A 72,089-nucleotide genomic window follows, 5' to 3' on the forward strand; every position below is an offset into this window, starting at 1 on the left:
CAAGTCCTCGGGGACCACGTTGTCATCTGCATCACACTCCAGGCTGAACTCATCCCAGGCGGCGAAGGAAGCAATGCCGCTGGCCCTCACTTGCAGCTGGTCCTCCAGAGCCACGAGCTCCTCCGAGCCGGCACGTTGTGCTGCGAGCTTGCCCAAGTCCAGGTTTCGGTACCAAGACTTGGCCAAGCGAAGCGCCCGGTATGCGCCATCGCGCGCGGCTGAGGCACGCCAGGCGTCGAGGTGGGCGCTGCCGGCCTCAAGCCAGCGGGACAGCCGGCTCATGGACAACGACTCCACGGCGTCGGGCCACAGTGCCTTCACTATCTCCAGTCCTGTACTCTGGAGCCGATCTAGGGAGCGGGCCACTGCGAGCAGGCGGGCCTTGACGCCTGTGGCGATCTCCTCCACGGACCAGCCGGCGTTGGCGTCCACCTCTTCACAAGCGGCGCGACGCTCTTCGCGGTTGGTCTCCACATCCGTCTCCGCTACTTCCCATGTCCCAGGGAAGAGCCGTGGGGTGCGGGGGGTGGTAAGAAGAATAACGAGGGAGGATGCCAACAAAAAAGAAAGATCAAATCAAGATGAAGAAAACTTACGGTTGAAATGGATGTTGGTTTCGTGGGCCTCCTCCAGGGCCTCGCGTTCCCGTGTCGCGCTCTCTTGAGCCACGCGGGAGAGCTTGCTTTGGAGGGCCTGGGCCGCCTCCGTCTCCTTCACCAGCTGCGTCTGCACTTGGGTCAAGGCAGCGTCCTTAAGCTTCATCTCTTCAAGATGAGCCGTCTTCACGCGTTGTGTGTCAGCGGTGTGGGAGGTGTCCTTCTCTTGAAGGGTGGCATGCAGATGCTCCAGCTCTGCCTGGTGGGCCGCATCGCGGTCCTTCTTCTTTGTCTTGAGAAGACCCAGCTGTAGGTGGAGCTGCTTGTCCGCTGGCTCTGAAGATCGCTGGCAGTATCCGCTGCCTCTTCATCTTGAGAAGACCCAGCTGTAGGTGACGGCTGTATCCAGCCGGCTCTAAAGATCGCTGGCTTGGCCTTCAACCGCCTGGATCTGGGCCCGCAGTATGTTATACGCCTGCACTTGGGCATCATGAAGCTCCTACACACAAAACAAATAAAGCAAAAAGTAAGTTTCGGCCCGGCTAACTCCTAGCCGGCCCGATTCTCGGGGGCTAACTACTAAAAAAGCAAATGCAAGCATAGCACGATGAGATTCGGCCCGACCAATGCTTGGATGGCCCGATTCTCGGGGGATACACCCAGTGGGTGCGCTGGCGCGCGCCCACTGGTTCAAGAACAAAGAAGAAAACCCGAAACAAAGCAAAGGAAATGCGAAGGTTTGAAGACTCACCCTAGTTTGGTCTTCGATGCGATCGAGCTCGCATTTGGCCACCGGGGCTGCCTGCGTCACCTTGTCCCCGCTACTGGAGAACAGCGCCACCAGCTCCGGGATGCCACTGAGCTCGGTGCCTGGGGACTGTGTTGCGCCTTCTGCATTGACCACGCGCCACGTCTTCATGGGCCGGCCCGCGGTTGACCACAACAATGGTGTTGTCTCCAGGTGGAGGGTTCGTGGTTGGCTCCCTTGACATTCCGGTCAGCGTCGTCTCTGCCGCCGGAGGTGGATCGGCCGTCTCCGGTGCCCCCATCGTCGCTTCCGGCGCCTCCATGGTCATCTTCAGCGTGCCGTCTACATCAGCTTCAGGCGTATCGGGGATCACTTCAAGATCCACGGGCGTTGAGGCAGCCGGCTCGGCGGTCTTGGCTGGCTCGGCTCCCCGAGTGCGGCTCGGCGCCGCCTCGCTAGCTCGCTCCTCCACGCGTGCCCGCTTGGCGGGGTCGTGTCTGTCCTTCGACCGCTTCTCCTTGGGGGGCTTTTCGGCCTGGTCGGGCTGAGATTGGCCTTCGGCCATCTTCCGAGCCGCTGCTTCCCAGCGAAGGGTGGACTCATCGTCCAGCGCCTTCTTGGCAGCATCAGCAGCCGCCCAGGCTGCTCGCTCGGCGGCGGAGGCGGTTTCCTCCTCCACCTCTTCAGCATCCCTGCCAAAGTACAAATTGAGGAATCTATCCTCGCACAAGAAATCGAAAGGAGGTCATAAAGAGCTCTTACCCAGCCACGATGGGCACCCGCGTCCTGCTGGCGCCGACGCGGTGCTTCTTAGCGCCGCCGCCTCGGCCTCCGGCTGGAGGTCCCGTTGCGGCACGCTTGGGAGCCGGCTTGGCTGTGGCGACCCCCTTGCCCTTGTGCCGGGCCACCTCGCCAGGCGCTGCCGTCTCGCCAACGTTGCGACGGCCTCGCATTAGGGGAGGGTTGGAGACTTCCTCCAGATCCTGTGGGTCCTCTCCGAAGGTTGTATCGTGCAGAGTAGGCGGCGTCTCGTCATCATCCGTCCAGTCAAGAAGGGAAGGCTTTAGATTCTTACCAGGCGGCTCGGAGACCTCCAACTCCAACGCTTCCTCCGAGTCTTTGGGGCGGCGGCTCGTGGCTCTGTCACCCCTTCGTCCTCAATATCCGAGGGGTCTGACGCTTCCACATTGTCGGTTGGCGGGTCAAGCACTTGCAGGCTCTTGAACATCTGAGCAATAGAGTCGGCATCCAGCTCAAAAAGATAACAACAAGTTCAAGATGAGAAAAAGGGATTCGGGGAGGTACTTACCACCGAAGCCGGATGGGCTCGATCGTAGGGGGCCTTCCCCACTCCCTGTCTCCTCCCTCATCCATGTTGGTGGAGGAGATCATGTTCATATTCTGGGCCACCGCGCCGGGTCGGAAGTTTTTGGTGGAGAGCCGGCAGGGATCACGCCGGCGCCCATCTGACAATTCAGATGCGGTCGTCTTTGCAGAGGCAGGATCCGGCGGTTCATCATGGTGGTGAGAAGGTCGTGGCCCAGGAGGCTGCGAATCTTCATGTTGTCGAGGTGAGCGCTTATCAGCGCCACCTTGGCAATCCGCTTTGGGAGCAATGCCTTCTAGTTCTTCTTCATCGTCGCAGGAGCGATGGCGAAGGGGGCAGATTAAGGCAGTCATGGGAGGGGTCGACGTCCTTCACGTAGAAGAATCCCCTCTGCCACATCTTGATGGAATATTGCAGCGGCATCTGGGGGAAGTCGAACGTCGTCCGGTGATGCACCAGTGCCGCGCCGCATGGGGTCATCGGCCGGGGGCCCTTGAGCTTCGCCACCTCGGCCTTGTCCATCTTCACAAATTGTTGTGTGAAGAAGAACAGCTTCTACCAGAGGTCGAGGCGGGGCTCAATCCCCAGGAAAGCTTCGCACAAGACGATGAAGGAGGCGATCTGAAGAATGGCATTGGGAGCCAGATGGTGCGGCTGCAGGCCGAAGAAAGTGAGGAAGCGGGCGAAGAAGTCGCTCGCTGGGAGCCCGAAGCCTCGGTAGAAGTGTTCTTAGAACACTACTACCTCGCCCTCCTTCGGAGTCGGGGCGGCTTCGGCTCCGCGCACCCGCACCGCCACAAGGATCACGGGAGGCAGCATGCGGCGGTGGCGGAGCGCCTCAATGTTGTCGTCGCAGATGTCGCTGCCCAACCACGCGTCGCTGTGTTTCCCCTTCTTAGGGGCACTGCTCGACATGGCGGCTGACGGCGAAGGTTGGGATGCTCCTGGAAGCGGCTGGTGGCGATGGCTTGGGCGACGACGAAGATGACGCGGGGTCTCTTCTTTCTTTAAAGCTCAGGGAAGGAAGGGGCGCTGATGCGGGGCGAGAAGGGGGCGAATGGCCTCCTCGATGCTCCCGCACCCTATTTAAACCCCCACGATAGATCGTGGGGAGGGGATTCGGTGCGCATAACGCCCTCCTCTCCCGATTATTACGGGCGCACTTACGCCCCTTGAAACCCAACCGTCTCGGAATAAATCCACAGAGGATCCGTCGCACGGGGGCCGAGGGGGCGTCGTGGAGGGACCCAAGGCTCAGGTCCAGTCCTGTCATCTGATCAATTCATCATCACGTCAGTCCAGGGAATCGCACGTGGCGCAACAGCGCAACTTGTGGCGAAGCCGAGGCGTTCCTGGGAAGCGAGCCGACTTCCGATCCGGCGCCTCCTGCTGCATGCGGCTTAAGAAGATCAACAACAAGTAACTCAAGTAAGCGAGGCCTCCCGCTCCAAGGCGACGGGCCTCCCCTGCTTCGGGGACTACTGACAGGGGGATAACCCCAGGGTAGGCTCATCGAGTGTCGGGGGGATAACCCCAGGGTAGGCTCAACGAGCCTGCTCCTTCATTTCCTGCCCAAAGGGTATGACCAAGTACAGTTTCCCAAGGCCCAAGTCTTCTGGCCGGCTAGGTTGCGCCTGCCGGCTGGAGGACGACGCGGCCAACTCTCTGGGCGGCCAGGCAATCCCTACCGGCTAGAGGCAAGATGGCTACCTCTTCCTGACCGGCTCGGCCAAGCCAGCCGGCTAGGAACGAGGCGTCCGTGCCCAAGCCGGCTAGCCAAGCAGGCTAGCCGGGCGGGGATCTCAAGTCGCATCAGGTCGTAGGTCATGATGAGACCTTACGGTTAAAGGTGGTTACGCGTCAGCAAAGGTACTGGATCGGAGTGCCCGGCAGGTACGAGCGTCGGCGACCACGCTGCTGACCTACCCCGGCTCTGATCCATCACCTAGCATAGTGTTGGACCTTCAAACTCCCACTCCATTACTACACTCGGCGTGGGGAACAGTGGAGGCGGTTGTACTATCTGCCCATGAAGAATCTCGCTGGACGATGCTTGACGTACACCGTGTGCTCGGCGCCAACCTTACGCAAGAGCTTCATTGGCCAGTCGGCGGGTCCCATCGCGAGACGAGACCATGAAGTCGGCGGGCCCCTCAAGCGACAAGACAAGACCCTCGTGGACCCCTAGTAAGCCGGCGAGGCTGCCAACCGGGTCCCACTCTTGTACCCTTTATCCATATTGTAGGTCGGTGGGTTCGTCTATAAAACCCCCCGGTCACCCTCCATGCAGATGGTCGGTCGAACAACACTTCACACCCACCAACCACATAGAGGGAAGTAGAGACGAGCAGGCTGCTCCCCTCTTCCTCCTCCTCAACACAGTGATGTTTGCTGTGTATCCCTGGCAATGGCGCCAGAAATAGTTGTGTCGACGGCACCAGGAATCCTTCAGCTACGGTTACGCCTTAAGGGACTTCCTAGGCAAGTATGCAAAGGATTTCCCCCGTGGTCTTGGATCCTTGCGTTGGTGTTCCCTCGAAGCGGAAAGGGTGTTGTAGCACAGGGACTGTAAGTATTTCCCTCAGTTTGAGAACCAGGGTATCAATCCGGCGGAAGACTATCTCAAGATCCTGCACAAACACAAAAGCTTGCACCCAACGCTATGAAGGGGTTGTCAATCCCTTATAGATTGTTTGCCAAGTGAGAACTGAAAGCAACAAAGTAACAAAGCAAAGTAAAAGCGAAGATGTAAACGATGGATGTGAATAGACCCGGGGGGGCGTAGTGCTTACTAGTGGCTTCTCTCATGAAAGCAAGTATACGGTGGGTAAACAAATTACTGTCGAGCAATTGATAGAACTGTGCAAAGTCGTGACGATATCTATGCAATGATTATTTCTATAGGCATCACGTCCGAAACAAGTAGACCGATACTTTCTGCATCTACTACTATTACTCCACACGTCGACCGCTATCCAGCATGCATCTAGTGTATTAAGTTCATAAGAACAGAGTAACGCCTTAAGCAAGATGACATGATGTAGAGGGATAATCTCAAACCAATGATAAAATCCCCATCTTTTTACCCTTGATGGAAACTGCTTGATGTGTGCCTTGCTGCCCCTACTGTCACTGGGAAAGGTCACCACATGGCAGAACCCAAAACCAAGCACTTCTCCCATTGCAAGAATCATAGATCTAGTTGGCCAAACAAAACCCAAGACTCGGAGAGACTTACAAGGATATCAAATCATGCATATAAGAAACCAGCAAAGACTCAAATATATATCATAGATAATCTTATCACAAGTCCACAATTCATCGGATCTCGACAAACACACCGCCAAAGAAGATTACATCGGATAGATATACATGAAAATCATGGAGAACTTTGTATTGAAGATCGAAGAGAGAGAAGAAGCCATCTAGCTACTAACTACGGACCCGTAGTTCTGAACTGAACTACTCACGAGTCATTGGAGGGGCGATGATGATGATGAAGAAGCCCTCCAACTCCAAAGTCCCCTCCGGCAGGGTGCCGGGAAGGGTCTCCAGATGAGATCTCGCGGAAACGGAAGCTTGCGGCGGCGAAAAAGTATTTTCGAGGCTCCCCTGATTTTTTGCAGAATATTTGGGAATTTATAGGCCAAAGATCTAGGTCAGGGGGCGGCCAGGGAGCCCACAAGCCTGTCCACCGCCGCCTCCCCCTCGTGGCGGAGTGGGGGCTTGTGGGCTCCCTGGAGCCTACCTGGCTTGGCCCAAAAGCCCCCTGGACTTCTTTTGTTCGGGCAAAAATCATTTCGGGGTTTTTCTTCCGTTTCGACTCCGTTCCAAAATCAGATATGAAAAGAGCCAAAAACACGGAAAAAAAACAGGAACTGGCACTTGGCACTGAATTAATAAGTTAGTCCCAAAAAGATATAAAAAGGTACATAAAACATACAAAGAAGGCAAGATAACAGCGTGAAAACATCAAAAATTATAGATACGTTTGAGACATATCAAGCATCCCCAAGCTTAACTCCTGCTCGTCCTCGATTAGGGAAGTGATAAGAATGAATTTTTGATGCTTTCGTGCTATCTAGCATAGGTGTCCTTTGCAATTCCTCTTATGTGACGTGAATGTTCAGATCCATCAGATTCAAAACAACACTTTATTATTGACGTGGAAACAATAATAATTCAAGCAAACTAGCAAAGTAATCATGAAATTTCAAAATAACAAGGCCAAAAGAAAGTTATCCCTACAAAAGCATATAGTCTGGCTATGCTCTATCATCATTGCACAACGAGTTTAAATCATGCACAACCCCGGTATTGGCCAAGTAATTGTTTCACACCTTTACTTTCTCAAACATTTTCAACTCTCACGCAATACATGAGCGTGAGCCATGGTTATAGCACTATAGATGGTGTGGAATGTGGTGGAGGTTTCAAGACAAAAAAATAGAAGATAGTCACATTAACTAGGCATATCAATGAGCTGTGGAGATGCTCATCAATAGATATCAATGTGAATGAGTAGGGACTTCCATACAAATGATGCACTAGAGCTACAAGTATGTGAAAGCTCTTAAAGAAAACTAGTGGGTGTGCATCCAACTTGCTTGCTCACGAAGACCTAAGGCAATTTTGAGGAAGACTATCATTGGAATATACAAGCCAAGTTATCTAATTAGAATTTCCCACTAGCTATATGGTGGTGACAAAACGAGAGACTCTCAATCATGAAGATCATGGTGCTCAAAATGCACAAGTCTGTAAAAAGTGGTAGCATTGTCCCTTCTCTCTTTTTCTCTCATTTTTTTGGTGGGCTCTTTGGCCTCTTTTTTTATGGGCTTATTTGGCCTCTTTTATTTCCTCACATGGGACAATTCTCCAATAATGATGATCAACACACTTTCAACTCAAAACTTAGAGCAACTATGACTCTATATGGAATGCCTTCGGTAGTGTACCGTGGCAATGATCTAGCATGGCATAGACATCAATGGAAACATCATGCTAGCTATCCAATAATGATGATCATCACACTTTTATTTACTCACACCTCAAAGCTGAGAATGATGATGACTCTATAGAAAATGCCTCCGGCAGTGTACCGGGATGTGCAACGATCTAGCTTGGCGTATGACGTTGAAACATCTCGCTAGCTATCTTACGATCATGAAATGGCAATATGAGAGTGACGACACAAGTCATGAGACGGAACGGTGGGATTTGCATGGCTATATATATTGGAATGGCTATGAAAATACCGTAGTAGGTAGGTATGGTGGCTGTTTTGAGGAAGGCATATGGTGGGTTTGTGTACCGACGAAAGTTGCGCGGCACTAGAGAGGCTAGCAATGGTGGAAGGTGAAAGTGCATCTAAACCATGGACTCAACATTAGTCATGAAGAACTCATATACTTGTTGCAAAAGTTTTATTAGTAATCGAAACAAATCATTCAACGCATACTCCTAGGGGAAGGGTTGGTAGGTATAAACCATCGCGCGATCCCGACCGCCACGCAAAGGATGACAATCGATATACTAATCATGCTCAGATTTCATCACATAGCGGTTCACCATACGTGCATGCTACGGGAATCACTAACTTCAACACAAGTATTTCTAGATCCACAACACCTTACTAGCATGACTTCAATATTACCATAACCACAACTCAAAACTAATTGAGATGAATCAAACTTCTCTAACTATTCAATGCACATGAAGGTGGAAGTTTTCGTATCCCTTTGGATAACTACCCCTTTTGAGACTACTTTCAAAGCATAGATCAACTACCAAGCCACGCACCGCTGTGCTCTAAAAGGTATAAGTGAAGCATATAGAGCAAAAGTATCTAGCTCAAAATATATAAGTGAAGCACATGTGAGCTGAATTGTCTAACAAAAGATATAAGTGAAGCTCGACAAAATCATGGTGAGTGCATGTCTCTCTCTCTAGGTGTGCAGCAAGTTTGATTGTGACACAACAACAAAAAAGACTCCTACGATACAAGACGCTCCAAGCAAAAACACATAACATGTGGTGAATAAAAATATAGCCCCAAGTAACGTTACCAATGGATTGAAGACGAGAGAGGGGATGCCTTCCCGGGGCATCCCCAAGCTTAGGCTTTTACGACATCCTTGAATCTATTGGGGTTCCTTGGGCATCCCCAAGCTTGAGCTCTTGCCACTCTTTATTTTTTGTCCATAAGAACTTCACCCAAAACTTGAAAACTTCACAACACGAAACTTAAACAGAAACTCGTGATAACATTAGTACAAGAAAGCAAACCACCACTTCCTTAGGTACTGTAGCAAACTTAAATTCTACTTGTTCTGATGTTGGGTTACTGCACATCAATCTTCCATGGCTAATACCCCCCGATACTGTCCATAGTTTCATCAAAATAAGCAACCAACACAACAAAAACAGAATATGTTAACAGCAGACCAGTCTGTAGAAATCTGTATGTTTCGGATACCTCTGGTTCTTCACAAATTCTGAAACATTACGACAGTCTGATGAAATTGGGTAGAAATCATCAGAAAAAAGAATCAACTCAAAACCTATTACAGAATAAAAATGAAAATTCTTTTCGTGAGCAGAAAGTTTCTATCTTTTCCAGCGTGATCAAACGATCAACCTCAATACTAATCATAACGATTTTGCTTGGCACAAACGCAAAAAGAAACACAAAAAACACAATCATAACAGAATTATGAAAGTGTGGAAAACACAAAACAGAAAGAAAAAGGATAGATTCGTTGGGTTGCCTCCCAACAAGCGCTTTTGTTTAACGCCCTTAGCTAGGCGAAAGTGATGGAATCACGTATAGTCATCTTTGGTGCTCAAACCATAAGTAGCGCTCATCATAGATTCATAAGGTAATCTTATTTTCTTTCTATAAAAGTGCTCCATGCCCTTCTTTAAAGGAAATTGAAATCTAATATTCCCTTCCTTCATATCGATGATAGCACCAATAGTCCTTAGGAAAGATATACCAAGAATAATGGGACATGAAGGATTGCAATCTATGTCAAGTACAATGAAATCCACGGGTACATAGTTCTTATTTGCAACAATAAGAACATCATCGATCCTCCCCATGGGCTTCTTGACGGTAGAATCCGCAACATGCAAATTAAGAGAACACTCTTCAATCTCATGAAAACCAAGAATATCACATAAAGACTTTGGAATCGCGGAAACACTAGCACCCAAATCACACAAAGCATTGCACTCATAGTTTTTGATCTTGATTTTGATAGTAGGTTCTCACACATCATGAACTTTTCTAGGTATAGAGACTTCTAGTTCGAGCTTCTCTTCAAGATATTTCATCATAGCATCTACGATATGCGCAGTAAAGGCTTTGTTTTCGCTATAAGCATGTGGAGAGTTTGCAATGGATTGCATCAAAGAAATGCATTCAAACAAGGAGCAATTATCATAATTGAATTCCTTGAAATCCAAAGTGGGAGTTTCATTACTACCCAAAATTTTGACTTCTTCTACTCCACTCTCCACACCTTTATCATCAAGATAGGTGGACTCCGAATCATTGGGGCGTTTTTCAACCAAAGTGGATTCATATCCAGCCCCTCCATAAGTAGGTTTGACACGCGAAAACAAAGATTCAAGAGGAGACACACCAAGCACTTTAAGATCTTCGTGATTTGCATCACTAGAACGCACCCTTTTAAACCATTCATGTCTAGCGCGAATTTGGGCAGTTCTTTCTTTGCTCTCATTCATGGAGATACGCATAGCTTTCAAAGTTTCATCCAAGTTGATCTTGGGAGGAGCGCATCTAACTTTCAAAGCATCAATATCACAAGACATCCTATCAACGCTCTTAGCCAAATCGTCTATTTTGAGTAGTTTTTCCTCTATGGACGCATTGAAAATCTTTTGAGAGTTGATGAACTCTTTGATATTACTCTCTAGATCAGAGGGTAATCTGTTGTGATTTCCATAACTGTTGTCGTAGGAATTGCCATAATTGTTAGAGGAGTTACTAGGAAATGGCCTAGGAACATAGTTTCCTCAAAAAGCATTATTTTTGCCAAAATTGTTCCTACCAACAAAATTCACGTCCAAACTAGCGTTGCTACTCTCAATCAAAGAAGATAGTGGCATGTCATTAGGATCTACGATAGCGTTTCTACTAGCAACCAAATTCATCAACTCGTCCATCTTAGCACTAAGCGAGTTAATCTATTCTATAGCGTGCACCTTTTTGCTAGCAGGCGACCTTTCAGTGTGCCACTGAGAGTAGTTGGTCATGATATTGTCTAGGAGTTTTGTAGCGTCTCCTAACGTGATTTCCATGAACGTTCCACCTGAGGCGAAGTCCAAGATATTGCGAGAAGCGAAATTCAAGCCTGCGTAAAATATTTGTATAATCATCCACAAACTCAAGCCATGAGCAGGACAATTTCGAATCATAAGCTTCATCCTCTCCCAAGATTGTGCAACGTGTTCATGATCAAGTTGCTTGAAATTCATGATATCGTTACGTAACGAGATGATCTTAGCCGGCGGAAAATACTTGGATATGTAAGCATCTTTGCACCTATCCCAAGAATCGATACTATTTTTAGGCAAAGAAGAAAACCAAGTTTTTGCGCGATCTTGCAACGAGAAAGGAAAAGGTTTCAACTTAATCACGTCATTATCCACATCTATTTTCTTTTGCATATCACAAAGTTCGATGAAGGTATTGAGATGGGATGCGGCATCTTCACTAGGAAGGCCAGAGAATTGTTCTTTCATAACAAGATTCAGCAAAGCTGCGTTGATTTCATACGATTCCGAACTAGTGGCGGGAGCAATCGGAGTACTAATAAAATCATTATTATTAGTGCTCGAGAAGTCGCAAAGTTTGGTGTTTTCAGACATGATGTCTTCAACAAACAAATAAGCACACAAGCAAGCAAGAAACCGCAAAGGAAAACGGCAAGGGCAAAAGAAAACGGCGAAGGAGAAAAGCGAATGAAAACGGCAAATGTGAAGTGGGGGAGAGGAAAGCGAGAGCCAACTGGCAACAAAAGTAAATGCAAGAGAAGAGTTTGTGAGACCTACTTGGATAGATCTTGATTTCTCCTCCCCAGCAACGGCGCCAGAAATACTTCTCATGTTTGCTGTGTATCCCTTGCAACGGCGCCAGAAATAGTTGTGTCGACGGCACCAGGAATCCTTCAACTACGGCTACGCCTTAAGGGACTTCCTAGGCAAATATGTAAAGGATTTCCCCGTGGCCTTGGAGCCTTCTGTTGGTGTTCCCTCGAAGCGGAAAGGGTGATGTAGCACAGCGACGGTAAGTATTTCCCTCAGTTTGAGAACCAAGGTATCAATCCGGCGGAAGAGTATCTCAAGATCCTGCACAAACACAAAATCTTGCACCCAACGCTATGAAGGGGTTGTCAATCCCTTATAGATTGTTTGCCAAGTGAGAACTGAAAGCAACAAAGTGACAAAGCAAAGTAAAAGCGGAGATGTAAACGATGGATGTGAATAGACCCGGGGCCGTAGTGTTTACTAGTGGCTTCTCTCATGAAAGCAAGTAGACGGTGGGTGAACAAATTATTGTCGAGCAATTGATAGAACTGTGCAGAGTCGTGACGATATCTATGCAATGATTATTTCTATAGGCATCACGTCCGAAACAAGTAGACCAATATTTTCTGCATCTACTACTATTACTCCACACGTCGACCGCTATCCAGCATGCATCTAGTGTATTAAGTCCATAAGAACAGAGTAACGCCTTAAGCAAGATGACATGATGTAAAGGGATAATCTCAAACCAATGATAAAAACCCCATCTTTTTACCCTTGATGGCAACTGCTTGATGTGTGCCTTGCTGCCCCTACTGTTACTGGGAAAGGTCACCACATGGCAGAACCCAAAACCAAGCACTTCTCCCATTGCAAGAATCATAGATCTAGTTGGCCAAACAAAACCCAAAACTCGGAGAGACTTACAAGGATATCAAATCATGCATATAAGAAATCAGCAAAGACTCAAATATATAGCATAGATAATCTGATCACAAGTCCACAATTCATCGGATCTCGACAAACACATCGCCAAAGAAGATTACATCGGATAGATCTCCATGAAGATCATGGAGAACTTTGTATTGAAGATCGAAGAGAGAGAATAAGCCATCTAGCTACTAACTACGGACCCGTAGGTCTGAACTGAACTACTCACGAGTCATTGGAGGGGCGATGATGATGATGAAGAAGCCCTCCAACTCCAAAGTCCCCTCCGGCAGGGTGCCGGGAAGGGTCTCCAGATGAGATCTCGCGGAAACGAAAGCTTGCGGCGGCGAAAAAGTATTTTCGAGGCTCCCCTGATTTTTTGCGAAATATTTGGGAATTTATAGGTCAAAGATCTAGGTCAAGGGGCGGCCAAAGAGGCCACAAGCCTTTCCACCGCTACCTCCCCCCTGGTGGCGGAGTGGGGGCTTGTGGGCTCCCTGGAGCCCACCTGGCTTGGCCCAAAAGCCCCGTGGACTTCTTCCGTTCGGGAAAAAATCATTTCGGGGTTTTTCTTCCGTTTGGACTCCGTTCCAAAATCACATCTGAAAAGAGTCAAAAACACGGAAAAAACAGGAACTCGCACTTGGCACTGAATTAATATGTTAGTCCCAAAAAGATATAAAAAGGTATATAAAACATACAAAGAAGGCAAGATAACAGCGTGAAAACATCAAAAATTATAGATACATTTGAGACGTATCACACAGCTCCAGGAGCAACCTTGTAATCCATCCATATACATCATACACTCCGGCAGTACTAGGGTCTTATCTCTACGGAGAGCCGTGAACCTGGGTACATCATGCGTTCCATGCTTGTACCAACCTCGTCCCCAGCGCCCTCTGTTGTCCCTTAGGTTCTCACCGACTTTAGCCTACCTATGGCATATGTTGTGAGTATTCACCGACATTTGGCGCCCACCGTGGGGCTGATCGTGGCGTTGGCTGGCTTTACGCGCTGGACGGGGCCCCGCACCTACACCATCGGATGCATCGCGTCCGGATCGATCTGCATGCCCGTGGAGCCCGCTTTCAATGAGGCAACACCGATGATGATCGACGTCCCCGTCTGCCATGCAGATTCGGACAAAGATTCCGATGACTAGGCGCTTCCTAGCATCGTCGTCACTGCTATGGAGAACCTTAGTGTTCTCTTTAGTGACCTATGTCTCAACGACGGTCCTCGCTACTTCAGCGAGGACTTCGATGTTGAGGCGCTATGCGCCAGCTTCAACAGGCTCTCTATCGCTGACATGCATGCACATGACGTGTACCCCAGCAATGTACTCATCTTCGACGGCCCTCCGCCGTCGGTGGGGTTCTTCACCCCGTACCATGCCGCCGCCGTCTCCAACGTCGTGGAGGTGATGGTTATCGGCGCTGGCACCAGCACGGCTCATGGCAAGGCATCAGCAGACGCTTGTGAGCATGCTTTTGTCACCACTGATACTCTTCAGGACGCTCTTGCTGGCCTGAAGACACCCATCGCTGCTTCCGCAAACCCTAATGAAGCCCGAGCCTCACTGGAGGAGGCTCGCAAGCATATCTTAGAGGAGGGCATTGTCGTCGCATCGACAAAGAATTGGATGGAGGCCACGCAGCGCGAGTATAACTCCGCATATGGCCTCACTCCGATTTCCGAGGCCCCTAGCCGGCTTTGATTGGTCCGCGGCCATGGCCGGTTCATTGCTGAGATCTTAGGCGGCAACCATCCCACATATGATACCCCTGCGGCTAACTTGTGAGCGGCGGAGGCGACCATGGAAGAAATGACAAGCTTGGAGGGCGAGGAGCGCGCCTTCCAGGAAAACGGGTCAAGGATCTCCTTGACGCCGCCAATGAACAGCAAACTCGGCTTGACCCCGGTCAGGCCCAGTCGGAGTCTCCGGGACCCAACCCCGGAGTGCGTCGCAACCCTAGCGGTCACCACCACGCAGAGGGATCTTCCTCGCATCGCACCTCCGGTCGGCGGGGCGAGGGAAGTCAAGACCGGCGCTCCCAGCGCCAGGGCGAGCACACTTCGAGCAGGCGTCACGGAGGCGACGAGACCGATTCGGCGTGTGAGGTCCCTCGCCTGCGGAGGACCCATGCCGCTGGTTCGCGAGGTGCCTCTCCTCTCACTGCTCGGATCGACGCCCGCGTTCCCTAGGGTGACCAGGATGTCCGCAGGCGTCTCATCACCCTCGCCCAGTCTGCCCTCCTGGAGGAGGACGGACCCATCGGTCCGGCCTGCTTCGGCCCCCGGATCCGGGGGAGCCATTCCCCCGAGGCTTCACCTTGCCTCGGGACACGCCCAAGTACAATGGCACTGCCAAGCCAGAGGACTGATGATCGACTACACCACTGTCGTCAGCATCGCTAGGGGCAATAAGCGCGTAGCAGTCCGCTACGCGCCACTGATACGTCTCAAACGTATCTATAATTTTTTATGGTTTCATGTTTATATCTTGTCAACTTTGGATGTTTTATATACCTTTTATATCTTTTTGGGCTTAACTTAGTAATTCAGTGCCAAGTGTCAGTTCCTATTTTTTCTGTGTTTTTGACTCTTTTCAGATCTGATTTTGGAACGGAGTCCAAACGGAATAAAATCCCCAAAATAAATTTTTCCAAAACAGAAGAAGATCGGGGGACTTGAGGGCCAAGGCAGGAGGCCCACAGGGAGCCCACAAGCCCTGTTGCCGCGGCCAGGGGGGGCCCGTGGCAACCAGGCTTGTGGCCTCCCTGGCGCTCCCCTGCCCTAGCTCTTTGGCCTATAAATTCCCCAAAATCCCAGAAAAAATCAGGGCATCCACGAAAACACTTTTCCGCGGCCGCAAGCTTCCGTTTCCCCGAGATCTCATCAGGAGACCCTTCCCGGTGCCCTGCCGGAGGGGACTTTGGAGTTGGAGGGCTTCTATATCAACATCATCGCCTCTCCAATGACTCATGAGTAGTCCACTTCACACCTACGGGTCCGTAGTTACTAGCTAGATGGCTTCCTCTCTCTCTTGGATCTTCAATACAAAGTTGTCCATGATCTTCATGGAGATCTATCCGCCGCTGGATCCTCCTACTGGATTGATACCTTGGTTCTCAAACTGAGGGAAATACTTACCGCCGCTGTGCTACATCACCCTTTCCTCTTCAAGGGAACACCAACTCAAGGCTCCAAGGTCGAGGGGGAATCCTTTGCTTATTTGCCAAGGAAGTCCCTATAGGCGTAGCCCGTAGCAGAAGGATTCATGACGCCGTTTCCAGGGAAGGTCTGTTGTCGCAGTAGCAGCCACTCATGTTGGCCGGCTCGGCTCGGACTTGGCTTAACAGCCTTCCCACCGGCAGCATCAACTCCTGGGTGGACTTCGAGGAGGCGTTCGTTCGCAACTTCATTGGCACCTACAAGCGCCCTGGCCGGCCTCGCGAGTTGGCCATGTGCGTCTAGAGGCCCGACGAATCCCTTCGCGACTACGTCACTCGCTGGACGGAGCTTCGCAACTCCTGTGAATGGGTGCATGAGGTACAGGCCATCCAGTACTTCATCGACGGTTGCCAAGACGGCACCCTCCTCAAGTACAAGCTCATGTGCTCCGAGCTCACCTCTCTCGCAGTGCTCATGGCCAAGGCGGACAAGTACGCCACGGCCGACTCGGCGATGCGTGTCAAGGTAACCGCCTCAGACAAGGTTGTCCCCACGCCGGCTACTCCCAAGCCGGCTGGAGATTGTCGAGGCGGCCAGAACAACAACAAGCGCAAGGCGGATCAGATGGATTCGCGCTCCAACAACAAGTTGGTAGCGAGCGTGGAGGGCGAGACGTCGGCTCCTCAAGCCGGCCCCCAGCGGAAGCATCCCAACAGGGGCAACGCAAACTAGCTGCCCAAGCAGACCTTCGAGCAACTGCTTGACGCCCCCTGCAAGATACATTCCGGGGCATAGCCGTCTACCCACACCCTTTGACGGTGCATCTTCGCATGCCGGCTGTCGCAAGGGGATGGCCAGCCGGCTGCCCCTAGTGCGCCGGCTGCGCCTCATGCACCGGCTCCTTGTCCTGCTCCGGCTCCACCGCAGCCGCCTCACGACGACGGTCGCCTCCACGACGACTACCCCCATCAAGACGGAACATTCGTCGCCTTCACTAGTGAAGGCGACGACAAGCATATCCTGCGCCAGAGATGGCGTGCGGTGAACACCACGGTTCCCTCGGTTCCCCTGTACATGCATTGGTTCGACCGGCCAATCACATGGAGCCGGGTAGACCATCCTGCGGTGATGCCCAACCCAGGCTCATACGCGCTCGTCCTCGACCCCACCTTTGCCTCCAAGAGGCTCACCTGCCGGTTCTCCCGGGTGCTGGTCGATGGCGGCAGCAGCATCAACATCCTCTACCTTGACACTCTCCTCAAGCTCGGGCTCAAGGAGACGGACGTCCTGCCGACCAGCACTGTCTTCCACGGCATTGTGCGTGGGCAGTCCTGCTCGCCTATCGGCAAAATCCAGCTGGACGTCCTCTTCAGCGACAAGGCTCACTTTCGCCGAGAGTCCATACGGTTCGAGGTAGTGGACCTCAGCAGCCCGTATCACGCGCTGCTGGGCAGACCGGCTCTGGCCAAATTCATGGCTATTCCGCACTACGCCTACGTGAAGATGAAGATGTCGGGTTCAAAGGGCATCATCACCATTGCTGGCGACTACAAGAAGTCGCTCGAGTGCGCCCAAGATAGCAGCCGCCTCGTCGACGCCCTGGTGATCGCTGAGGAGAAGCGGCAGATCGACCGGCTGGTGGCCCAGGCTACCGAGCAGCCGGCGATTCCTTCTCCTCCGTCCCAGTCGGCCAGCGAGGGCTCCTTCAAGCCGGCCAAAGAGACCAAGCACGTGCCACTCGACCCTGCCAACCCCAAGCAATGCGTCACCATCGGGGCTGGCCTCAGCCCCAAATAGGAAGGCGAGCTCGTCGACTTCCTCCGTGAGAATCGGGACATCTTCGCATGGTCCCCCAAGGACATGTCGGGTGTTCCGAGGAAGTACGCCGAGCACAAACTTCACGTGCGACCGGATGCAAAGCCGGTAAAACAACCTTTGCGCCGCTTCGCCGAGGGGAAGCGGCGCACAATTGGAGAAGAGATTACCCGGCTCCTTGCAGCTGGCTTCATCATGGAGGTTTTCCACACGGACTGGTTAGCTAATCCAGTCCTGATGCTGAAAAAGAACAACACCTGGCGAATGTGTATCGACTACACTAGCCTGAATAAGGCCTGTCTGAAAGACCCTTTCGCGTTGCCTAGGATAGATCAAGTGATCGAATCCACTGCAGGCTGCGAGCTGCTGTTGTTTCTGGATGCTTATTCAGGCTACCATGAAATCAAGCTCGATCCAGCTGGTCGCCTGAAGACCTCCTTCATCACGCCCTTCGGGGCCTACTGCTACACCACCATGACGTTCGGTCTGAAGAACGTTGGTGCGACGTTCCAACGCTGCATGCAGCAGTGCCTACTGCCACAGATCGGCAGAAACATCCACGTCTATGTGGATGACATCGTCGTCAAGAGAAAGCAGCACTTGAGCCTCCTCGACGATCTACGGGAGACGTTCGCTAACCTGCGCGAGTACAAGATCGGGCTCAACCCGGAGAAGTGCGTCTTTGGGGTTCCAGGCGGCAAACTCTTGGGTTTTTCGTGTTCGCTCGTCGCATCGAGGCGAACCCCGAGAAGATCGGCACCATCAAGCGGGTGGTGCGGCCGGCTCGGATCCTAGACATCCAGAAGTTCGCCGGCTGCCAGGCGTACCTTAGCCGGTTCGTCAGCCGGCTTGGCGAGAAGGCCCTTCCACACTACCAACTCATGAAGAAGAAGACGAAATTCGAGTGGAACGACCAGGCGGACGAAGCTTTCCGCGACCTCAAGCGTGTCATCTCGAGCCTGCCAATCTTGGCAGCGCCGGCTAAAAGGGAACCCATACTCATATACATTGCAGCGACCACGCGCGTGGTTAGTGTAGTGTTGGTAGTTCAACGCAAGGAGGAGGGCAAGGTACTGTTAGTACAGCGCCCTGTCTACTACCTCAGCAAGGTCTTGTCCGCCTCCAAGCAGAACTATCCCCACTACCAAAAAATGTGTTATGGTGTTTACCTTGCTGCAAAGAAGTTGAAACAATACTTCCAAAAGCATGCTATCACCGTGGTGAGCACTGCTCCACTTTCAGAAATCATGGGCAACCGTGATGCAACGGGCAGGATCGCCAAGTGGTCCATCGCCATGGTGGACCACGATATCCGCTACGAGCCTCGCACCGCCATCAAATCTCAGGTGGTGGTCGACTTCTTAGTCGATTGGGCCGAAACCCAGTTCGAGCCACCACCTCCAGACTCCACGCATTGACGGATGCACTTCGACGGCTCAAAGATGCGGACTGGTTTGGGAGCCGGCATCGTCTTGACGTCTCAGAAAGGAGACCAGCTCAAGTATGCTCTCCAGATCCACTTCGCCGCCTCCAACAACGTCGCCGAGTACGAAGCACTGGCTCACGGCCTCCGGTTTGCCAAGGAGATTGGCATCCGGCGGCTCATATGCTTCGGCGACTCAGACTTGGTGGTGCAGCAAGTTTCTGGCGAATGGGACGCCAGGGACGCCAACATGGCAAGCTATCTCTTCCGCATCCAGCAGCTGAGCGGTCCCTTCGAGGGCTGCGAGTTCCACCATGTTCCCAGAGCAGACAACGAGGCGGCCGATACACTGGCCAAAATTGGCTCCATGAGACAGGCTATCCCACCCAACGTCTCCCTCGAGCAACTCCACAAGCCGTCTATCAGGCCATCTCCAGAGTCGGCATCGATCTTCATGCCGGCTGATTCTACGGTGCAAGCGCCGTCGGCTCCACTAGTGTGACGCCCTCGGTTTAATCGTACGCTAATCATACACGCAAATGCGCACGATCAAACCCAAGGACTCACGGGAAGATATCACAACACAACTCTAGACACAAATAGAATAATACAAGCTTCATGTTACAAGTCACGGGCCTCGAGGGCTAGAATACAGAAACTCGATAAACACACGAGTCAGCGGAAGCAACAAATATCTGAGTACAGACATAAAACATGGGGTGCCTTAGAGAAGGCTAGCACAAAAGAAACACGATCGAACGAGGCGAGGCCTCCTGCCTGGGAACCTCCTAAACTACTCCTATCTTCAGCGGCCTCCATGAAGAAGACACCATCGGGATGGCAGACATCAGTAGGAAACTACACTCCTGGGCTCCACCATCTGGTCGCAGCAACGGATCAAAGGGACAAAGGGGGAGCAAAGCAACGGTGAGTACTCATCCAAAGTACTCGCAAGTCTTACATCAGAACTATTCTAAGTATGCATCAGTATCAAAGAAGCGGGTTGGTTATATGTGGACTCACTCCAGCAATGCGAGAATAGAGAGAGAAGGCCTAGTCCTATCGAAGACTAGCATCTTCAGGGTCTTGCAGCAATAGACGAGAATAGAACAGGGGTAACACAAAATAATAGTCATATTGTTGCAGCAATATTAAAGTGAGGTCACGCCTAGAGATCCTCCCTCGACTCCGTGCGAGGAAGCAATCACGAGGCAACTAATTCCAGTTAAGTAACAATTGTAGTTGTATAAGATTAGGGCACAACTCCAAGTCGTCTTATAACCGTCGACACGGCTATCCGAATAGTTAATTTTCATCCCTGGAGGGGTGCACCACATGTCCCATCACGCTCGATAACACTCGGGTCGGACACACTTTTCTGGGTCATGCCCGGCCTCGGAATATCGACACGTCGCAGCCCCACCTAAGACTCAACAGAGAGGCCAACCGCCGGTCTAACTCCTAAGCACAAAGGGTTTATGGGTCCAGTTCCCCTTCCCGCTCCTGCACGATGCGTGGGCGGCCGACGTCAGTCCTAACATCCCTTAATCACAAGCGCGATGCATCTCGGGACCACTCGGGCGCGCGCCGCTACATTGCTGACATCTGAAAAGCTTCGGCTGATACCGCGACGCCGAGTACCCAAAATTCTTCCCACGCAGACGGTTAGTGCAAAAAGGTCTCCGACCAACCCAGATCAAATACCCAAATCCATTAACATTTTAATCAGGCCATCGACACAATCTTGCGGGAATCCACCCGTCTTAACAACTAATCACCAATGATCCCAGTAACATGGTCGAGTAACTGTGTGGTTGTAACATCGGGGGGAATCCGAGGAATCCGAGCTACCGGTGTTTGATTCCATAATGATCGTTCCTAACACGTTCGGGGTTGTTATGGGGACCCCCTCGATAAATCGCGTAGTCTTAAGACTTGTCCGGCAGGACCCAACATTGGTGTTAATTTGCTAACCACTTCATAATAACCTGTATAGGGAATGGCCTACCCGAGGAATTTAATCAACAACCTGGGCCAGTGCTCCTCATGAGTGTTGGTCCAAACTATAGCATCGTGCGGGGCCATCCCGGGGCAACTTGGGAGATTTCTCTGGCCATTGTACGCTTCGCTTATCCGGCGTGTCCTGAGACTGAGATACGCGGCTCTTATCAGGGTCGTCGACACGTAGGGAGGTCCTGCTAGTCTTGTCTTACCTTAGCGATATATCTTGCGTATAGGAATCCCGGTGAAGCTTTGGTTCTCCCCAGAGTTGAGGTTTTCCTCTAAGAAATCCGATAAGATCACGAGATTCGTGATAGAGGATTACTTTGCGGCCCGTGTATGTTTGTGATGGACTAGTTGGAGCACCCCTGCAGGGTTTAATCTTTCGAAAAGTCGTGCCCGCGGTTATGTCGCAACTTGGAATAATTTGTTAACATCCGGTAATAGATAACTTAAACATAAGCTAATAAAATTACCAACTGTGTGTGTAACCGTGACTGTCCCCTCGAAGATCACTCTTCGATCGAGAACACGGTGGGGTTATGATTGACGTATGTAGGTGTTCAGGATCACTTAGTGATCATCCACCATCGACCGCTAGTATAGACCACCTTCATATATGTTAGTTAGCCACCATATCAAGCTTAGGATGTTGCAACCTAAATACTCCACCTATCCAACCTAATAACTTGACTAGTTCTGGCACCGAGGTCATAGATTGCTAAGTCCCCGTGGCTCACAGATTCCTTCACAACACCAACAGGTTCAGGTACCCCCGAGATAGGTGATCCCAACGGCACGCAGCTGGCGTGACAGTACGATGAGGAGAACGACTGCATGTACGTGAACTATCCAGAAGATTGAGGCGTCGTCGTGATCGTGGGCCAGCAGGCAGGGTAGCATAGTCAATTTCCCATGTTTTGTAGTCCGTAGCGGAACTACCTTGATTGTATGCGTGATGTATCTGAAATATTTATGAGATGGCAATTGAACCCCTTATTGTCATTCTGTTGATATTATGTATGTGCTATGCTACCATGTTTGCGGAACGCTTAGATGCGCTCCTTTCCAATTCGGGGTCTCGATCCCCAGATCGGAAAGGACCGCATCTTAGTCGTTACACTTCTACATTGAAGGAAAAGCACAACTCGTTCTATACGGCCTAATCCCCCTGGCCGGCTAGGAAACCCCTGCCGGTTAGGGTCGAGACGGCCAAATCCCTATGGTCGGCTAGGAAGCCCCTGCCGGCTAGGGGCGAGACGGCTACCTCCCTTTGGTCACCTAGGACGCGCTCGCCGGCTAGAGGCGAGACAGTCGTTCCTGGACCGGCTAGCGAGGCCGCTAGCCGGCCAGGGAGCTCAAGTCACATCAGGTCGTGGGTCATGACGAAACCCTACGATCAAAGTTGTGTACGCGTCAGCACGGGTATAGGATTGGAGCGCACGGCAGGTACAGTGTCAGCGGCCATGTCGCTGACCTACTCCGGCTCTGATCCATCATCCCCGCACAGTGTCAGCCCGTCAAACACCCACTCCATTACCACACTCGTCGTGGGAACAGTGGAGACGGCTGTACTAGCAACCCTTGACGAATCTGGCAAGACGACGCTGGACGTACAACACGTGTCATGCGTCGGCCTTACGCGAGAGCTTCATTGGCTGGCCGGCGGGTCCCATAGCTAGATGGGACCTCGCAGCCGACGGCCCCCTCCAGCGACAAGACAAGACCATTGTGGACCCCTGGCCAGCCGGCGAGGCTGCGAGCCGGGTCCCACCTTTGTACTTTTATCCTTATTGTAGGTCGGTGGGTTAGTCTATAAAACCCCCGACCCCCCTCCATGTAGAGGGTCGGTCAATCCTACACACACACACCCATACAGGAGAGACAGTAGCGAGCCGGCAGCTCCATCTTCCTCCTCCGTCAAAAATCTCAAGGAGCCCATTGTAACACTCTAGTGCATTATACACTCCGACAGGACTAGGGGTATTATCTCTATGGAGAGCCCCAAACCTGGGTACATCGTGCGTTCCTCGCTTGTACCAACCCCGTTCCGAGAGCCCGTCGGTGTCCTTTCGGTCTCCACCTCATCTTTTTAGCCTACACATGGCTTATGTCGTGAGTAAACACCGACATTAACCGACTCCTAACGCACGCGAGAGGGAATAGAGCGCTACAATGCCTTGCACCTATGGATTTGGCGACCGTGTCTGTTCTTTGAAGATGATGTGATTATCTTTTACCACCCTAATAGGGCGGAGCTCCTTGCGGTTCGTTACTTGCTTGCCACGCTTCCATACTACTCCCTGCGTTCCTAAATATAAGTCTTTTTAGAGATTTCATTAAGTGACTACATACGAAGTAAAATGAATGAATGTACATTCTAAAATATGTCTATATACATCTGTACGTAGACTTGTAGTGAAACCTCTTCAAAGACTTATATTTAGGAACGGAGGGAGTACACGTGAGCTTAACCGAATGCTTAGGGCTTCTTTTAGGGCGACCAAATGTGTGGTTACCCCTATTTGTTGTTTGAAGGAGGTGGGCATTGGGGCGGCATTGGTGGTGGGCGCCTGTTAGTCCCATTCCACCTTAGGATTCGACTCGACTAAGGGCATGACCAACGGGCCACGCTGGACGGGTGCTCCAGGTGCCACATCATCTTGTCAGACGCCACCTCCGTCGAACGTGTTGCCTGAAGAGGGAAACGGACTCCTGCAGAAGAACTCGGCTCCTCCCTGACAAAAGCTACGAGGCAGTAACTCGGGCGATGCAGTGTGAGCTTCTTAGCTCTGCTGGATTCAGGACCACAAGTTGCTGGTTGGAGCTTGCATGTGTGAAACGAAAAAGTGCCGTGTGAGCTTCGGATGGTGTAAGATAATGACATCAAAAAAGTAGCCTCCGTTGGATGATTATGGAACACACCATAGCTTCGTTTAAATTAAATTTATCTACGTGGAAGAGGTGAGACCATATTTCATGCCCTAAGAAAGCTTTCGGTGGGGCAATAGAATTCCCACTTGGAAGTCGCTTAAGGCATGTAGAATGGTGGCATATGAATACAGATGCCCCATAATAAAAAGGTAACTTGAGGCATCTATATTAACTTTTTCTCTCCAATGCAAGCTATTATCAAGGTGCCTCGTCAAATAATAAAAAATAAAGACTCTAATACACATGCATCTCTACTTTTCACTAACTTTTTCAGCTTTTTACACTGGACCACACCTTTTCTCTTCAAGCACCCATCTGAACATTTTTTTCTTACATCTGATCCTACATGGCATACGGGGCATCACCCTGAGGCATACCTGGCCAAACGGGCTGGCCCGGCACGACACGGCCCGTCAGAATCGTGCCTGGCACGGCACGGCTGAACCCGATCACTAAACGGGCCGGGACGTGCTGGCCCGCGTGCCAGGCTATCAGGCCCAAGCACAGCACGCTGCCTAATCGGGCCGGCCCACAGAACGCTCCCCCTGTCTTTCTCCCGCGTCCCAACCTTTCTCCCTCGCCTTTCTCCGTTTCTCCCGCACCCATCTCTCTACATCTGCCCCGCTGACCGCCTCGCGCTCTATGCCCCGTTGGCCCCGCTCCAACCGCAGGGCCTGTCGGTTGGTCGGCCTGTCCCCCAACCCCCATCGCGGCAAGACGTGCCCCCCGCCAGCCCGCCTCGCTCCCCCACATCAGAATGCTAGCTCTAATCGTGTCGTGCCGACACGCGGGCTCGGGGTGGCAGCCCAGGCACGACCCATGACGTGCTCGTGTCTAGCCCGAGCACGATTAACCCATGTCGAGCCGAGCCCATCTCATGCCTGCGGACAGTCAAGCCGGCCCATTTGGCCATATCTACCCTAAGGGTATGCATTGTACATGCCCTTAATTGATAAGTCATTCCTCGTCGGCACACCTCTACACCAGCTTATGGTTTTGTAGTCAAAAAGGACATCGAGCAGTTAGGGTTCATTGGATTTGGAGGATGTGCACCAACCATCTCGTCCTTCGCAAAGCATGTTCGCCGCCTCTACGTTCGCTCCGTCATTCATTGAGGCTTCTAAGGGTGAAAAGCCCAGATAAATGAGGGAGACAGCTTATGGGGAAAAGTAAGCAGGATAATGCTTATATTTTAAGCCGCCAAAAGAACGGGCCCTTCTCATAAGCCATCATATCACAACCTTTGGAGTTTGGAGGCATACGTCATGCAAAATAAAGTTATATCAAAGAAGCTGATAAGTGATAAGGAGATCTTTTAACCCAGAGAATGGAAATGTTTAGGAGGTTGAGCCTCATTCGGATAAATATCTGGCAATCAAATAATTCAGGTACAAAACTGAAACTAAGGAAACATATCATTATCCCAAACAAGCTCCTCAGACAATGGCATTTGCGGCGCTAGCGATCCTAGGCCAGAGGTCAGCACACTCCTTACCAATGGGTCCTGTGATAGCAGATCCTGCATAAGGGAGCAAGTGAAAAGTTAAAACCTGAGCAGCACCATTTTTGCGTCTCAAGGTCGTAAGCAATGGTGGTCACAACAATAAAGTACATCAGTCTTACCTTTCATCTCACCCTTAGGGTTCACAATCACCCCAGCATTATCTGCAAACAATGCATCATCCCGGTTAAGTTGACAGGTTCTGTAATTTGAGAAAAAATATGCAGGAAATGGTACAGGAATACACCGAATAATATCACCCAAAAGAATAAACTATCTTCCAACCTAATAGAGTTTTGTGCATAAACAAATTACATAATTAGAGTATGTACAAACAACAAATTCTTATAAAGAAAACATAGATAACCAGCATACTGTTAAGTGTATAAAAGACAACAGAAGGAATCATGGTGCATCCCGGAGTTTCATTGCAACAGTGTGCTACATAAAGCGCTAGAACATGAGACCATGTCCAGATGGAGGAATTCCGATGATGATTAATATATTCTTCATCAAAGAAAACCTCCCAACACCTGTAAGGCTGTTTTGTGGAGTTTACAAAGGAATATGCAAACATTAAAAGTTCGCGCCAGATATTGTTGAAGGGCCTCATTGTCCATCGTCACCTAAGTAAGTTGATGTTATGCAGATCATAACAACAAATGTGGTCCGGACAAGATCTGATTTACCAATGCAGCAATGAAAGCTACATGGCTCGATCAAATAATAGCAGACTTCGACATGGTGGAATTTCGATAACAGCATACTTCAAAAACGTCAGGTACTTTAATTAAACTTAGGTCTAGTAAGTCTATACAAAACAGTGACAACGTCATAAAAGAAATGAGCAGTATGAATGTGTGTTTTAAGACAATATTCTTGCAGCATTCAAAAGCATGCATCGTCTGCTAAATATATTCAAGAGACTCAATACCCTATCATCGTTTCAGATGTTTCCGTGGATCTAGGCGAGTCATGCGAAATCACAAGCATCCAGATCTTCTAGTAAGAGCTAATCCAGGATCTCATCAAACAACACAACGGTGCATCGTTACCTTCGAAGTACATGAAGACACCGTCCTTTCGGCGCCATGGCTTGCGCTGGCGCACGATGACAGCCGGCATGACCTTCTTCCTGAGGTCGGGCTTCCCCTTCTTGACGGTGGCCATGACCATGTCGCCGACGCAGGCCGACGGCAGGCGGTTTAGCCTTCCCTTGATGCCCTTCACGGAGATGATGTACAGGTTCTTGGCGCCCGTGTTGTCGGCGCAGTTCACCGTCGCTGCCACCGGCAGACCCAGCGACATCCGGAACTTGTTCCCCGCCGATCCTCCCCTCCCTGCACGATTTCCCACCAAGTGCGTGTTAGGCTAGATCAACGAAATACACGAAAGGAGGGAGGAGCCTCTGAGCATTGCTGAGAGAGGCGGCAGCACGTACCGCGCTTCGACATGGCGGCGTCCCCTGCGGCGCTTGCTCCGAGCGGCGGCGCGAAGAGTGAGTGTATCGATTAGGGTTTTGCGGCTTGGGTCTCTTATATTGAGTGAGCTAGGTGGGCCTCGTTCGCGTTAGGGCCACTCGCTCGCTAGTTGCTCTTCTGGGCTGAGTTTTCTCGTAAAGAAATAATGGGCTGGCACTCGGAATAACAGACCGCTCCAACCTGCGCTTCTCTTAAAAAAAAAAAACTCCATGACGTGACTACTTAGAACGGGTCACCCCCTAGTGCCGCCGATGTTGCCATTGACTTCCCTTCCACCTACGTGAGAAAAATCGGACCTCCTTCTCTCTCCCACCTATGTGAGAAAAATCAAACCTCCTTCTCTCTTCCCGTACGCTAAAGAAAAAAAAGAAAAAGAAAGCAAACCACTTACATAAGTCTTTCCCTCTCCCCGCACGCCAAACTTAATATGCATCAAGTGATAAAATTAGTGGATGATATAATTCACTAAGAAGCGAGCGAGTGAGCGAGCGGCCCCCTTCTGTCCCGCGCCCGTCGTGCATCACTCCGACACACGCGTCCACCTCCTCCCGTCGCCCGGCACTCCGGCGACGTCGGTCACCCATCCATGGCTTCGAGCCCCACCTCGGTGTCTGCATCGCCTTGCAGGAACGGAGATCGACTGGTGGTCTCCGGTCTCGACATCTCCTCTCGATGCGACTCGCCCCGACTGCAATGATGCCAACGAAGTCTCGTCAAGGTCGCGTCGTGGGGAGGGTGCCGCCGGTGCGCCCCTGGACGGGGTCGGCGGCAGCCACGAGCCCTGGGTGCCCCCTTCCAAGAGATCCCTCTCAAGGTGCACACACGAGTGGGAGTTGCAGGTGCTGCAGTCGCATCCGCGCCCACCTTCCCCATCACCGCCCCCGCGCGTGATGTCGCCGGACATGGAGGGCCTCTGCTTCGCTGCCTCCGGGAGGGGCACTTCCGGCGTGACTGCACCAACCCCATCGTCTGCATCAGGTGTGGTCTGGAGGGTCATGGCTCCAAGGGCTGCAAGCGCCCATGCAGCCCTTCCTCGAAGGTGGAGCTCACGCGGTTGGCGGTGGCCATGGTGGCCGAACGCGTCTCGCGCAGGCGGACTCCAGCTTCTACCGCGGCTCCGCCCTAAGGCTACTCCCAATGCTCCACCTTGTACAGGTGCTAAGGCTGCCACATAGACAAAAAATCTGATGTGTCATGCTAATTAATAGGAGAGAGATGAGTGTGGTGACCCGAGGAAGAAACAATGCTAAGCGCGTGAACCTAGGTAAAACAATTAAATGAAGGAATGCACCAATGCATGCACAACTTTAGTTACAAAATCATTAAATAAGGAGGCTTAGCTACAATAATCTAAGCTACTATGCATTGAGGACTTTAGTTGCTAAACTATTTAATATGCTTAGTACCTCATCTTAGCACCAATGTATTGAAAGTAGCCTAACCTCCGCCAGTGGACCCTATGCTAGTGAATCCCTGGGACCGCCTTCCTGCGCAGACGGACTCCAGATGGGTGCTGCCCCCCCCCACCCCACCCATGATGATGTGATGGTGCCTCTAGAGCTTTGTGTTGTGAGGCGCACCCAATCGATGGAAGATCTGGAAAGGCGTCTCCGTCTCGCCATGGTAGACTATGCGGGCGGGGCAAGACGCAACCTTTTGCCAGAGTTCATCACTGAAGCGCTCACCGCTAGGACCGGAGTTGATCCCGTTAGGGTGCCGATTCACAGATTTAGACCTGAAGACCTTCTCATCGTCTTTGAGAGGGGCTGAAGACAGGAACAAGATGAGTATTGTGCCTGCCATTGACCACCCGGGAGTGAACTTGTTCTTCCGGCAATGGAATCGTCACGCCCAAGCGGTGCACGTTGCATTCCAATTCAAGGTGAAGCTGATCCTAGAGGGTAAACAGACACATGCTTGGGGTTGGGAGGTGGTGGAAAGTTTGCTTGGCTCTTCTTACATGGTGGACTCGCTGGAGCATGAGAGGTGCTCTAGAGCAGACCTCATGGTGTTCCGGCTCTCGGCATGGACTGTGCAGCCGGACGACATCCCCTCGCTCCGATGGCTCGCGATTTCGGAGCCGGGACTGGCGCCGCCGTTGACGGAGCCAACGCTCCTTCGGTCAAAGGTCCTGATTCACCTGGACGAGATCCTCGATTACAAAGCAGTGGAGGAGCCATGGTTCTTGGTCACATCTTCCGGCATCGACCACAGTGGGATCCCGGGGTCCGACAATGATGTTGGCTTTGGCGGCAGTGGAGTCAGATCGGAGCGCACGAACTAGGCATTCGGCATTCGCGATGCCACAAGGCTCGTTGGTACGGGCGCTAGTGGCACCGACGTTGGTGTCGGAGCATCTTCCGCCGCGGGGTTTGCCACCCAGGACTGGAGGCTGCCTGAGATGATGCAACCGCCAGCTCCGGTCCCAGCTGGCAGGGTCACCTCTGTCCATGACAGGATCACGATCAGGCTGTCTGCTTTTGGCCGGCTTTCGCTACCAAAGCAAGGGACAGCTGGCGGATCTGCCATGACCGCTGAAAGTGCAATCATGCCCTTAATCATACTTTGATGTTGCTGACAACAGAAACTAATCCTCTTAATCGAGTGTATCTCAGGTTTTGTTCCCATAAGAGTCTTGTGCAGATCATGACTAGTGTGTTAAGGAGGCTCAAGAACGAAGAAAGAAGATGAAGTGGTCTATCTTTTTACTTGTCATTTTTGAGTGTAGGGACCCAACACTATTAAGAGGGGATCACTGAGTCTCGCGAGAAACTTGCTCAAAAATTATCAGGAACGCCATATCTCTATCTTCATATTGATCTACCTCTGTCCGGTCATCCGGTGGCTCTCGGACGTCCAGACCCCAGATGGTCGATGCCCTGCGGAAATCCGGTGCCAGCGAACAGACATGAAGTCTCGGACTTCCGGCGTCCTCCGGTCATCCGAGGACCTGGCGTCCGGGCAACTACGGATTTCCGGTGCCACCTAACAGACCCAAAACGTTGGACTTCCGACCAATCCGGGCGACCGTGCCCCGGACGGTCGACGCCCTTCGGACGTCTGTGCACTGTTCATTGCACTTGATGGTAATCTAATATCGTCTATGTCTTCGGACATCCGACGAACTCCGGACGTCCGGATGCTGATCACCTGTACATCAAGGTAACCTGATACTTCCAACATCTTCGGACGACCGATCAGTGTCGGACATCCGCCCCTTCGTGGCTATCTGGACGACCGTGATTTGCCGGACGTGCGACAACTTCTGGGCATAAGTGGCTCCAACGGTCACTTTTGCCCACCACTATATATAGCCCTCTCCCACCTCGTGCGGGAGTTGTCCAACACAGCTCAAACACTCTAAGAATATCCTTATTTCTCACACCCACTTGCTTACACCAAATCCTAGATCCCAAGAGCATTTATGAGCCCCTTGAGCGTTGTTCCAATCAAAAGATAGATCGTCTCCTTCTTCTTCTCTCAACCCTAGCGATTTGTGATTTGAGCAAGTTTTGAGCAGTCCCCGTGATCTTGTTACTCTTGGAGGTTGGAGACTCCTAGGCGGTAGGAGTTCTTCGGAGAGGAATCAAACCTTTGTGATTTTCCTCGAAAAGTTTGTAAGGGTTTGGAAGCCACCTCAAAGGCTTACCACTAGTGGTTGAGAAACGCCTTCGTGGTTTGTCTCAAAGGGAGAATAGAGCGAGCCTTCATGGCGTTGGTGTGTCTTCGTGGTAACATACACCCCTCTAACGGTGACGTAGCTTCCCTCCAAGGAAGTGAACATCGGGATACATCCTTGTCTCTCGGAGTTGCGGTTATACCTAACCTTAACTCCCTACTTGTGCTAATCCTTTTATTACATACTTGTACTTCATTATATCCTACCTGTTGCCTTGCTTAGTTCATATAGATTATTCCTCACCCTTGCAATTGTTAGGCTCATTTTCATATTCCGCATCATTGACTAAAATTGCTAAGTAACTGTTAAAATTTGGAACTGTACCTATTCACCCCCCTCTAGGTTCATCTCGATCCCTTTCAGTTGGTATAAGAGCCTCGTGCTCTATTCTTGTGGCTTAACCGCCCTAGAGCGAGATGAACCCCGACGGGACTCCCTTAGTTGCAGATCCAATGGAGAAGGGCGCGACTTCCATGGAAGTCAAGTCCTTCACCTCCGAGGATCTGGAACGGGCCCTTGCCAAGGAAAAGGAGGAGCATGATGCTTCTCTTGAGGCCTTGGTCCAAATGAGACTGTCCACATTACCCATGGTGATGGCATCATCTCCAAGTGGTGGGGCCTCAAGGCCAACTATGCCCAGTTCTTCACCTGGCCAACAACCTCCAAGCAATAACCAAACCATTGTTCCATGGCTTTATGCTAGATCTCAAGTTGAGAAACCTAAGTACAATCCTCGAGGAAAACCTCCTTTGCTTGATGACAATTCCGATTTTGCTTTGTGGAGAGTTGGTATGCAGGATCGTCTTAGGTACGCCAATGATGAGATGTTGGATATTCTGGAGCATGGCTACTATCATGTAGACCGAAGGAGTCTCACTCCAAGAGAAACTTATGACAAGCATCTCGGACACCGCAATCATGTGCATAAGAAAAGGAATGAATGGTAAGCAACGGAGATCTTACATACACATCACAAGTGCCAAGGAATTATGGGACAACATTATAAGGACCAAGACCGGTACCTCCACCCTCCAGCTTGCTCAATATGAAATTGCCAAGGGGCAATTACAGAACTTTTGTATGTAAAAAGGTGGATCTCCCAAGCAGCTTCAAGAACGGCTCATGACTCTCACCGCCGACATTGAGTCCTGTGACTGTGACAAGACGCAAGATGGATTCAACTTGACCAAGAGATTTCTCGTGGACAAGCTACTTCATGACCTTGCTCCATACCATCACCAAAAGGTGTGGGATATAAGACATCACCATGGGTTCAAGGAAATGACTCCAGATGACATCATATCCACTTTCCAACTATTCAAAGAGTCAAAGGGAAATGCTACAAAACATCTTGCCATGCATGGTACCTCAACATCAAAGATTAATCTTGCCTTGAAGGCCAAGCATGAATGTGAGGAAGAGGAAAGTGAAGAAGAAGAAGCTGAAGATGATTATGAAGATGGTGATGAGATTGACTCCGATGGGAGCCCATCATATGAAGACATTGCCCTTTTTGTAAAGAAGTTTAGTGCGGGAAAATTCAAGGGAAGATTCTAGAAGAAGAAGGCGAGAAAATGCTATAACTGTGAGGAAGCCAACCACTTCTCCAATGATTTCCCTTATGAGAAGAGAGAAGATAAACCAAGGTTTCCCAAGACCTTTGCAAAGAAGAAGTTGCCAAACCCTATGAACTCCAAGCTCAAGATGAGAGATGGGAAAGCAATGGTCGCACATGAAGAATCAGATCCAGAAGACGTTGGTGGGGTTGCCGGAGTAGTTCAAGATTCACAAAACACCTTGAGGTTAGTCAACAAGAGTGGTGATGTTGTTGCCTACAACTATATGAAAGACTACAAGGGCAACGCTCACAAGTGCTTGATGGCAAAGGCTGCCATAGAAGATGGGAAGGACCAAAACTCTCCTGACAAGGTTAAGGTAACTCCACGCTCAAATTCCCCCCATCTATTGTCTAATCCTTCACATGAGTATCTTGATGCGGAGGATCGCTATGATGATGATGACGACATGGATCATCCTATGCTTGCTAAAATAAATAAATTCACGTGCTCCCTTAAAGGAAAGAAGCTCACTATGTTTCGTATGCTTATGAAAATGGTGAGTAAACACACCAATACCATTAAGGAACTTGAAACCCTCTTCACCGAGGAAAAGGAAAATAACGAAATCCTTGAGCGGAAAGTCCAGTATGATGAAGCACAAAATGATGATATATGCTTAAAATTGGTGCAAACCTTGGTAATCATGCTAACAATCTTGCCTCCTTGGAAAAGGCTGAGAACTTGTGCAAGGAGTTAATGAATGATAAAAGTAAGGTTGTGAAGTCCCATGTTTCTCTCTCTAAGGATTGTGAGCGCTTATCCGTGTCCCTCAAGGCCAAGGAAGAGGAGCTTACTTTTCTTACAGAGAGTTTTGAGACACTCAAAATTACTTATCTTAACACTCTAGCCAAGGCTTACTCCTAACCTATTATCAATGTTGATACTCGTACTACTAACTCTAGTGGTGACCTGGCATCTATCCTTGAGGAAAACAATTTTCTAAAGGCACGACTAGAGAGAGACTCATGACATGTGCACAAGGACAAAAGAATCTCAATGAGATTTTAAGACAACACAATGAGGTGTTTTCCAAGGAAGGGCTCGGGTTTAACCCAAGCACAACCAAGAAGGATATGTCTCCTCTCAAGTGTACCGCCCCTCTTGAAGAAACATTTGTACGAGAGGGACACAAGGAGAAAGGTAAGGTTGTGAGTGGGACGGCCACTAGGGGCTTGCCCACTCTCAACAAGCCAAAAGAGTTCATGCCTCCATCCTATGTACTTCGCAAAACAAAAGGATGGAGAGGTTTATGCTAAATTTGTTGGTCCTCGTAATGCATTCTGGTTCTATGCTATTTGGGTCCCTAAGACCCTTGTGACTAATTTGAGAGGTCCCATTGTAAAATGGGCACCTCTAACCAAGTCGTAAATTGTGTGTAGGTTGCTTTCTCTGGTGGAGTAAAATGGGTGATCAACAGTGGATGCACCAACCATATGACCGGAGATAGCAAATTGCTTTTTGATTTCATGGAAGCTATTCAACCATTTATGAGCATTGTGTTCGATGGAGGATCAAAAGGACAGGTACTCGGCTTGGGCAAGGTGGCGATCACAAATGACATGTCTCTTGAAAATGTCATGCTTGTCCAATCCCTTAAATACCATTTGCTTTCTGTTCGCCAATTGGCTTCCATTGGTTATGATACACTATTTGGACTAATGGATGTGAAAGTATTTAAGAGAGATACTCTCGAAGTGGATTTTGTTGGAGAGTTGGATGGCAACCTTTACACGGTTGATTTCTCAAAAGAGAGCACATTCCATGCAACTTGTCTAATGGCCAAGGCCGATGTGGGATGGCTATGGCATCGCCGGCTAGCCCATGTCGGCATGAGAAATCTTCAAAATCTCTTAAAGGGTAATCACATCCTTGGACTAACCAATGTCTCTTTTGAGAAAGATCGTGTCTGTAGTGCATGCATAGCTTGGAAGCAACATCAATGAAAGCACCCACCCAAGAATATTGTATCTACTTCAAGGCCTTTGGAGCTCCTTCATGTGGATCTTTTTGGGCCTCCGTCATGGGATAGTCTTGGTGGGAAAAAGTATGGACTAGTCATTGTTGATGATTACTCAAGATATACATGGGTATTCTTCCTTTAGTCCAAGAACGAGACGAAGATCACCTTCATTGATTTTTCCAAGCAAGCCCAACGAAAGTTTGACAAAGCAATCTTGGCAATAAGAAGTGGAAATGGCTCTGAGTTCAAGAATTACACCCTGGAAGAATTTCTTAGTGATGAGGGGATTCAGCATCAATATTCCGCACCCTACACTCCTCAGCAAAATGGTGTAGCCGAGAGGAAGAACCGTACACTTGTGGAAATGGCAAGGTCCATGTTGGATGAATATAAGTCACCACATAGTTTCTGGGCTGAGGCTGTCAACACTGCTTGCCATGCATCAAACCCGCTCTTCCTCCGACCAATATTGGAAAAGACTCCATATGAGCTCCTAACCGGGAACAAGCCCAATGTCAAGTACTTTGTGTATTCAGATGCAAGTGTTTCATCCTCAACAAATGAGATCGATTAGGAAAATTTCAATCCAAGACAACTGAAGGGATTTTTGTTGGTTATGGATCAAACTCTCATGCCTATAGAGTCTACAACAAATCCAATGGATGTGTTGTATAAACTTGTGACGTGATGTTTTATGAATTTAACGGCTCCCATGGGGAGCAAGTTGATCTAAGTGATGCAGGTGAGAAGATCCCTCTCAGGATATTTTGACCATGGGTGTCGGTGCCCTTCTTCCAATGGAACAAGAACCTCATGATGATGAAGAAGAAGATGGAAGTTTCCCTCACCCTCAAGTTGACTCAACATCCATACCTCCACAAGATCCTAGTGCACAAACCATGCCACTTGTTCGGGATCAAGAAGGAGAACACGTCCCTCATCATGATCACATTCAAGAACAAGATCATCATCAAGAGCTAGACCAAGAAATAGCTATCGTTGATGATGAACCTCAACAAGTGCAACGCGAAGAAGAATATCTTCCACCGCACATTAATGATCCATATGTTGAGGATAGAGATGATGGAAATGAAGTCGAACCCCGTGAAACCCTGACCTCCATCATGCCACGTGTGGCCGGTCGTGTCGATGTTGATAAAATTCTCACCAGCATATCGGAAGGTAGAGTCACTCGTAAACAATTAACAAACTTTTGTGCTCACTTTTCGTTTGTCTCTAGTATTGTGCCACTCAAGGTACAAGATAAATTGTGAGACAATGACTGGCTCATTGCTATGCAAGAAGAGTTGAACAGTTTTACATGCAACAAAGTATGGTCATTAGTCGAAAGACCAAGTGAGGAACACAATGTCATTGGAACAAAATGGATTTTTAAGAACAAACAAGATGAGAAGGGCATAGTTATCCGCAACAAGGCAAGGTTAGTAGCACAAGGGTACTCCCAAGTTGAAGGTTTGGACTTTGATGAGACTTTTGCTCCTGTTGCTTGTCTTGAGTTCATTCACATTTTATTGGCTTATGCTTCTTTCAATGGTTTTATGTTGCATCAAATGGATGTGAAGAGTGCTTTCCTTAACGGTCCTCTACAAGGAGAAGTATATGTATCACAACCACCTGTGTTTGTTGACCCCGATCACAAAGACCATGTGTATAAACTTCACAAGGCTCTGTATGGCCTCAAGCAAGCACCCCGTGCTTGGTATGATCATCTTAAGAAGTTTCTACTCGATGATGGCTTTGTGAGAGGGGTGATCGATCCCACTCTTTTTACTAAAAGGGATACTGGTGATTTGATCTTATGCCAAATCTATGTGGATGACATCATTTTTGGTTCTCCTAACATTCATTTGTGCAAGAAGTTTGCGGCCTCCATGACCAAGACCTTTGGAATGTCACTCAATACGGACTTGAAGTTCTTTCTCGGGTTTCAAATACAACAATTTTAAGAAGGAATTTTCTTGTCTCAAACACAATACCTCAAGGACATTCTAGAGAAATTTGACATGACAAATGCTAAACCATGTAAGACACCCATGTCCACAAAGCTTGTTCTTACTGAAGACACCAACGATATTCCTTTTGACCCATCTACTTACCGCTCTATGATTGGTTCATTGCTTTATCTTTGTGCATCTAGACCAGACATCATGTTAACTGTAGGCCTTTGTCAAGATTTCAAGCTTCCCCTAGGGAAAGCCATCATACGGTGGTTAAGAATATCCTTAGATACCTTGTTCACACCCCAAAGTTGGGCCTATGGTACCCCAAGGATGCAAAGTTTGACCTCATTGGATACACATATGCGGATTGGGCTGGTGAAAAAGTGGGACGGAAATCCACTTCGACGCATGTCAGTTTCTTGGACGCTCCTTGGTAAGTTGGTCCTCGAAGAAGAAGAATTGTGTTTCCCTCTCCACTGTCGAAGCTGAATATATTGCAACTGCAAGCTGTGCAACTCAATTGCTATGGATGAGGCAAACTTTAAAGGATTATGGCATCACCTATATACATGTGTCTCTTTTATGTGATAATGAAAGTGCCATCAAGATTGCTGAGAACCCCATTGATCACCCTCGCACAAAACACATTGATATTAGGTATCACTTCTTGAGAGATCATGTGCAAAAGGGTGACATTGATATTGCTCATGTGGGTATAGACATGCAGCTAGCAAACATCTTCACCAAGCCATTGGACGAAGCAAGGTTTTGTCAACTTAGGCGTGAACTTGGTATATTGGAACCTGACAACATTATGTGAAATCCTGTACATCTGCATACACTTACTTCATGTTTTGTCTAGGTGTAGGCATGTATTTAGGGGGAGACATTCAATTCATGAGTTCTCTCACCCTATATGATGCATAAATCAACCCAACACTCTCAAAGTTACTTTGCTCACCTTGGTGCCCCCGTGCTTTAAATGATGGAGTTTGTGGTGATGGGCTCAAGCTATCTTCGCAGTGCCATCCCACGTTTACTCAAACATGGTGGGTAAAACCACCGCCCACACCATTGTTAGAGCTGTTTAGCAAGTATGGTCACTATTTGAGATACTCTTGGTTGTTACATGTGCTAGGATACCTTTCATCATCTCCCCGTCATGGGTAACACATAAAGCGTCAAACACTCATGTTTTCCTCTGTCCCTTGTCTGCCCCTTTCGGACGTCCGACGTGTCTCGGTCGTCCGGTGCCTGCTTACGTCCGGACGTCCGACAAGTGTCGGTTAGCCGATGATTCACTATGCTCCGGACGTCCGACGCCCTTCGGTCGTCCGACGAGTCGGTCATATATATATATTTCGGAGGCCGCGGGTTTGGGCATTTGCCCTAACCTCCACACGCCTCCTCCACCCTCATTCCCCTCCTCTGCCTTGCCAGGCCGCCATTGGGGACGTCGCTAGACCTCTCTCCGGCGCTGCTTCGTGGGGCCATCACCGGATCTCCCTCCGGCCATTCCTTCGGCCGGAGCCCCTCCCTCTCTCTCTCTGGGCCTCAAGGTATCTCCTTCAACCAATCTCATTCCCACTAATCTGCCCGTGGGTATCCGGTTCGTGATTTAGTTTCTCTCGGACGTGGTTGTAGGATCTTACATCATGCCAAAGATCAAACACTCCGCATGCAAGGCCCCCGCCGGTTCGTACGCTTGTGCCGCCCATGGTACGGGGTCCAACAACTCTCAAGAATGGGATCGCCCCTTCAAACGCACCGCCAAACGTCCGGCTCGTCGACCAGTCTCATCTTCGGAGGGGTCTGACTATGAAGAAGAGCTCCAATATGAAGAACAAGCGGAATTCATTGGGGTTCGCAAAAATCTTCCGAAGCCCGGCACTCGGAGATCGTCATGCATGCCTTCTCCACCTCCGGATCAGCCTCTAGGTGATGCTCGCCGCATCTCTGTTAAACCCCCTCCTTCTCGAGGCCGCGAAATTAAGGATTTCACCAAGGTCGCAAAGTCTGCCTACTTTAGTTTTCGTCGTGACACTGACCAATTCTCCGTTGTGCGTGACACCATGGACTCACGTTTTCACACAAATGTTCTGGCCGACATCTTCTCCACTGTCGTTGTTCCGAAAGGTCTGTCCGTGCACCACTACGTTGACTTAGAGCCCATTCGCACTCACCCGGCGAAATATCCGGGTGGCATCAATCTCATAGAGTCGTCTGGATTTGCTGCCCCCTTTGCTTTTTAGCATGACTTTAACAATGTTGCAATTCATCAGTTCTATGCAACTTGCTTTTTTGGTCCTAATAACACCGTCACTTGGATGACGTCCGACGTCGAGCTCTCGGCCTCTTATGCTCAGTTTTGTCGATGCTCTTGGGTTCCCAGACACCGGCTTCAAAATACATAAGAGTGACGCTAATCATGCACCTAGGGCCATTGAATATTGTGGCTATCTTCTAAAGAACCTTGATGAGCTTGATGAAGAGGAAAAGGGGAAAGATCTTAATCAAGTTTCTATTTGGAGATCCCCCTTCTTCATTATTTTTCATTGCGTCATCCGCACCATCTATTCCAAGATGGGTGACAGGGGAACCACGGATATTGCATTGACATCATGGACCATTTCAATGAACATCCTAAAAATAAGATCAATGTCCCTCACTTTCTATGGCACGAGATTTGCCTCGCTAGTTTTCAATACAAGCGAGCCTTTCCTCATGCCCCCTTTATTCAGGCTCTCATTGAACATGTGGCTCCTTTCTCTATTGTTCGCACTCATGTGCATCACAAATGGGTCATTCCCCCTCACATGGCGGATGATTAGGCTCCCAAGAAATCCTCATCCGCTTCCACTCGACGGGCTGCTGCTAGGTCTAGGTCTCATTCATCTAGCTCTGTCTCCTTAGGTCGCTTTGCTAACTTTCTTGGGAAAGCACATTCTGCCATGATGAAGGCATTTTCCTTTCAGTGCTCCCAGAACCATAGTGTGGTCACTCGCACGATCTCCTCTAAGAATACCCTATGATCATTTCCTTAGATATCGTCATGACTTTGTGCGGTTCTATCAATTGCTCGACGGTAATTTGTTCACCCACCGTGATATTTGCTATTTTGAGAGAAGCCTCTAGTGAACACTATGGTCCCCAGGGTCTACTCCACACCATATTTTCAGCCTTACACTTTTTACCTTGTTGCACTTTCCGCCTTCAGATCTCACTTTGCAAACAATCTTGAATGGATTGACAACCCCTTTGAAGCGTTGGGTGCAAGCTTGTTTGTGTTTGCGCAGGTACTCTGGACTTGACGAGACCCTCCTTCTGGATCGATACCTTGGTTCTCAAACTGAGGGAAATACTTACTGCTCCAGTGCTGCATCACCCTTTCCTCTTCAAGGGAAAAAACAACGCAAGCCCAGTCTCCATCAACGTGTCAATTTCTGGCGCTGTTGTTTGAGAAGTAACAGAAGGATTTCTGGCGCCGTTGCCGGGGAGGAAGATCAAGTCGAGGACTCATCCAAGTAGGTGTTGCAAACTCATCTCTTGCATTTACTTTGTTTGCCAGTTGCCTCTCGTTTTCCTCTCCCCCACTTCACCAGTTTTCCTTTTTCGTTTGCCTTTTCGTTCGCCCTTTTTCTCGCCTGCTCTTTGTTTGCTTGTGTGCTTGCTTGCTTGCTGAAGTCACCATGAAGGAAAACACCAAACTTTGTGACTTCTCGAATACTAATAATAATGATTTTATTAGTACTCCGATTGCTCCCGCCACTAGTACGGAGTCATACGAAATCAATGCCGCTTTGTTGAATCTTGTTATGAAAGAGAACTTCTCTGGCCTTCCTAGTGAACACGCCGCATCCCATCTCAATACCTTCATTGAGCTTTGCGATATGCAAAAGAAAAAAGATGTGGATAATGACGTGATTAAATTGAAGCTTTTTTCCTTTCTCGTTTGGAGATCGCGCAAAAACTTGGTTTTCTTCTTTGCCCAAAAATAGTATCGATTCTTGGGATAAGTGCAAAGAAGCTTATATATCCAAGTATTTTCCGTCGTCTAAGATCACCTCTCTCCGTAATGATATCATGAATTTCAAGCAACTTGATCATGAACATGTTGCACAATCTTGGGAGAGAATGAAATTAATGATCAGAAATTGTCCCGCTCAAGGCTTGAGTCTTTGGATGATTATTCAAATCTTTTACACTGGCTTGAATTTCGCTTCTAGAAATATCTTGGACTCTGCCTCAGGTGGAACATTCATGGAAATCACGTTAGGGGAAGCCACAAAGATCTTAGACAACATCATGACAAACTATTCTGAGTGGCACACTGAAAGGTCACCTACTAGTAAGAAGGTACACGCTATAGAAGAAATTAACTTGTTGAGTGCTAAGATGGATGAGTTAATGAGTTTGGTTGCTAGTAGAAGTGCTCCTTTGGATCCTAATGATATGCCCTTGTCTTCTTTGATTGAGAGTAGGAACGCTAGCTTGGACGTTAATTTTGTTGGTAGGAATAACTTTGGCAACAACAATGCTTTTAGAGGAAACTATGTTCCTAGGCCTTTTCCTAGTAACTCCTCTAATAACTTTGGCAACTCCTACAACAATACTCATGGAAATTACAATAGATTACCCTCTGATCTAGAGAGTAATATCAAAGAGTTCATCAACTCTCAAAATATTTTCAATGCGTCCATAGAGGAAAAGCTACTCAAAATTGACGATTTGGCTAAGAGCGTTGATAGAATGTCTAGTGATGTTGATGCTTTGAAAGTTAGATGTGCTCCTCCCAAAATCAACATGGATGAAACTTTGAAAGCTATGCGTGTTTCCATGATTGAGAGCCAAGAAAGAATTGCTCAATTCGTGCTAGATATGAATGGCTTAAAAAGGCGTGTTCTCGTGATGAGAATCACGAAGATCTTAAAGTGCTTGGTGTGACTCCCATTGAATCTTTGTTTTGTTGTGTCAAACCTAAAAATTATGGGACTGGATATGAATCCACTTTGGTTGAAAAGTGCCCCAATGATTCAGAGTCCATCTATCTTGATGCTAAAAGCATTGAAAGTGGAGTAGAAGATGTTGAAACTTTGAGTAGTAATGAAATTACTACCATGGATTTCAAGGAATTCAATTATGATAGTTCCTCCTTGATTGAATGCATTTCTTTGATGCAATCCATGTTAAACTCTCCACACGCTTATAGCCAAAACAAAGCCTTTACCGATCATATCATCGAAGCTATGATAAAATCTCTTGAAGAGAAACTTGAATTGGAAGTCTCTATCCCTAGAAAGCTTCATGATGAGTGGGAACCTACCATCAAAATCAAAATCAAGAACTATGAATGCAATGCTTTGTGTGATTTGGGTGCTAGTGTTTCTGCGATTCCAAAGTCTTTATGTGATGTTCTGGGTTTTAATGAGATTGAAGAGTGTTCTCTTAATTTGCAACTTGTTGATTCTACTGTCAGGAAGCCCATGTGAAAGTGCATTATATCGACTAGAGGGGGGTGAATAGGAGATTTTTAGAATTTCATCACTCAGGAAATTCCTTTTGAGGAAATTCCTCACGTATGACTAACTTACAGCGGAAACAGTGAAGGATCAGGAGTGCAAAGTTTCACTACATCAGTTTTTGAGTATGAGGAAAGTGAAAACAGATTCACAGTAAGCACGCACGCAGAAAACAGATGAGGATTAACTTGCGTGAAGAATTTGGGGTTGAGGAATTTCAGAGAAAGTCTTCAGCAAATTCTTCAAACAGTGACACTGAAAATCATCAACACATAATCTGAGGAATATAAAGAGTTGAGGAATTAGAACTCGTTTCACAGCAAAGACAGTAGTTGATGACCCTGTTCCAACTGCTATGACAGTTGTACATCTGGTTTGGAGCAGCTTGGTATTGAAACCAAAAGACACATAGTCCCGGGACACACAGTCCCTACCATATTCTCCTTGGTCTAAGAACACACAATCCTCGCCCAACACTCGTGGTAAGTCTTCAAGGCAGACTTCCAAACCCTCACAAACTTGGTCACCCGGCGATCCACAATTGACTGTTGGATTGCTCTAGACCATGACGCCTAACCGTCTGGAGGATGCACAGTCCTCAAAGGTAAAAGGCTTCAGTCCCACACAGGAACAACTTCTTCAGTGATGCTCAATCACTTGGTTTTCGGTTTGTGGTTTGGTGTTTGGTGTATTTCCTCACTGATGAATTACTCTCGAAGACTCTGAGGAATTTGGGTTGCTCTTATGACAAGTGTCAGTTTCTAACGGAGCAGCCAACTAGCTAATGGTTGTGGGGGGCGGCTATTTGTAGCCTAGGAGCATCCCGACATGATTTTACATTAATGCCCTAAACTAATATGACCGTTGGTGTGGATAAGACCAATGATGTGGCGTGGCTATCGAAATGGTTGGGACCCTCAACTGTGAGAGTCCTCATGTCACTCATATTCCTCACTTGAGGCTTTTGGTAGGATTAGGCTTGGGTTGAGCATCATGAGGAAATTCATTCCAATGTGTTACCTTGACCCCCTTTAATAGTACGGTGTTCCTATTACTTAAGTGTGAAGAAAACAAAACAGAAAGAGTAAATCTTCATGCTTCAAAGTCTTCCGAGTGATTTTCTTCAGGACACACCGAATTCATCAATATCAATATCTTCATGAGGAATATCAATTTCATCACAAATTCTTCGCGATTCAATTCTTTAGCTTTAGACCAATTTCTTCAACCGAAGATATACATTTTTAGGGGTCGATATTCATCGAATATTTCAAACTCCTCAGCGACTTATAGATCCTGTGTACACTCATGAACACATTAGATACTTAACCTATAAGTCTTCAAACCACCAAAATCACTAAGGGGCACTAGATGCACTTACAATCTCCCCCTTTTTGGTGGTTGATGACAATTAGGGTAAGTCTTCAACAGGGATAAAAATATGAAGTGTAAATACTCATTTGAGGAATTTGAAATCAAGATTCAGAGAGACTCCCCCTGAAGATGTGCATATCTTGAGGATTTTTCTTTTCACAGCAAATGCACATTGATGATTTATATCATGGAGATCTCCCCCTGAGTCTTGTAAATCATGCATGCATATGACATATAGTATGAAGAAATTGAGGATGCATGATGACAAATGGTATCTGACGAATTCCAGCATGCGTGCATTAAAATTTTGAGGAATAAGCATGCGAATAAAAACATTCAAAAGCGTCAGAGTACCATCGGGCTTAAGTTACAACACATTACATAAACACTTCAGAAGAGCCAAGAGTTTGTAACTTAAATATAGTTCATAAGCCCCAAAATATCCAGCGTGAAGACTAACTCTCAAGTTTCTCCCCCTTTGTCATCAAGTGACACAAAGGGACAAATTGAGGACTAACGCCCGTGAAGACTTCACTCCTTGGCAGTTGATGAAGACGCGTGAGGATTCTTGGGAGCAGGTTTCTTCCTTGGATCGGTGGTAGTGTCTTGTTGTTCTTCATCAGATTCAACAGTGCGTAATGAAGAAAAAGAACTGTCCTCGAGGTCTGGAACTGGAATTGGCCTGAATTTCTTCTTGGGTGGCCACGACCAATCAAAGTCTCGCTCAAACTCCAATTCTTCAAGTTCTGCCAGAGTCTTCAGATGAGCAAGTGTAGCCCAGGTGCGATCAAAAACCTCATGAAGATAATGATGGTTAAGCTTCACAACATTCTGCGTTTCATTGAGGGTTTTCACAATGGTGCCGAACTGGCGTTTGACCCACTTGTGATTCCGATCCACCTTCTGGTGAAGACTGAGAAGAAGTTCTCTGGTATTCAGCACATGAGGAGCAACAGGACTTGGAGGATGAGTCTCAGTATCATCCCATGAAGAATATGCTTCGGGCTCTCTGAACTGGCCATCAAGGGGCCTGCGGCCTTCATCAATAACAGACTTGCCTTTTCCTTCAACTGGCTCGAAAGTCTTCTTGTTGACCCTGATAGGAGGCATATAACCAACATGGTTGTTGAAATCAGCGTGAAAGTTGATGCGTGTCCTTGTCCTGATGAATCTCATGATCCATGGAGCATAATCTTATGGTCAAAAGGACACATTGCATTGTCGGCTAAAGTCCTCAAGAAGAAATCGTGGATGTTGATAGGAATACCATGGATGATGTTGAAGAGGATATTCTTCATGATGCCTACAACATCTTCTTCATCATCGTGGCCCTTGATTAGCGCAAGAACGCTGCAGAGGATTCTGTAAACTGTCCTTGGTTCATATTTGAGCTCATGGATGAGGAAGGTTTTTCTCGGTGGTTGCCCTTTATCCAAAGGCTTCATGAGGACTTCCATCATCTTGTTGGGCAGCTCACGCTCATCATAAAGCTTCACGGCTTGCTCTGAGGGAATTGACACTGGCAGTTCACGCAGTAGCTCATTGACAGGAGCCTTGTGGTGTGTGTTTTGCGTCATCCAGTCAAACACCCAGGTGTTGATATCTGCAGGATCTCCAGATATGTGAAGAGTGGCATAAAATTGAAGAATAAGCTCACTGTTCCAGTCACAGATATCTGAGCACATTGGGAGGAGTCCAGCTTCATGAAGGACGTTGAGGACTGGAGCAATGCATTATATTTCTTCAAGCTCAACGTGAGGAATATGCCTATGCTGGAAAATCTTGTTTCTTCCACACAGCAGAGATGCATAGTAGCTGAGCTAGGTCCTTGTCCAAAACTTCAAATGCGTGATGCGAGGCTTGTCATAGGGATTTTCTCCGATGAAGAACATGCGTTCTTCAAAGAAGGACTCCTTTTGAAACTTTGGCCGCTTGAAGAACGGCTGACGCTGCATTGGCTGAAGATTTTGCTGTTGGACTTGAGGGGATACAACAATTGCAGACTCTGGGTTGAGCACGACGAAATAATTGTCTGGGTCTGGTGCATTTTCCTCAGCATGGTCCTCAGGGTGAGGAATTTCATTAGCTTGAGCTTTAGGCTGAGGAGCATGCTCTTGTTGCGCTTCAGGCTGAGGAATATGGTCTGGTTGCGCTTCAGGTTGAGGAATGGGGTCTGGTTGAGCTTCAGGCTCAGGAATGTCGTCAACTGGAGCATCTTGTTGAAGGTTTTGCTCTGGAGGAGGAATAGGTTCATCCTGAGGCTCAGCTTGAGGATCTTGCTCGGGAGGAGGAGTTGGGTCAGCCTGATCCTCAGGTTGAGGATTTTTCTCAGGACTATGACTTTCATCAGCTTGAGGATTTTCAGTTTGTTCTTCCTCAGCTTACTTGGTGACAGATCCAGATTCATCAGCTAGTGCAGCTGATCCTTGTGCGGTTTCTTCATGAGGAATAGAAGGCTGAGGACTGTCGTCAATGCGAATCTCCTCGTCAGTATGTTCCTCAGATGCAACATCCTTCATTACCTCATCTGGCCCTTGCTCCTGGTCTTCGCTTGCGAAGGTAACCATTTGGTAAGAAGGAGCACTGTTAAGAGGCACAAGATCCAGAGGAGCATTTTCTTCAAGTGCTTTGAGGCGCTTGGTCTCAGTTTGTTCTTCTGCTGAAGAGGCTTTTCTCTTCTTGGCTTCCTTTTCAGCAACCCTTGTCTTTTTCACGTCTGATGCAGACGGAGTCATCTTGTTCACCTTTGAAGCTTTTGGTGAAGGTGTTTTCTCAGCAGATTCATCAGCTGGCTTTGAAGAACCAGCTGGAGCAGAGTCATCAGCTGGCTTTGAAGAAACTACTGGAACAGATTCATCAGCTGGCTTGGAAGCAGCAGCTGGAGCAGATTCAGTCTCACCAGTTGTGGCAGATTCATCAGCTGGATTTTCCGTGGTGATTTCCTCAATTACCGGTTCATCCACACGGCTTCCTTGAGGGATTTCCTCAGCATGAGCAGTTTCATCAGCTGGTTCTTCAATCAGAGTCTAAGGAGATGGTACTGGAGGGGCAACTTTCTTGTTGTAGTCGTTAACAGCTTTAGTGGCAAGTTTGATGGAATTGCTTTTGAGACTTTGACGGCCAGAAAGCTTGGAGTACTTATCTGTCAAAGTATTCAACTCCGCCTGTGTTGACACCAGGTCATTAGGTGTCAGGTTGAGGAGATTCTGCTTGAGGAATTTCTCCTTCTTGAGCTTAGCAACCTTGGCCTGTTTGGCTTGCTGCTCCTTCCACTTGGCCTCGTTGATGAATGTGGCCACCATGTGGCTGATGCCTGGGGGAAGTTTCAAATCATCAAGTGGAGTGTTGGGGTCCTCATACCAGATATTGATGTAGTCGAGGAGGACTTTTGGGTCCATGGCCAGAGGAATGGAGCTGCCAAAAGCTTGAGCTACCCTCTCTTTCTTGTTTCTGATCATTGCTTGCAGAGTTTCATCATCAAATTCATCACTACCTTCTGATGCAGAAGGGACCGTGATGATTTTGCTTGGACCGGGTCTTGTTCCTATCCCAGCAGTCACCTTAGTCTTTAGAAGAGTTGGTGAAGGCTTTGTCTCCAAGCTGGTTGCAGCTGGGAGTGAGGAGCTGGAGGTAGCGGGCAGTGGCTTCATGACCGGCTTCTGTTTAGGTTTTGAAGCCTGTGGTGGTGCTGAGGATTTTGGTGCTGAGGTTTTGGTGCTGATGGTTTTGGTGCTGATGCTGGAGCTGTTTTCTCTTGAGGCTTTGACGCATTTGGTTTTGGTGGCACAGACTTTTGTTGAGGAATTGCCGAGCGAGAAGTCTCAGCAGCAGAGGAAGTAGCGGTAGTTGAAGCAGCAGCAGATGATTCGTTGAATTTCCTCACAGTAGCCTCTGTCGGCTTCTTTAGCTTTGCCAAGTGTTTTTCCTTTTCATCAGGATAATCATCAAGTGTTTTGAGGTTTGAGGGATCTGCTGCTTGATGATCCTCAAGTGGAGCCCATTTGCCAGGAGGCTTCAGAGCGAATTTCTTCGCATATTTGGGAGTGACGAATCTGTACTCCTTCCACTCCTTAGCCCATCGGCGTTCTATCTTCTGAAGCCGAATCTTTCTCTTGGACATAGTTTCATTTTCATGAGGAGTGCATTAATCCAGGTATATATCCTTAGGGATATCTGCGGTTGTATTCTGCTCAAGTTTCTTGCCTCCCTTTTGCTTCCTGTTATCCTCCATTTTCTTCAGTTGAGGATTTTGCTGATGAGATTGAAATCTTGAGGACTCTGATGAGACTTGAAGGTTTTCTTCAAGAAACGCTGCAAATGAGTTAATTTGATGAGAACCGAGAGATTCATCAGCTGACATGTGTGTACCTGTGAACAAAGTATAGTTGCGAGGAATTTGGAGAGGTCATATGCGTTCTCATATTTGAAGAAAATGAAAAAATTGGCAGTTGAGGAATTTGACCAGTGGTTGAGGAATTTGCCTAAGCATACTGTTCTTGGGTTCCAGAGTTGTACAGATCCGAAAATTCGCACAACTGAGGAATCTCGTGAAAATCTTAGATGCTTAGTGAAGTTCATCAATAGTGTGGTGATAGGCAGTGTTTGAGGAAAAGAAACAGATGGATTCTCGAGGAAAAACAGATTTCACATCTGAGAGGTAAAATAGTAGATCAAACTTGCTGTAAAAATAGGGTTTTTATTTACCCTAGATGGCGTGCACGAAGAACAGAGAAGATTAGCAGGGAGAAGCTCTTTTGGTGCGTGTCCAATGCGCCCTAACCCAGCAGCAGAGGACGTCTATGGCGGCGACGGACGAGGATGGTCCGACTCCGGCGTGGTTTCGGCGACGGAAAAGTCAAGGCAGTGAACCTTTTCTTCGCAGGCGTCGAGACTTCCCGTGGTGGCACTAGGGTTTGGAGCTTTGCTGTAGCAGGAGAGCGATGGAGCAAAGAAGTGTTTACCGAGGGGGATGAGGACATATTTATAGCCACACAATTACTGTTTGCGCGAGGAAATTGGACCAAATAGCCCCTGCCTCTACGTCTCCGCAGGACACGTGTAGCTTACGAGCAAAGCGGTGGAGATCGTGGTTATCCGAACGAGGAAAGTGGGGTTCAGTTACTGTTCATTTTTTTTGAAGATTTGAGGATTTTGTTACAAAATCATCAGCTCACAAGGACGCAGTGAGGATTTCGAACAAAGTTTCAAGTAGAACGCATATGAAGAATTGAATAGACTGGATGAGAATAGCATAAAGGGAACGTAGGGTCCGATCACATTCACTTAGATGAAATATCAACTTGAAGAAATAGCTATAAGTGAATGTTGTTGAGGACTTGAAATCACAGTCTATCTAGGTAAACGAAAGTCATCAAGTGTTTTTGAAGATTTGACTAACTTGAGGATTTTTGTGATAAATCGTCATAATGATGAATTTCAATTTTGAAGAAAAACGATTTTGAAGAAATGAGACTTTGAAGAAATTCAACTTGAGGAATTTCACGTTGGGCGGTGGCGTGACCCACCATATAAGAATGTTGATTACAGACGCCGCGTACAATTATCGTAGGGCCCTGAGAATCAATTTCTTCGTTGATTTCTTCACACTCAGAGTGATATTCTGCATCAGTTGAAGAAAATCGATTCATCATGTGTTGCACATCTAAGTCATCAATTTTGCATAAGTGTTAGGATGTGTGCATGTTTTTACAAAACATTTGAAGATTCTAAGATATTTATCTCACACCGCAACTTGCAAAACCTTTTCTCATCCAAGGGCTTAGTGAAGATATATGCCAGTTGATCATCAGTCTTCACATGGTCGATGAGGATATTGCCCTTGAGGACATGGCCCCGAAGAAAATGATGACGAATCTGGATGTGCTTGGTCTTCGAGTGTTGTACTGGGTTGTATGCAATCTTGATAGCACCCTCATTGTCACAGTAGAGAGGCACATTCTTCATGTTGATGTCGTAGTCCTTGAGGGTTTGCTTCATCCATAGCAATTGAGCACAACAAGAACCAACAACAATGTACTCAGCTTCGGCAGTGGAGAGTGATACGCAGTTCTTCTTCTTTGAGGACCAGCAAACTTGTGATCTTCCGAGGAAATGGCATGTGCTAGAAGTTGACTCGCGATCCACACGGTCACCAGCATAGTCAGAATCAGAATACCCTACCAGATGAAGATTTGAGCCCTTGGGATACCATAATCCTAGTGTTGGTGTGTGAGCTAAGTATCGAAGAATATGTTTCACAGCCTTATGGTGTGATTCCTTCGGTTTTGCTTGAAACGTGCACACATGCAAACACTAAGCATTATATCTGGTCTAGATGCACATAGATACAATAAAGAGCCAATCATAGAGCGATATACGTGCTGATCGAATTCTTTACCATTTTCGTCAGTGCCGAGGTGGCCGTTGGTAGGCATTGGAGTCTTGGCACCTTTGCATTCATGCATGTCGAATTTCCTCAGAACATCCTTGAGGTATTTCTCATGTGAAATGAAGATTCCATTGCTTTGTTGACGAATTTGAAGACCTAAGAAGAATTTCAGCTCCCCCATCATAGACATCTGATATTCTTCACTCATCATGTAAGCAAATTCATCACTGTATCGTTTGTCAGTACATCCAAATATAATGGCATCTACATATATCTGGCACACAAATAGTTCATTATCATAGGATTTGGTGAAAAGAGTTGGATCGAGTGAACCAGGTTTGAAGCCTTTCTTCATGAGGAATTCCTTCAATGTATCATACCATGCCCGAGGGGCTTGCTTGAGACCATAGAGCGCCTTTTTGAGTCTGAAGACTTTGTCTGGATTCTTTGGATCCTCAAAACCTGGGGGCTGAGCAACATATACTTCTTCCTCAAGCTTACCATTGAGGAATGCACTTTTCACATCCATTTGATATAATATGATGTTATGATGATTAGCATAAGCAAGTAGTATTCGAATAGCTTCAAGTCTAGCAACAAGTGTAAAAGTTTCATCGAAATCTATTCCTTCAACCTGGGTGTAGCCTTGGGCTACAAGTCGTGCCTTATTCCTCACCACTTGACCATCCTCATCTTGCTTGTTTCGGAAAATCCACTTGGTTCCGATGATATTGTGCTTGCGAGGATCTGGTCGTTTGACGAGCTCCCATACGTCATTCAGCTTGAATTGAAGAAGTTCGTCTTGCATAGCTTGGATCCAGTCCGGTTCCAGGAAAGCCTCAACAACTTTTGAGGGTTATGTGATAGATACAAAGGAGAAACGCCCACAAAAGTTAACTAAGTGTGAAGCTTTTGAGCGAGTGAGAGGACCTGGCGCGTTGATGTCATTGAGGATTTTGTCAAGTTCCACTTCATTTGCAATCCTCGGATGAGCAGGTTGAGGATTTCGTCTCGGCTGAGGAATTTGTTTTGGAGCAATTTCCTCAGGAGCACCTTCTTGATTTTCATCAGTGATGAGGATGGTTTCTTCATCAATTTCCTCAGTGGGAACAATGTCTTCAGTAGGTTTGAGATTTATTGCTTCCTCAGGAGACAACTTATCTGGATCAGAAGGCAATTGCTCTCTTTGCGAGCCATTAGTTTCATCGGACCGCACATCTACAGTCTCAACAACTTTGTTGTGATAGTTGTTGAAGACTCTGTAGGTGTGCGAGTCCTTTCCATAACCGAGCATAAAACCCTCATGTGCTTTAGGTGCAGATTTTGAGCTATGGTGAGGATCTCTAATCCAACATTTTGCACCGAAGACTTTGAAATAACTTACATTGGGTTTCTTATCAGTGAGGAGTTCATATGAGGTTTTCTTGATGAATTTGTGAAGATATACCCTGTTGATGATATGGCATGCAGAGTTGATTGCTTCAGGCCAAAAGCGACGAGGAATGTGATATTCTTCAAGCATGGTTCTTGCCATCTCAACCAGAGTCTTGTTCTTCCTTTCGACGACACCATTCTGTTGAGGAGTATAAGGAGCAGATAATTCGTGAGTAATACCAAGTTCATCAAGATAATCATCAAGACCAGTGTTTTTAAACTCTGTTCCATTATCACTCCTGATATGTTTGATCTTGATGCCGAAGTTCGTCGAGGCCCTTGAAGAAAATCGTTTGAAGATTTCCTGCACTTCAGTTTTATATAAGATGACATGCACCCATGTATATTTGGAATAATCATCAACTATGACGAAGCCATATAAAGATGTTGCATTTGTTAGTGTGGCATAATGAGTAGGTCCGAATAGATCCATGTGAAGCAATTCGAATGGACGAGTAGTAGTCATGATAGTCTTCGAGGGATGCTTGGATCTGGTCATTTTCCCAGATTCACATGCACCACAGAGATGATCCTTGAGGAATTTGACTGATTCGATGCTGATGACATGCTTCTTCTTTGCGAGCAGGTCATCGAGACTGACGTGAGGTTAAGTCCAAGGGATTCAACAAGCATCACTTTGTCCATATGCCTATCCTTGGAAATAGCCACTTTGCCAAGTCCCAATACCTTGCTTTTACCTTTGTCAGCATATGTGATTTGCTTCAGAGGTGATGGAATTAGTGGCATATTCATCAGCAAGCTTTTATCACCAGCCATGTGATGTGTGCAGCCACTATCAAGAACCCACTCAGTACTCTTGGGTTTGTCATCCTGCAGATGAATTAGTACAATTTACCATCTCATATGCTTCAGATTTGAAGAATATGATATCAATTTCATCAGATAGGAATTTCATCATAACATAATTACAAGGACGTGTGAAATATTTCTATTTCATCAATGTTAGCCTGTGTCCTATCAAGCATTTCCTCAGGTCTCCAGAAAATTCTTCAGATGATGATTTTCATGTGGAGACCTGACGTGTAGAAGTGATTAGTTCAATTTCTTCACCACCCACATCTGAAGGGGTGGTAAAGCATTCATCAACCTGCGAGCACCATATGAGAAAGGAGGCATTGAAGCTAATGCACTTCTCTTAGCAGTAGGGGGTTAAAGTACTCATATGAATATGCAGAGAACTGGTTTGAGGATTTATGATCATAATGATTTGAAGAGTAACACTCATATTCATATTCCTTGTAGTTTCCCTGCATGTTAGAAGCATTTGCACGGGTAAGAGCATAATTTTGACTAGTTGAGGATTTTGGTCCTCTTGAAGACTTTGGTCCTCCTGAGGAATTTGATCTGGGGTTCAAATTCTTCATCTGTAATGTCATGAGGACATTCGCCTGAAGATTTTCAATACAACTTTTGGGAACCCAGATTTTCCTCAAGGGAGGGCCATTCTTGCAGTTAGTTCCAACATATGAAGCAAATACTTCACCAGATTGATTTTTGAATAGTTTATAGTTGGAGTCAAATGACTCATCTAAGGAATAGGATAATTCACATGAAAAAACAGTTAGATTGGATGGATCAAAAGGAGGCCCAGTAGCAGCAACCCATGAGGTTTTGGGATACTGCTGAGGTTTCCAATAAGATCCATCAGCATTCAATTTCCTCTCAAAGGCAATTCCTTCTTTCCTCGGGTTCCTGTTCAAGATCTGCTTTTTGAGCACATCACAAAGGGTCTGATGTCCTTTGAGGCTTTTGTATATGCCTGTCACGTACAATTCCTTCAGCCCTGCATTTTCATCAGTGACATTTGTATTTTCCTCAAGTGAGGAATTTGACACTACAGGAGCAGTTGAAGAATTTGTAGCAATTGAAGCATTTGATGATTATGGTGAAGAATTAGCAGTTTCTCATTCAATGCATTTAAGACATGGAGGAATGAATTCAGCTTGAGCAGCACTGATCTGTTGAGCTAGTAATTAATCATTTCCATTCGAAGATCATCATGAGAAATCCTCAACTTCTCTAGATCAAGCTTTCTTTAAAGAAATTCATAGGAAAGTTTCTCATGATCAGCGAGGAGTGTAACATGATGATCTTGAAGATTATCAAATTTGGATTGAAGACTTTTCATGTCATAAGTGAGAATTTGGGTAAGATTCATTTCATCATTCAACAGATCATCGCTTCTATCTAGCAGTTTGTGAAGCTTTTCCAGGGCAGTTTGTTGTTTAGTGGCAATGATAGCAAGTTTACTGTAACTGGGGTTTTTATAATCATCAGGTTCACAGTTACTTGAATCAGAGGAGGAAGCATCATTCGGTACCTTTGAACCTTTTGCCATGAAGCAGTAGGTTGGAGCGAAGTCATCAGCGTAGTCATCGGTGTGGATGGTGTTATCATCTTCTTCAAGGTTGAAGATTGAATTGTTGACAAAAGTGATTGCAAGTGCAAAACTAGCCTGTCCAGATTCTGAGTCTTCATCAGAACCCTCCTCTTCATCACATTCCTTTGATTCTGCCTCAGAATCCATTTCCTTGCCGATAAGTGCCCGAGCCTTTCTGAAACTAGTCTTCTTGTGCGATGAGGGCTGTGAAGATGAGGATTTTGAAGATTTCTTCTTCTTCTTCGAGTCATCAGAACTGTCATCCTTGTATTTCTTCTTCTTTGATTCCTTTCCCCAATGGGGACAATCAGCAATGTAGTGACCTGATTTCTTGCATTTGTGGCAGGTTCTTTTCTTGTTGTCCTCAGATGAAGATTCTGATTTCCTCATATCTCTTCTTGAAGATTTACCGAACTGGCCACGTCGTGTAAACCTCTGGAATTTCCTCACGAGCATTGCAAGCTCCTGTCCAAATTCTTCAGGGTCACCAATGCTATCATCCGAGTCTTCTTCATCAGATGAGGAAATTGCTCTAGCCTTCAATGCACGTGGTCTAGAATAGCTTGGTCCATATAGATCTTTATTTTCTTCTTGCTGGAATTCATGAGTATTGAGTCTTTCGAGTATATCAGCTGGATCAAGCATCTTGTAGTCTGGTCTTTCTTGAATCATCAGAACTAAAGTATCAAATGAAGAATCCAAAGATCTTAGCAGTTTCTTCACAACTTCGTGATCAGTAATGTCTCGAGCTCCCAGTGCTTGCAGTTCATTTGATATGTCAGTGAGGCGATCAAAATTATCTTGGCAGCTTTCATTGTCAAGCCTCTTGAAGCTATTGAAGAGATTGCGAAGAACATCAACACGAGAATCACGCTGGGTTGATACTCCTTCATTTACTTTGCACAGTCTCTCCCAGCTAAGTGTCGCTGAGCCCAAAGCACTCACTCTTCCAAACTGGCCTCGGCTCTGATGGCCACAGATGATATTCTTCGCTTGAGAATCAAGTTGCCTGAATTTCTTCACATCAGCAGCAGAGATACTAGCACAGATGATGGGGACACCATGTTCCATAATATACCAGAGATCATTGTCAATAGCTTGTAGATGCATTTGCATCTTGGTCTTCCAGAAGGGAAAGTTCTTTCCTTCGAAAGTAGGACAAGCTGCAGTAACCTTAATCATGCCTGCAGTCGACATAACTAAAACTCCAGGTGGTTAAACCAAAATCACACAGAACAAGGGAGTACCTTGGTCTGATACCAATTGAAAGTGCGTTATATCGACTAGAGGGGGGTGAATAGGAGATTTTGAGAATTTCATCACTAAGGAAATTCCTTTTGAGGAAATTCCTCACTGATGACTAACTTACAGCGGAAATAGTGAAGGATCAGGAGTGCAAAGTTTCACTACAACAATTTTTCAGTATAAGGAAAGTGAAAACAGATTGCACAATAAGCAGGCACGCAGAAAACAGATGAGGATTAACTTGCGTGAAGAATTTGGGGCTGAGGAATTTCAGAGAAAGTCTTCAGCAAATTCTTCAAACAGTGATAGTGAAAATCATCAACACATAATCCGAGGAATATAAAGAGTTGAGGAATTAGAACCCGTTTCACACCGAAGATAGTAGTTGATGACCCAGTTCCAACTGCTGTGACAGTTGTACATCTGGTTTGGAGCGGCTTGGTATTGAAACCCAAAGACACACAGTCCCGGGACACACAGTCCCTACCGTATTCTCCTTGGGCTAAGAACACACAGTCCTTGCCCAACACTCGTGGTAAGTCTTCAGGGCAGACTTCCAAACCCTCACAAACTTGGTCACCCGACGATCCACAATTGACTACTGGATTGCTCTAGACCATGACGCCTAACCGTCTGGAGGATGCACTGTACTCAAAGGTAAAAGGCTTGAGTCCCACACAGGAACAACTTTTTCAGTGATGCTCAATCACTTGGTTTTCGGTTTGTGGTTTGGTGTTTGGAGTATTTCCTCACTGTTGAATTACTCTCGAAGACTCTGAGGAATTTGGGTTGCTCTTATGACAAGTGTCATTTTCTAACAGAGTAGCCAACCAGCTAATGGTTGTGGGGGGCGGCTATTTATAGCCCGGGAGCATCCCGACATGATTTGACATTAATGCCCTTAACTAATATGACCTTTGGTGTGGATAAGACCAATGATGTGGCGTGGCTATCGAAACGGTCGGGACCCTCAACTGTGAGAGTCCTCATGTCACTCATATTCCTCACTTGAGGCTTTTGGTAGGATTAGGCTTGGGTTGAGCATCATGAGGAAATTCATTCCAATGTGTTACCTTGACCCCCTTTAATAGTACAGTGTTCCTATTACTCAAGTGTGAAGAAAACAAAACAGAAGGAGTAAATCTTCATGCTTCAAAGTCTTTCGAATGATTTTCTTCAGGACACACCGAATTCATCAATATCAATATCTTCATGAGGAATATCAATTTCATCGCAAATTCTTCGCGATTCAATTCTTCAGCTTCAGACCAATTTCTTCAACCGAAGATATACATTTTTAGGGGTCGATATTCATCGAATATTTCAAACTCCTCAGCGACTTATAGATCCTGTGTACACTCATGAACACTTTAGATACTTAACCTATAGGTCTTCAAACCACCAAAATCACTAAGGGGCACTAGATGCACTTACACCATGGGAAGGATCAGTGATGTTCTTATTATTGCAAATAGGAACTATGTACCCGTGGATTTCATTGTGCTTGACATTGATTGCAATCCTACATGCCCTATTATTCTTGGTAGACCTTTCCTAAGGACTATCGGTGCTATCATCGATATGAAGGAAGGGAATATTAGATTTCAATTTCCTTTAAGGAAGGGCATGGAACACTTTCCTAGAAAGAAAATAAGATTACCTTACGAATCCATGACGAGGGCCACTTATGGTTTGAGCACCAAAGACGACGATACGAGATTCTATCGCTTTTATGCCTAGCTAAGGGCGTTAAACAATAGCGCTTGTTGGGAGGCAACCCAATGAATTTATCTTTTCTTTCTGTTTTGTTGCGTCCACACTTTCATAATTCTGTTGTGAATGTGTTTTTTGTGTTTCTTTTTTTGTTTGAGCCAAGAAAAACCTTTATGACTAGTCTCGGTAATGGTTGTTTGATCCTGCTCGAAAAAGACAAAAACTTTTCGCTCACGAGATGATTTTTCATTTTTATTCAGAAAGATATTTTGAGTTGATTCTTTTTGCTTCTGGTATATATGCTTTTTTGCCTAGGCCTTCGTAATGTTTCAGATTTTTTGAGGTACCAGAAGTATACGAAGTATACGAAGTATACGAAGTATACAGATTTCTACAGACTGGTCTGTTTTTGTTGAGTTGGTTGCTTGTTTTGATGAAACTATGGTTAGTATCGGGGGGTACTAGCCATGGAAAAGTGAGAATACAGTAGCCCAACATCAATATCGATAGAATTCAAGTTTGCTATAGTACCAAAAGAAGTGTAGTTTGTTTTCTTGTGCTAATGTTATCACGAGTTTCCGTTGAAGTTTTGTGTTGTGAAGTTTTCAAGTTTTGGGTGATGTTCTCATGGACGATGAGATATGGAGTGGAAAGAGCTCAAGCTTGGGGATGCCCAAGGCATCCCAAGCCAAATTCAAGGACACCAAAAAGCCTAAGCTTGGGGATGCCCCGGGAAGGCATCCCCTCTTTCGTCTTCAATCCATCAGTAACATTACTTGGAGCTATATTTTTATTCACCATATGATATGTGTTTTGCTTGGAGAGTCTTGTATCTTAGGAGTCTTTTATTTTTTTGTGTCACAATCATCCTTGCTGCACTCCTTTTTGAGAGAGAGAGACATGCACTCATCATGATTTTGCTAGAATGCTCATAGTGCTTCACTTATATCTTTTGAGCTAGATAATTTTGCTCTATGTGCTTCACTTATATCTTTTAGAGCACGGCGGTGCGTGATTTGGTAGTTGGCTTATGCTATGAAAGTAGTCCCAAAGGTGATAGATACCCAAAGAGGATGCAAAAACCTCCATCTTCATGTGCATTGAATAGAAAGAGAAGTTTTGATTCCTCTCAATTAGTTTTGAGACGTGGATTCGGTAATATTAAGAGCTATGTTAGTAGGGTGTTGTAAATCTAGAAATACTTGTGTTGAAGTTAGTGATTCTCGTAGCATGCACGTATGGTGAACCGCTATGTTAGGAAGACGGAGCATAATTGATCTATTGATTGTCATCCTTTGTGTTGAGGTCGGGATCGCGCGATGGTTAACACCTACCAACCCTTCCCCTCGGAGTATCCGTTTAGCACTTTGTTTTGATTACTAATAAAAACTTCCGCAACAAGTATGTGAGTTCTTCATGACCAATGTGAGTGCATGGTATAGATGCACTTTCACCTCCCACCATTGCTAGCCTCTCTAGTGCCGCACAATTCTCGCCGGTGCACAAACCCACCAAATTCCTTCCTCAAAACAGCCACCATACCTACCTATCTATGGCATTTTCATAGCCATTCCGAGATATATTACCATGCAACTCCCACCGTTCCGTCTCATGACTTTTGACGTCACTCTCATATCGCCATTGCAAGATTATAAGATAGCTAGCGAGATGTTTCAACGTCATACGCCATGCTAGATCGTTGCACATCCCGGTACACTGCCGGAGGCATTTCCTATGGAGTCATCATCATCATTTTGAGCTATGAGTAAATAAAAGTGTGATGATCATCATTATTAGAGCATTGTCCCATGTGACGAAATAAAGATAAAAAAGAAGAGGCCAAAGAGCCCAAGAATAAAAAAAGAGAAAAAAAGAGGCCTAAGAGCCCAAATGAAAAAAAAGAAAAGAGAGAAAAAGAGAGAAGGGACAATGCTACTATCTTTTTCCACACTTGTGCTTCATGATAGCACCATGTTCTTCATGATTGAGAGATTCTTGCTTTGTCACTACCATATGATAGTGGGAATCTTCATTATATAACATGGCTTGTATATTCCAATGACGGGCTTCCACAAAATTGCCCTAGGTTTTCGTGAGCAAGCAAGTTGGATGCACACCCACTAGTTCTCCTTTTGAGCTTCCACATACTTATAGCTCTAATGCATCTATTGTATGGCAATCCCTACTCATTCACATTGATATCTATTAATGGGCATCTCCATAACCCTTTGATATGCCGAGTCAATGTGACCATATCCTCCTTTTTGTCTCACAACCACCACCACACTCTATTCCACCTATAGTGCTATATCCATGGCTCGCGCTCATGTATTGCATGATAGTTATAAAAAGTTTGAGAAAGTAAGAGTGCGAAAACAATTACTTGGCCAATACCGGGGTTGTGCATGATTTACATTAGTTGTGTGAGGATGATGGAGCATAGCCAGACTATATGATTTTGTAGGGATAACTTTCATTGGCCTTGTTATTTTGAAAGTTCATGGTTACCTTGCTAGTTTGCTTGAAGTACTATTGTTTTCATGTCAATACCAAACTATTGTTTCGAATCTTACGGATCTGAACATTCATGTCACGTGAAAGACGTTGCAAAGGACAACTATGCTAGGTAGAATTCCACATCAAAAATTCATTCTTTATCACTTCCCTACTCGAGGACGAGCATGAGTTAAGCTTGGGGATGCTTGATACGTGTCCAACGTATCTATAATTTTTGATGGTTTCATGATATTATCTTGTCAAACTTTGGATGTTATGCATGCCTTTTATATATTTTTTGGGACTAACATATTAACTCAGTGCCAAGTGCCAGTTCCTGTTTTTTTCATGTTTTTGACCCCTTTCACAGGAGATTTTGAAACGGAGTCCAAACGGAAGAAAATCCCCGAAAAGATTTTTTTTCTGGAACAGAAGAAGATCGGGAAGCATGAGAGCCAAGGCAGGGGAGCCTCAGGGGCCCCACAAGCCCCCACCCCGTGGCCAGGGGGGAGGCCGCTGCCCACAGGCTTGTGGCCCCCCTTGGCACCCTCTGCCCTAGGGGTTGCGCCTATAAATTCCCTAAAAAACCCAAAAAAACAGGAGATCATCGAAATTACTTTTCCGCCGCCGCAAGCTTCTATCTCCGCAAGATCCCATCTCGAGCACGTTCTGGTGCCGTGCCGGAGGGGAGATTCGGATACGGAGGGCTTCTTCATCAACACCATGACCTCTCCGATGGTGCGTGAGTAGTTCACCATAGACCTACGGGTCCATATCTAGTAACTAGATGGCTTCTTCTCTCTCTTGGATCTTCAATACAAAGTTCTCCATGATATTCATGGAGATCTATCCGATGTAATCTTCTTTTGTGGTGTGTTTGTCGAGATACGATGAATTGTTGATCTCTGATCAGATTATCTATGAATCTTATTTGAGTTTCTTCTGATCTCTCTTATGCATGATTTCATATCCTTGTAATTCTCTTCGAGTTGTGGGTTTTGTCTGGCCAACTAGATCTATGATTCTTGCAATGGGAGAAGTGCTTGGTTTTGGGTTCATACCGTGTGGTGACCTCACCCAGTGATAGAAGGGGTAGCGAGGCACACATCGTGTTGTTGCCATCAAGGGTAAAAAGATGGGGTTTTCATCATTGGTTTGAGATTATCCCTCTACATCATGTCATCTTGCTTAAGGCGTTACTCTGTTCGTCATGAACTCAATACACTAGATGCATGCTGGATAGCGGTTGATGTGTGGAGTAATAGTAGTAGATGCAGAAAGTATCGGTCTACTTGTCTCGGACGTGATGCTTATATGTATGATCATTGCCTTAGATATCGTATTGACTTTGCGCGGTTATATCAATTGCTCGACAGTAATTTGTTCACCCACCGTGATATTTGCTATTTTGAGAGAAGCCTCTAGTGAACACTATGGCCCCCAGGGTCTACTCCACACCATATTTTCAGCCTTACACTTTTTACTTTGTTGCACTTTCCGCCTTGAGATCTCACTTTGCAAACAATCTTGAAGGGATTGACAACCCCTTTGAAGCGTTGGGTGCAAGCTTGTTTGTGTTTGCGTAGGTACTCTGGACTTGACGAGACCCTCCTTCTGGATCGATACCTTGGTTCCCAAACTGAGGGAAATATTTACTGCTCGTGTGCTGCATCACCCTTTCCTCTTCAAGGGAAAAACCAACGCAAGCCGAGTCTCCGTCAACGTGTCAATTTCTGGCGCTATTGTTTGAGAAGTAGCATGGAGCTCTTTCTTGGTTTTCCATGAATTTGAACCCCAAGATCCTGTGTTGGAACGTGATTGGGCTTAACAGCCTAGCGAAGAAGAAAGCGGTTAGGGAGTTCATTTGATTGGTGAGAGTTAACATGGTGTGTCTGCAAGAGACGAAACTTGATGTAATCGACCCATTTGTAGTCATGTAATGTATTGGCCCGTCCTTGGACGGCTTTGCTTACCTCCAGGCGATCGAGACTAAGACGGGGTCCTCCTAGTGTGGGATACCACTATCGTTGTCGTCGACCTCATCCAGCTTGACTCAAACTTCCTAACGGGGCGGGGTGCACAACACGGATGGTTTTCTCTGCTGGGTGTTTATGGTCTACGCGCCACAAGGGGACGAGACTAAATCACAATTCATGTTGGACCTCTACACTAGAAGAGCTATTTGTCCCGGACCGTGGGTGATTCTTGGAGACTTCAACATGATTCTTCGGGCGACTGAGAAGAGCAACACTAACATCAACTAGGCAATGATGGGAATGCTGGGGAACATAGTATGGGAAACAAAAAAATTCCTACACACACGCAATACCTATCATGGTGATGATCATCTATGAGAGGGGAGATCGGATCCACATACCCTTGTAGATCTCTAAACGGAAAGCATTAATAAACACGGTTGATGTAGCCAAAAGTCTTCGCGATCCAAATCGCAGTCGTCTCACGATCCGTGATCTAGCATCGAACGGACGTCACCTCCGCGTTCAACACACGTACAGCTCGACATTGATCTCCACCTTCTCGATCCAACAAGAGGGGGTGGAGAGGTAGATGAGTTCTCTGGCAGCACGACGACATGACTGTGATGGGTGTGGAACTATTCCGACATGGCTTCGCCTAAGCACCACCGAACTAGACTAGAGGAGGAGCTACGATATAGAGGAAGAGGGAGCACGTGGCTATTTTATGTGTCTCCAAAAACCCTCAATGCCTCTAGTATATATAGGAGGAGAGGAGGGAGGCCGGCGCCCTAGGGTTTCCCCTTTGGGTCGGCCGAAGTGGGGGAGGAGAGGTAGTTGGACTACAATCCTACTCCTAGTAGGATTCCTCCCTCACTTGGAAACCCTTCCACCTTTTGGCTTTTGCCTTTTCTCTCCACTCCAGCCGCATGGGACCTAGGGGAGGCTTTGGCCAGCCCACTAGGGGCTGGTTAGCCTGCTCTCATGGCCCATGAAGCCCTTGGGTCATTACACCCCTCCTAGCGGTTCCCCGGTACCCTCCCGGCACTCCCGGTACACTACCGATGAGCCGAAGCTTTTCCAGTGACCAAAACAAGACTTCCTATATGTCAATCTTTACCTCCAGGCCATTCCAGAGCTCCTCGTGACGTCCAGGATATCATCCGGAACTCCGAACAACCTTCGGTCACCAGCACCTATAACTCCACTATACCTAAATGTCACCGAACCTTGAGTGTGCAGACCCTACGGGTTCGAGAACTATGTAGACATGACATGAGACATTCTCTGGTCAATATCCAATAGCAGGACCTGGATGCCCATATTCGATCTTACATATTCTACGAAGATCTTATTGGTTTAAACTCTATGTCAAGGGTTCAGTTAATCCCGTATATCATTCCCTTTGTCCTTCGGTATGTTACTTGCCCGAGATTTGGTCGTAGGTATCCCAATACCTATTTCAACCTCGTTACCGGCAAGTACCTTTTACTCATTCCGTAATACAAGATCTTGTAGCTAACTCTTTAGTCACATTGCTTGCAAGGCTTGTTTGTGATGTTGTATTACCGAGTGGGCCCCGAGACACCTTACGTCTCAAACGTATCTATAATTTTTTATGGTTTCATGCTGTTATCTTGTCTTCTTTGGATGTTTTATGTATCTTTTTATATATTTTTGGGACTAACTTATTAATTCAGTGCCAAGTGCGAGATCCTGTTTTTTCTGTGTTTTTGACTCTTTTCAGATCTGATTTTGGAACGGAGTCCAAGCGGAATAAAAACCCCGAAATGATTTTTTCCCGAACGGAAGAAGATCAGGGGGCCTTTGGGCCAAGCCATGTGGGCTCTAGGGAGCCCACACGCTCCCACTCCACCACCAGGGGGAGGCGTCGGTGTGAGGGCTTGTGGCCTCCCTGGCCGCCCCTCACCTAGATCCTTGGCCTATATATTCCCAAATATTCAGGAAAAAATTAGGGGAGCCTCGAAAATACTTTTCCGCCGCCGCAAGCTTCCGTTTCCACGAGATCTCATCTGGAGACCCTTCCCGTCTTTGCTGATTTCTTATATGCATGATTTGATATCCTTGTAAGTCTCTCCGAGTCTTGGGTTTTGTTTGGCCAACTAGATCTATGATTCTTGCATTGGGAGAAGTGCTTGGTTTTGGGTTCTACCATGTGGTAACCTTTCCTAGTGACAGTAGTGGCAGCAAGGCACACATCAAGTAGTTGCCATCAAGGGTAAAAATATGGGGTTTTTATCATTGGTTTGAGATTATCCATCTATATCATGTCATCTTTCTTAAGGCGTTACTCTGTTCTTATGGACTTAATACACTAGATGCGTGCTGGATAGCGGTCGACGTGTGGAGTAATAGTAGTAGATGCAGAAAGTATCGGTCTACTTGTTTTGGACGTGATGCCTATAGATATAATCATTGCATAGATATCGCCATGACTTTGCGCGGTTCTATCAATTGCTCGACAGTAATTTGTTCACCCACCGTCTACTTGCTTTCCTGAGAGAAGCCACTAGTAAACACTACGGCCCCCGCGTCTATTCACATCTATCGTTTACACCTCCGCTTTTACTTTTCTTTGTTACTTTGTTGCTTTCAGTTCTCACTTGGCAAACAATCTATAAGGGATGGACAACCCCTTCATAGCGTTGGGAGCAAGCTTTTGTGTTTGTGCAGGATCTTATGATACCCCTCCACCGGATTGATACCTTGGTTCTCAAACTGAGGGAAATACTTACCACCGTTGTGCTACATCACCCTTTACGCTTCGAGGGAACACCAACGCAAGGCTCCAAGGCCACGGGGGAAATCCTTTGCATACTTGCCTAGAAAGTCCCTTAAGGCGTAACCGTCGCTGAAGGATTCCTAGTGCCGTCGACACGACTATTTCTGGCGCCGTTGCAAGGGAAGCACAGCTGACATCAGAAGTATTTCTGGCGCCGTTGCCGGGGAGGAGAAATCAAGATCTATCCAAGTAGGTCTCACAAATTCTTCTCTTGCATTTACTTTTGTTGCCAGTTGCCTCTCGTTTTCCTCTCCCCCACTTCACATTTGCCGTCTCCATTTGCCTTTGCCGTTTTCCTTTGCCGGTTTTCTTGCTTGCTTGTGTGCCATGTGCCTTCAATATGCTTGCATCTTCATTTGTTAATCTCTTTAAGAGACCCACTTATGTGGAACGAATTGCTAGTGAGTTGAGGGCAATTGACTATTTCTATGGAGTTTTGCTTAAGATGCGTGAATATGAAAATTGTGAGGAAGAAATTCATGAAGTGATTCATGAGGGCTCCTTGGATGAAAAGCATGATTGCAATGATTTCACTATAAATCCTATTAGTGAAAATCATGCTAAAAATATGCAAAACCCTAAGCTTGGGGATGCTAGTTTTGCTATGTCCCCTAGTTGTTGCAATAATCATGATTGGGGTGATGATCTTTCTTATGATCTTGAAAATTTGTTCAAACCTCATGATGAATATGATATTTGCAACAATACTGAAAGTGGGATTGGAGAAGTCATGACTTTATTTGATGATAATCCCACTATTTTTGAAGAGCGTCAACTTTGCATGCATGTGGGTCATGAAAAGAACATCCTATGGGATAGCTATATTGTTGAATTTGAATATGATCCCACATGTAGTTGCTATGAGAGAGGAAAATATTGTGGTAGAAACTTTCATGTTACCAAATTACCTCTCGTTATGTTGAGATTGATATTGTCTCTTACTTCTTCCTTGCATACAACAGCTATTGGTTGTCTTGACAATTTGTTTTCCTATAAAATGCCTATGCATAGGAAGTATGTTAGACTTAGATGTGATTTTCACATGCTTTAGGATGCTCTCAATTCTTGTCTTTTGTGAGAGCATCATTGAATGCCTAGCTAAGGGCGTTAAACAAAAGCGCTTGTTGGGAGGCAACCCAACGAATTTATCCTTTTTCTTTCTATTTTGTGTTTTCCACACTTTCATAATTCTGTTATGATTGTGTTTTTTGTGTTTCTTTTTGCGTTTGTGCCAAGCAAAACCATCATGATTAGTCTTGGGGATGATCGTTTGGTCATGCTAGAAAAGACAGAAACTTTATGCTCACGAAAAGAATTTTCATTTTTTTTCTAAAAGGGCTTTTGAGTTGATTATTTTTGCTGCTGATTTCTACGCAAATTCTTCAGACTTCCGTAATTTTTCAGAATTGTTTAAGTACCACAGGTATACGAAATATACATATTGCTACAGACTGGTCTGCTGTTAACATATTCTGTTTTTGTTGTGTTGGTTGCTTATTTTGATGAAACTATGGATAGTATCGGGGGTATTAGCCATGGAAGATTGAAAGTACAGTAACCCAACATCAGCACAAGTAGAATTTAAGGTTGCTACAGTACCTAAGGATGTGGTGGTTTGCTTTCTTGTACTAATGTTATCACGAGTTTCTGTTTAAGTTTCGTGTTGTGAAGTTTTCAAGTTTTGGGTGAAGTTCTTATGGACAAAGAGATAAAGAGTGGAAAGAGCTCAAGCTTGGGGATTCCCAAGGCACCCCAAGAGATTCAAGGATGCCGTAAAAGCCTAAGCTTGGGGGTGCCCCGGGAAGGCATCCCCTCTCTCGTCTTCAATCCATCGGTAACGTTACTTGGGGCTATAGTTTTATTCACCACATGTTATGTGTTTTTGCTTGGAGCGTCTTGTATCGTAGGAGTCTTTTATTTTTGTTGTGTCACAATCATCCTTGCTCCACACATAGAGAGAGATACATGCACACACCGTGATTTTGTCGAGCTTCACTTATATCTTTTGGTAGACAATTCAGCTCACATGTGCTTCACTTATATCTTTTGAGCTAGATACTTTTGCTCTATGTGCTTCACTTATATCTTTTAGAGAACAGCGGTGCGTGGCTTGGTAGTTGATCTATGCTTTGAAAGTAGTCTCAAAAGGGGTAGTTATCCAAAGGGATACGAAAACTTCCACCTTCATGTGCATTGAATAGTTAGAGAAGTTTGATTCATCTCAATTAGTTTTGAGTTGTGGTTATGGTAATATTGAAGTCATGCTAGTAAGGTGTTGTGGATCTAGAAATACTTGTGTTGAAGTTAGTGAGTCCCGTAGCATGCACGTATAGTGAACCGCTATGTGATGAAATCTGAGCATGATTAGTCTATTGACTGTCATCCTTTGCGTGGCGGTCGGGATCGCGTGATGGTTTATACCTACCAACCCTTCCCCTAGGAGTATGCGTTGAATGCTTTGTTTCGATTACTAATAAAACTTTTGCAACAAGTATATGAGTTCTTCATGACTAAAGTTGAGTCCATGGTTTAGATGCACTTTCACCTTCCACCATCACTATCTTCTTAGTGCCGTGCAACTTCCACTGGTGCACAAAACCCACCATTAGCCTCCTTCAAAACAGCCACCATACCTACCTACTATGGCTTTTTCAAAGTCATTCTGAGATATATTGCCATGCAACTACCACCATGACATGTGCCACCATGTCTACATTGCCACTGCATGATCGTAAGATAGCTAGCATGATGTTTCCATTGATGTCTATGCCATGCTAGATCATTGTCACGGTACCCTACCGAAGGCATTCCATATAGAGTCATAGTTGCTCTAAGTTTTGAGTTGAAAGTGTGATGATCATCATTAATGGAGCATTGTCCCACGTGAGGAAATAAAAGAGGCCAAAGAAGCCCACCAAAAAAAAAGAGGCCAAAGATCCCACCAAAAAAATGAAAAAAATGAGAGAAAAAGAGAGAAGGGACAATGCTACCACTTTTTCCACACTTGTCCATATTAAGCACCATGATCTTCATGATTAAGAGTCTCTCGTTTTGTCACCACCATATAGCTAGTGGGAAATTTTCATTATATAACTTGGCCTGTATATTCCAATGATAGGCTTCCTCAAAATTGCCTTAGGTCTTCGTGAGCAAGCAAGTTGGATGCACACCCACTAGTTTTCTTTAAGAGCTTTCACATACTCTTAGCTCTAGTGCATCATTTGTATGGAAATCCCTACTCATTCACATTGATATCTATTGATGAGCATCTCCACAGCTCATTGAATTCCTAGTTAATGTGACTATCTTCTCCTTTTTGTCTTGCAACCTCCACCACACTCCACACCATCTATAGTGCTATAACCATGGCTCACGCTCATGTATTGCGTGAGAGTTGAAAAGGTTTGAGAAAGTAAAGGTGTGAAACAATTACTTGGCCAATACCGGGGTTGTGCATGATTTAAATTCGTTGTGCAATGATGATAGAGCATAGCCAGACTATATGCTTTTGTAGGGATAACTTTCTTTTGGCCTTGTTATTTTGAAAGTTCATGATTACCTTGCTAGTTTGCTTGAATTATTATTGTTTCCACGTCAATATCAAACTATTGTTTTGAATCTAATGGATCTGAACATTCACGTCACATAAGAGGAATTACAAAGGACATCTATGCTAGGTAGCATGAAAGCATAAAAAATCATTCTTTATCACTTCCCTACTCGAGGACGAGCAGGAGTTAAGCTTGGGGATGCTTGATACGTCTCAAACGTATCTATAATTTTTGATGGTTTCATGCTGTTATATTGTCTTCTTTGGATGTTTTATGTATCTTTTTATATCTTTGTGGGACTAACTTATTAATTCAGTGCCAAGTGCTAGTTTCTGTTTTTTCTGTGTTTTTGACTCTTTTCAGATCTGATTTTGGAACGGAGTCCAAGCAGAATAAAAACCCCGAAATGATTTTTTCCCGAACGGAAGAAGATCAAGGGGCCTTTGGGCCAAGCCAGGTGGGCTCTAGGGAGCCCACAAGCTCCCACTCGGCCACCAGGGGGGAGGCGGCGGTGTGAGGGGTTGTGGCCTCCCTGGCCACCCCCTGACCTAGATCCTTGGCCTATATATTCCCTAATATTCAGCAAAAAATGAGGGAGCCTCGAAAATAATTTTCTGCCGCCGCAAGCTTCCGTTTCCGTGAGATCTCATTTGGAGACCCTTCCCGGTGCCCTGCCAGAGGGTACTTTGGAGTTGGAGGGCTTCTTCATCATCATCATCGCCCCTCCAATGACTCGTGAGTAGTTCGCTTTAGACCTACGGGTCCGTAGTTAGTAGCTAGATGGCTTCTTCTCTCTCTTGGATCTTCAATACAAAGTTCTCCATGATCTTCATGGAGATCTATCCGATGTAATCTTCTTTGGCGGTGTGTTTGTCGAGATCCAATGAATTGTGGATTTGTGATCAGATTATCTATGATATATATTTGAGTCTTTGCTGATTTCTTATATGCATGATTTGATATCCTTTTAAGTCTCTCCGAGTCTTGGGTTTTGTTTGGCCAACTAGATCTATGATTCTTGCAATGGGAGAAGTGCTTGGTTTTGGGTTCTACCATGTGGTGACCTTTCCCAGTGACAGTAGGGGCAGCAAGGCACACATCAAGTAGTTGCCATCAAGGGTAAAAAGATGGGGTTTTTATCATTGGTTTGAGATTTTCCCTCTACATCATGTCATCTTGCTTAAGGCGTTACACTGTTCTTATGGACTTAATACACTAGATGCATGCTGGATAGCGGTCGACGTGTGGAGTAATAGTAGTAGATGCAGAAAGTATCGGTCTACTTGTTTTGGACGTGATGCATATTGATATAATCATTGCATAGATATCGTCACGACTTTGCGCGGTTCTATCAATTGCTCGACAGTAATTTGTTCACCCACCGTCTACTTTCTTTCATGAGAGAAGCCACTAGTAAACACTACGGCCCCCGGGTCTATTCACATCCATCGTTTACACCTCCGCTTTTACTTTGCTTTGTTACTTTGTTGCTTTCAGTTCTCACTTGGCAAACAATCTATAATGTATTGATAACCCCTTCATAGTGTTGGGAGCAAGCTTTTGTGTTTGTGCAGGATCTTGTGATACTCCTCCACCGGATTGATACCTTGGTTCTCAAACTGAGGGAAATACTTACCACCGCTATGCTACATCACCCTTTCCGCTTCGAGGGAACACCAACGCAAGGCTCCAAGGCCACGGGGGAAATCCTTTGCATACTTGCCTAGGAAGTCCCTTAAGGCGTAGCCGCAGCTGAAGGATTCCTGGTGCCGTCGACACGACTATTTCTGGCGCCGTTGCAAGGGAAGCACAGCTGACATCACCTCTCCGTCACACGGAGTGACATATCGCAGTCTTGATCCATGCTAACTCAATGGACACCTTTGGAGATACACGTAGAGCACCTTTATAGCCACCTAGTAACGTTGCGACATTTGATACACACAAGGTATTCCTCCGGTGTCAGTGAGTTACATGATCTCATGGTCATAGGAATGTATACTTGACATGCAGAGAACAATAGCAACCAAATAACATGATCACATGCTATGTTTATTGTTTGGTTCTTGTCCATCACATCATTCTCCTAATGACGTGATCCCGTTATCAAGTGATAACACGTGTCTATGGCTATGAAACCTTAACCATCTTTGATCAATGAGCTAGTCAGCTAGAGGCTTACTAGGGACAATATTTTGTCTATGTATCCACACTTGTATTTGTGTTTCCGCTCAATACAATTATAGCATGGATAATAAATGATTATCTTAAAATAGGAAATATAATAATAACTATTTTATTATTGCCTCTAGGGCATATTTCTAAAAGTCTCCCACTTGCACTAGAGTCAATAATCTAGCATCAGATTTACAATATAACAAATTTACCACCTATACAATTCTGGTGTTGGTCATGTTTAGCTCGTGGAAGAGGCTTAGTCAGCGGGTGTGCAACATTCAGATCCGTGTGCACTTTGCAAATATTTATGTCCTCCTCCTTGATGGAATCGCGGATGGCATTGAAGCATCGTTTAATTTGTCTGGTCCTCTTGTGAAACATTGGTTCCTTGGCTAGAGCAATGGCACTAGTGTTGTGAGAGAACAAATTTATTGGATCCAGTGAGCTTGGCACAACTCCAAGATCTGTCATAAACTGCTTCATCCAGACACCCTCCTTAGCCGCCTCCGAGGCTGCTATGTACTTTGCTTCGCATGTAGAATCAACTATGACGCTTTGCTTGGAACTACACCAGCTTACCGCACCCCCATTGAGAATATATACGTATCTGATTTGTGACTTCGAGTCATCCAGATCAGTGTCGAAGCTTGCATCGACGTAACCCTTTATGACAAGCTCTTCGTCACCTCCATAAACGAGAAATATTTCCTTAGTACTTTTCAGGTACTTCAGAATATTCTTAACCGCTGTCGAGTGCTCCATTCCTGGATTACATTGTAACCTGCCTGCCATACTTATGGCGAGGCTGACATCCCGTCGTGTGCACAACATTGCATACATGATAGAACCTATGGTTGAAGCATAGGGGACGACACCCATCGTTTCTCTATATTCTGCACTTATTGGGCATTGAGTCTTACTCAACTTTATACCTTGTAACACACGCAAGAACCCCTTATTGGATTGTTCCATTTTGAATTTCTTCAAAATCTTATCAAGGTATGTTCTTTGTGAAAGTCCTATTAGGCGCCTTGATCTATCTCTACAGATCTTGATGCCTAATATGTAAGCAGCTTCTCCTAGGTCCTTCATTGAAAACTCTTATTCAAGTAATCCTTCGTGCTCCCCAAAAATTCTATATTGTTTCCAATCAGCAATATGTCATCCACATATAATATTAGAAACGCTATAGAGCTCCCATTTTCTTTCTTGTAAATACAAGCTTCTCCAAAAACTTTATAAACCCGAACGCCTTGATCACCTCATCAAAACGCCAATTCCAACTCCGAGATGCTTGCATCAGTCAATAAATGGATCGCTGGAGCTTGCACACTTTGTTAGCATTCTATGGATCGACAAAACCTCCTAGTTGCATCATATACAACTCTTCCTTAAGAAACCCATTAAGGAACGCCATTTTGAGATCCATCTACCAGATTTCATAATAAAAAAATGCAGCTATTGCTAACATGATTCAGACGGACTTAAGCATCGCTACGGGTGAGAATATATCATCGTAGTCAACTCCTTGAACTTGTGAAAAACCCTATGCCACAAGTCAAGCTTTATAGATGGTCACATTACCATCCGCGTGTTTCTGCTTCTTAAAGATCCATTTGTTCTGAATAGCCTTTCGACCTTCAGGTAATACTTCCAAAGTCCATACTTTGTTTTCATACATAGATTCTATCTTGGGTTTCATGCCCTCTAACCATTTGTTGGAATCCAGGCCCACCATTGCTTCTTCATAATTCGCAGGATCATTGTTGTCCAACAACATGATTGACAAGACAGGACTTCCATACCACTCTGTAGGAGTACGTACTCTTGTTGACCTACGAGGTTCGGTAGCAACTTGATCTGAAGTTTCATGATCACCATCATTCGTTTCCTCTTCAACTGGTGAAGCCTCGACATAAATTTCTTTTTGCCCTGCACCACAATCTTGTTGAATAGGCCCGGTCCTTAGATTTTCGAGGGCCGGGGCGGAATTAGAATGTGGGCCCCGTCAATATTTTTTACATATAATTTTTTAACAATGATGATAACAAAAGAAAGACAATTAAGGTTATCCATCTCCAAACTTAACTTTTAGTACAATGAAACTAATAGCATGAGAAGAAATTTGTGTACACACAATGTACAATGAGCTAGATAACAACTACAATAATTAATTAGCATATGTGAATATATTAAGTCCGAATTAGATTATCAATATACATCCCAAAATAAAGTTGGTAGAACTATGAGCCATGAATCTATAACATATAATGAACCTTTTAAAAGTTCATAACTTTTTGGAGTAAAATAAATAAATTAGTCTTGGCTCATTTAGATTTTTTCTTTTTTCTTGTAAGGTGTTATTAGTGTGATAGTCTATTCCTTGAACTAGTCGGTATTATTAGTGTGATATGTTTGAGCACCGCTGCAAGTGAAAACATGAAAATATCCATACTTATGGATAATTCCAACACCAATTCATGTTGAAACTAGTCTTTCTAGAACATTTCATGTTGAAACTAGGAGTGGTGCTCTAGCATGATAAGAAAAATAGTTATACTAGTGCCCTTGCTGCCCAGCCAAACATGGCCCACAACCACCCAACATCATAAGAAAGAAAGAAAAAGGCCCTAGGCCCCGATCGCTGATGAATAACGCTTCACCCTTCTTCCTCGTGAAGACACAGGAAACTTCCCGCACTCTTCTAATGGCGTGAGACGATCAGTCCTATTGTTGCTTTGTTCTGGCGCAAACCTGGGAGGTCCCTGATACGACTCCAACATATCTATAATTTTTTATGGT

The 72,089-nt window shown here is 46.4% G+C and overlaps 1 protein-coding gene across 1 annotated transcript; it reads right to left on the minus strand.

Annotated features, from left to right (window-relative positions):
• Positions 1-25,304: 25,304 nt before the first annotated feature.
• LOC123430526 (60S ribosomal protein L23) lies at positions 25,305-27,055 on the minus strand. The gene is made up of 4 exons (XM_045114394.1): positions 26,951-27,055; positions 26,565-26,849; positions 25,632-25,673; positions 25,305-25,527 (listed from the first exon to the last, which is right to left on the minus strand). Exons 1-4 carry the CDS (start codon positions 26,961-26,963, stop codon positions 25,445-25,447), a joined length of 423 nt encoding a protein of 140 aa, XP_044970329.1. The 5' UTR covers positions 26,964-27,055; the 3' UTR covers positions 25,305-25,444.
• Positions 27,056-72,089: the final 45,034 nt, after the last annotated feature.

Source organism: Hordeum vulgare, chromosome 1H (assembly GCF_904849725.1).
Source record: "Hordeum vulgare subsp. vulgare chromosome 1H, MorexV3_pseudomolecules_assembly, whole genome shotgun sequence".
Classification (NCBI taxonomy): domain Eukaryota; kingdom Viridiplantae; phylum Streptophyta; class Magnoliopsida; order Poales; family Poaceae; genus Hordeum; species Hordeum vulgare.

Excerpts from the sequence above, each read along its gene's own strand:
- LOC123430526 (XM_045114394.1), bottom strand. Across the intron at positions 25,674-26,564 it reads TGTCTTCATGTACTTCGAAG|ATAATGCTGGGGTGATTGTG; the intron begins GTAACGATGCAC and ends CATTGTTTGCAG. Across the intron at positions 25,528-25,631 it reads CCCTAAGGGTGAGATGAAAG|GATCTGCTATCACAGGACCC; the intron begins GTAAGACTGATG and ends TCCCTTATGCAG.